The 65051-nt window shown below is 40.8% G+C and overlaps 6 protein-coding genes across 13 annotated transcripts; 2 read left to right on the top strand and 4 right to left on the bottom strand.

Annotated features, from left to right (window-relative positions):
* Window positions 1-21441: 21441 nt before the first annotated feature.
* LOC120447966 (N-alpha-acetyltransferase daf-31) lies at window positions 21442-22152 on the bottom strand. The gene has a single exon (XM_039629657.2). It carries the CDS (start codon window positions 22150-22152, stop codon window positions 21562-21564), a length of 591 nt encoding a protein of 196 aa, XP_039485591.1. The 3' UTR covers window positions 21442-21561.
* Window positions 22153-22191: 39 nt separating this feature from the next.
* Window positions 22192-23139, bottom strand: LOC120447967 (small integral membrane protein 13). 2 transcript variants are annotated; one of them, XM_039629658.2, is made up of 3 exons: window positions 23064-23139; window positions 22446-22566; window positions 22192-22349 (listed from the first exon to the last, which is right to left on the bottom strand). In XM_039629658.2, the coding sequence occupies exons 2-3, from the start codon at window positions 22522-22524 to the stop codon at window positions 22192-22194; spliced, it is 237 nt and encodes a 78-aa protein (XP_039485592.1). In that variant the 5' UTR covers window positions 22525-22566; window positions 23064-23139. The 2 variants fall into 2 exon arrangements, with proteins under 2 accessions (XP_039485592.1, XP_039485593.1); XM_039629659.2 differs by lacking the exon at window positions 23064-23139 and adding an exon at window positions 22603-22620 and having other exon boundaries at window positions 22446-22552.
* Window positions 23140-23408: 269 nt separating this feature from the next.
* LOC120447964 lies at window positions 23409-24298 on the top strand. The gene is made up of 2 exons (XM_039629655.2): window positions 23409-23832; window positions 23892-24298. The coding sequence occupies exons 1-2, from the start codon at window positions 23518-23520 to the stop codon at window positions 24282-24284; spliced, it is 708 nt and encodes a 235-aa protein (XP_039485589.1). The 5' UTR covers window positions 23409-23517; the 3' UTR covers window positions 24285-24298.
* Window positions 24299-24752: 454 nt separating this feature from the next.
* Window positions 24753-27292, bottom strand: LOC120447963 (caspase Dronc). Its single transcript, XM_039629654.2, has 2 exons — window positions 26445-27292; window positions 24753-25666 (listed from the first exon to the last, which is right to left on the bottom strand). The coding sequence occupies exons 1-2, from the start codon at window positions 26889-26891 to the stop codon at window positions 24758-24760; spliced, it is 1356 nt and encodes a 451-aa protein (XP_039485588.1). The 5' UTR covers window positions 26892-27292; the 3' UTR covers window positions 24753-24757.
* A 257-nt stretch (window positions 27293-27549) lies between these two features.
* Window positions 27550-29068, top strand: LOC120447965. Its single transcript, XM_039629656.2, has 4 exons — window positions 27550-27768; window positions 27827-28034; window positions 28097-28190; window positions 28253-29068. The coding sequence occupies exons 1-4, from the start codon at window positions 27582-27584 to the stop codon at window positions 28400-28402; spliced, it is 639 nt and encodes a 212-aa protein (XP_039485590.1). The 5' UTR covers window positions 27550-27581; the 3' UTR covers window positions 28403-29068.
* Window positions 29069-31254: 2186 nt separating this feature from the next.
* Window positions 31255-51603, bottom strand: LOC120449142 (SCY1-like protein 2). 7 transcript variants are annotated; one of them, XM_039631469.2, is made up of 19 exons: window positions 51421-51603; window positions 50910-51035; window positions 50705-50803; window positions 48481-48636; window positions 48272-48392; window positions 48081-48176; window positions 47695-47840; window positions 47060-47190; window positions 44290-44404; window positions 43768-43913; window positions 42642-42795; window positions 42077-42253; window positions 41952-42024; window positions 41077-41213; window positions 40795-41008; window positions 38590-38843; window positions 37746-37805; window positions 34763-34942; window positions 31255-31612 (listed from the first exon to the last, which is right to left on the bottom strand). In XM_039631469.2, the coding sequence occupies exons 1-19, from the start codon at window positions 51601-51603 to the stop codon at window positions 31586-31588; spliced, it is 2595 nt and encodes an 864-aa protein (XP_039487403.1). In that variant the 3' UTR covers window positions 31255-31585. The 7 variants fall into 7 exon arrangements, with proteins under 7 accessions (XP_039487403.1, XP_039487400.1, XP_039487398.1 ...); XM_039631466.2 differs by lacking the exon at window positions 37746-37805 and having other exon boundaries at window positions 31255-32073; XM_039631464.2 differs by lacking the exon at window positions 37746-37805.
* Window positions 51604-65051: the final 13448 nt, after the last annotated feature.

Raw genomic sequence — 65051 nt, 5'->3', positions numbered from 1 at the left:
TGTGCCCCAAGTAGATTCCACTCGCCCACTTGCCATATATTGATTTACTTGCCCTTCGACCCGGCGGGAAAAAACCCCATACTTTCTGCGCTAGCCTTGGCTGGGAAAACAAATCAAGATAGGGGGAATGGTTGGGTTGACTTAAAGCCGACACAAAGCTGCTATGAAATGCAATTAAGCCAACGCCTTCGAACCGCCTGAATGTGTAGCAGAGCAGATTTTGCGTGCCTCTCTAACTGGGCCAACAACCGCAAAAGCCAAGTTCCAACATTTTGAGCCTTGATGAGTGGCTAGCCGTTGGCCAAATATTTGCTCGAATTGGTGAGGACGAAGATGCCTGGATGGACACACTGGACCGACTCTTAATGGACCACATTAGACGCAAAATACGAGCACATTTGCGGCATTCACAAAAAGGTAAACTAACGCCCACACATATGCCATCCCTCATAAATGTGCAATTTATGGACAATAATTGCCAATAAGAGCCACACAGCTGCCGTCGACTTCTGACTTCTGACTTCTGACTTGACTCTCCGCCGTATAATAAAACCGTCCGATTTCGTCGTCTATATCTTCTGACTGTGAATCCGACTTCGTTTATGTATGGCTTCTGCTTTCATTTGCATGGACCGACTATATTAGGGTCTTGCTCAATTTGCTACAGAGTTGAATTGTAGCGGCTGACTCTGGATTGTCGGTATAATTCACCGGAGATTTGTCCATTCGACTTCAGACTGATTTATGCCAGCAAATGTCTAATGGTAAGCCTTTATGGCTTGTCCATATGTCTATATGTATTTAAATGGGAACAGCCAATGTATTTGGCTAATACGATTAGTGATGCATCTACTGCATCATTATTACATGACATACATGACCTTTTTGGCTCACATCAAAGTGGAAAATGGTAAATTAGATTAATTTTGACTTACCAGCAATTATCCGAACGCCAAAATCAAAATCAAATTTAGGGTAATTACAGTATAATTTATGATAAGGGCGAGTCTACCATTAAACGCTATTTCAGTTGTCCATTAGCAAATAAATGTATCACTTTACTGAATGCAGGAATGTAACAAGCAAAAAGTTACGAATGTTGTGTTAAAATAAATTGGTCAAGGAAAAGTGATTTAGTACTTTTAAATACATTTACAACACATTTATTCAAAGAAAAATGTACTCCTTTGTATACATGCCATTAATTGACTTTATTGGAAGCTTAAACTGATATGCAATATAAGTACTGATTGAGTCACAATTTAATTAGCATGGCCAATAATCTTCAGGGAAATGTTCGATATGATTGCAAAGACCCGAATTTGAACATTGCCAATTAATCTTTTGCACAAATCGCGTGCACTTCTCTTTAAATTCATTTCTGTGGCCTACTTTTGTGGGTCAAAAGGGAAAGTTCGTGCCGCATTTAAATCAATCAAGCTCATGCATTCAAACAATTTACCAATGCTTTATTTATGTATTTACACTTAAACGAATGACAATTGTATCTGTTCGCTAACCGCAACTGCAACTCCTTCGCACATCCGTTTGTTTAATGGTCCAAACGCGCAGCGGGGCTTTAATGGCAATTTAAAATGTCGGAAAGCCGCAAATTTCCGTTATTCATATAAAATTAAACGCAAATACGGTGCAAAAAGCGTTTGCACAGACACTCATACACTCATACACGTTCACACTGCGCAAACAATGGGGCAGTGAGTGCTGGTGGTGAGTGCAAACGTGCCGCGAGGAAATTAATTTCCGACAGAAGTCACACAGAAAGGCATCGAGACGCGCAGCCAGGATAATTAAGCCTGCACACATTCGCACGCAGCCCATATCCTGGCCACACGTCTCTACACTGCCGCCTGTTTGCCTTGAAGATGGCCACTCATGGAGAAAGGATCCGGAGAAAGGATGTCGGCCACGAGACATCCACACCAGAACATCAGAGCGCCAGAAATTGTAGCCGCTGACGAACGCCAGCCCACTGCCAACGCACAAACGGACAAAGGACACTGACCAAAGGACAGCGGACAACGGACAACGGACAGCGGATAGCGGACAGCGGATAGCGGACAGCGGATAGCGGACAGCGGACATTCGAGCGAGAGATGCCTGTGGCCGTGGGCTAACTTGGGCGCAGCTGTCATCGCGCTGCGATAAATTTTGGAGGCCAATGCCGAGCGGCGACATAAATCAGCCCAGAGATTTATGGCGATTTGCGCAAGTTGGCGTGCGCGATAAAGACCCAAAGAATGCGACCAAGGCGGCCTGATCCGGGCACCGACTGTTGCTCTACGACTGACATTTCCAGCATAGTTCATAATGAGCAAAAACCACGAGGCAGGGTTATGAACTTAGGGATACCCCTTGGGTTGCTACACAGAACTTTGAAAATTCATAAATAAAACGAATTTTAGGCATTTTAAGCTGAAAATAATTAAATAGTCGCTTGTTCCATTAAATTTAGAATGTGCTAGTGAGGATTAGTAAAGTTTTAACATAAAATATAATCATAAATGAATAGATTGTATTGCATTGCACCATCAGTCATTTATGACTTTAGTTTCGATAGTAAAATGCTTTCCAGCTACGCAACCAAAATCAATTTGGCTAAGTGCCGCAGGACTCATCCCCAAAAAACCCATTCCAAAAACCAGTAGATAATATAATTAATTAGCATATTTGATGTCCACCCATAAGCACCCCCAACCTTTCGATTTCCAGGGTATAAAGCTTGGTCAGACAGCGGTAGAAAAAAGGAGACACCAAGTTAACAAGGGACCTGGCTGCCTATCTGTCCTGTGGCCTCCTCCACTTTCCATTTCCGCATTCCTTGTGATTATCACACTGGGACCCATTTTCCACAATATCAGCAAATTGAAAAGGGTAAGCAATGTCCACTCCACTTACAGACGACCTCACTCCACTTCCACATCCACTTCCACTACAGATACAGATATATAGATATACATAGATGGATGGGCACAGGACGAGCGATAAGTTGACCCACCGTAGGCATGTGGAAATGGATGTGGGTCAGCGGAGCGATGGACAAATTCATTAGGCGCCGGATATCGTAAAAGCAGGCCGTAAAGCCCGGCGAATGTCTCAATTTACATTTCGAACATATTTTCATTAGCGCTCTGAGGACGTCGCCCACCATCACATAGCAGCCATTTCATTCCATTTCGTTTAAAAAATAAGCCCCCACAAGCCAAGATGCGAATATTCTTAATATTCAGGCCGGCGATGGCATTCTCATCTCGCGTTCGCCATCGCCATCGCCTTCGCGGCCAATATTAAAAATAAAGTCCATCACTTACAGTCGCCCCTTTTATTTATGCGAACGACTGCCCGTCGACTTTTCCCACTTTTCTGACTTTCCCGATGATATTCCGGCTTTGCAACCGCACTTGGCCCATTCTCCGGCCGGAATCATAAAAGTTAAGCGCCGGCCACTGAGTGGCGAACACTGTACAGTGGCCACACAATAGGGACAGTCACTCCCGCGGCTTGTCAGTCAGTAAGTGAGTCAGTGAGTCAGTGAGTCAGTCAGTCTGTGAGTCAATGAGCAACTTGAGATGAAAGTGAAAGTTAAGAGCCCTGTAAAACTTTCTTTCTTCCGTTTTTATGACTTATTGCGCTCTTGAAGGCTTTCGTGTGCACTATCAGAAAAGTATATGTCTGCAATACAGATTAAATCGAAAAAATTACGTTTTAATCCCTTTTATTAGAAACTTGCTTCTGGAAAGGGAAATGTCCCTTTTTTTAGTTTGTATTTATTTTTAAATATGTTTTAAACTATATTTCTATAACCGTATAACCGTAAAATAAACATTTCAAAAATACACAAAAAATTTATATTTCAGATTTACTTGTTCATGCTTATACATTAAATGTAAGGTCTAATATTGCATTTTTTCGGTAGTGTAAAATCTGCCAAAAAGAACAACGATATCCTGCAAGTGAGCTTTTATTGTGATTATTCACGCTGCAGCTGTAGTTTTTTGTGTTGCCATTCTAGTTGTGCCAAGGCATAAATATAAATAGGAACTTAAAATTTGCCAGCCACGCCACCGCCCACGGAGCGTATGAGTAATGCGAATCGAAAGAAGCCTGTCAGGTGGTTTTCTGTCTGCTTTCAACCCGCAATAAAAGAAACCCCACCAACCTTAGCATACAAATGGAAAATGAATGGGAATCGGATGAGGGACAGACTCCTTCCGCCAGAAGTTGCTGCACATCCTGCGAAGGATAAACAACATTCAGCGTAAATACATTCATAACTTCGCGGGCTAAGAACAACATAGATGTTGATATGTGTCACATTATGCTATTCCAAGGAGCAGGCAAATGCCCGCGGCTGCTTCCACAGCGTTATCCTTGTCCCAACATTGCCATAAATCTTGCTGAGAGCCACAAGGATATCTGGGGTACAATATTTGCTGACATGACAACCGAAAAACATACTCTCGGCACACAGAAGGTGATAATGACAGTTTAGGCATTCATTACACGTGTTGCTGATAAGGCGATGGAAGGACCTGCAGGACCTCCAGGTGGGTGGCTCGCAGACCCACTCCCACACGCAAACAAGGACGCGAGCCGAGCAAGGACCAAGAATAACATTGACATGACGCCGCTGATAAAAGTCAACAATATAAATTAATAAAGCTGGCAGGCGCGCGAGCGGCACAAGAAAACCCCCAGGGAGCCTGTTCAATGTCCTTCGTGTTTGCCATAATAATGTATTTCATTCGAATCAACAAGCCAAGACAGAGGACAGGCCAGGACGGGAGCCGCTCCGCAAGATATATTCATTCGTTTTAAAATATGCACATTATGGCCAGAGTAAGCTGATATTTATGCTAATGAACCGGCCGACAATGGCCCATGGACGGGGCCATTCATTTTCCCTCGACTTCCAGGCAAAGCAATTACTATAATTGCTCACTCACCACCAAAGGTCCTGCCCTCCGAAAAAGAAAACCTACTCACATCAATATTCATTTAATTCACATGCAGAAACTTTCTTTTTGTTTGACTTCCACAAAGGCCATATTTAGCAGAAGGTGGCAAAGTTTTTCCCATCAAATCAGATATCAAAGCAACACGTGTTTGCAACAACACAAACACAGCAGATCATCAAAGAAGTCGGTTAATGAGACCAAGATGTTGCCACATTCGGGCCAAGATTGTAATTAAATTTTTTTGAATATATATTGCATTCAAGTTAGGTATTTGATTTTAGAATATTTTACATTAGATTATTTAGATGGAACGCAAAGCTTACCTTTAGGTTACATATCAAACGTACACGTAACAATAATAGTATACATGAATAAATAAATACTCTATGACATGACTAGAAACTTCCAAAACTTGGGAAAATAAATCACATTAACAAAACAATATATGTGCTTTTAATTACGTGCTATTTGTATATATTACCCTATTTTTCTTAGTTAAATTACAACCTAATCAAATCTATATTGATTCAGGGCAAGGCGATGCCAAGAATGTAATTAAAATTTCGCTTAATGCTTGACACACTTGCACACTGGCTGGCTTAAATCAATATTTGATTTGATTGAGGCAAGAACTCCTCTGGAGAGACTTCCAATCATTTGTTGATTGCGGCCAGATGAATCAACAGGAAGCGGAAAAGTCGAGAAAAACTCTGAAAACTCTGCAAGCTGGAGCAGAGCAAATCAGCGGAAAGTAAACTTCATTAACATTTCAATATTTCGCCCCTTGCAAATCAGTTTGCTGATTTTTTACATTATTTATTCAGAATTTGCGCCTGCTGCTGTCATTGCTATCTTCTTTTCAGGGGTTCACCCACCTACAATTCCAATTTTGTTCACTTTACCTTGGCGCATTCATTAGGTGAATGACTTCAGCCTACATAAATTGTACACGCGCCACGCCCCCATTACCTGTGAAAAAATCAAAAAAGTCTGAGCCAAAAAAAGCACAAAGGAATTCCAACTTCAATTCACTCGAAGTGCAAAGCGAAAAATTTTGCGTATTCGAAGTAAATTTATCAGCTGCTAACTATTGAAGGGCAAAAGGTGCAAGGATAAAGGGAGAAGCTGACGTTGAAACAATGTCAAATTGTGTGGCCTTTTTCTAAGATGAAATTGGATGAGATGAAAAATGGATATATGAGTTTTTCTCGGAATAAAAATCTCTTAGCGAAATCCCGCTTTTAGAAAAAAAGAAATGTGTGTGTTCTGATAATGTCACTTTGACATTAGGCATCTGGAAGAAGAATAGACATGGGAATTTCTCTTCCAATGTATTTAAGAATAGGTTTATTCTTTAAACCGAGAAATGTTTTCGCCTAAAGACATTTGAGTTCAGACTGAGCAACACTTAAATAAATACAACTGTTAACACTTATTTCAGAATTGAATTATATGTGCTTACGGCACAAAAAACTAAGGAAATATAAATAAAATTTCAGTCAGCTCGAATGGCATCGTTCCCTTGTATTATCATCCCTGGGTTTACTTGCCAAATACGCGCCCAATTAAAACATAATTCATGGCCAAGAGCAGCTTAGTGCTCTTTATGCGCCCAATGGCTCCCCAGTGAGCGTTTGTAACTGCACAACAATAACTGGGCCAGAAATATAAAAAGCTGGATCACGAGAATGAGGCGAAACAGATATAGAGGCCAACAAGAGGTAAGCAATGGCAAGTCGACTTTAATTTGTTTTTCCGGTGCTACCACGGATGGGAACCGAAATGAACTCGCCGGAGGAGCTGCACATTTGCGGGCAGCGGGCACATAAAAAATATCATAACTATATGGAGTATTCGTAAATACAAAAAAACGAAAAAAAAATATATATATATATGGGATGGCATGGTGGCGGAGAGGGAGGGAGAAACATTTATGCGCATTGAAACGGAGCTGAGTAAAAATGTAAACAATTTTTTTTTTATTCGAGGCCAGGAACATGTATGGCTTTTTATGAAGACCCGGCCGGGGCCAAAAAGCAGGCCAATGGCCACTGGCAGTGGCTAACAAATGGCCCAATCCGGAACGGACTCCTCCGGCAGACAAATGCACTGGGGTGCCACAAACAGACAGACAGACAGACAGACGGACAGAAAGGCAGTCAGTCGGACTGCGGACTACACATGACCCACTGGCTCTCTGTGTGAAGCGGCATAACGAGTGCTTTAATAATTAATATTACTCATACGCAGCGTTGGACGTTGCGATACTATGCGATGCGATGTGAGGCGATGTGAGGCGATGCGAGGCGATGCGAGGAGAGGCGAAGCTCCTTCTCGGGCAGTATAAATCATAAAACCTGCACTCAGCGCGCATATTAAATCCATCGGGCTAATGAACGCTGAAACTGATTGATGAAGCCCAGACGTTCTTTGCAAAACCCCTTTTTTCGCCAGCAAAAGTATCCATATCTTTGTATCTTTTGTAGCTTTTGCTGTTACTTCAATTAATAACGAAGCGCGAAAAGTTTCACTTTCCCAGCAACAGCAGCAGCAGCATTAACATTTTGCATTCATTCATTAGGAGCCAAGCAAAGTTTACTCCGATGATAAATTGTAGAATTTAGGGAGAACTTAACCTTGCTGGAGGCGGCGAGCGGGAAATCAAACTTCTTCACTAATTCATTTTCATTTGGCCCCGAAAGCGAAAATTAAAAAATATGCGACCCTTTTTTCCGCAACTTCTAATCAAGATAAACAGGGAACAAAATACTTTAGAATAAAGCTCTTTTATGTAAAAATACATAACAACGTCCACTTTTCAAATAAAAAAAATTAAATTAATATGCTATTCAGTAAAATTGATGTAGGTGCTGAATAAATAATAAATTCTGATAGATTTACATATATATTAATAGTTGAAAAAATTGCGTTTTTATTGACTAACACATAGGTCTTTTTATATTCCTGCACTTATTGTTAACTATACGCAAAGTTATTGTGATATGTATATTTCAGAAGTTCTGAAAGTTTTATTGAAATAAATAACCTTTAAGAAGGTATAACGCAGTCGCAACTCTTTCATTTATATCATTGGCATTCGTCTTGTTTCCGTTTATGTTGTTTCTTTGGGCATCGGGGACAGAACATAATTTGAATTATTAATTAGCGCGTAATTAGTCGGGTTGATGTTGGCCCGCCTCGTTTTTGTGCCTCTTCTTGTTCTGACCACGTCTTGCGGCCATAATTTTGATACCCGTCCCGCAGAGCCTTTGATCTTCGCAGGGATACTACGTCTTTTGATTACCTAATTCGTTTACCTCGCCGACCGACACCAAAACTTTTTATGTAGCTTTGTAAAATGCATAGAAATTTATCGGGCAAAAAATAACTCATTATGTGTCAAAAGCACATCCCACCCACTCTTTTAACCACCACCCAGTACCCCTTGACCCAATTAAGAGCGGCGCTCAAATCGGAAAGTTTGGCTTTATGGCTCTTGTTTGGCAGAGAAACCTCCTGGAAAACCCCCTAGAAAATCCATAGAAAACTCACTAGAATACCCCCTGGAAAACGCACTAGAAAACCCACTAGAAAACTCCTCAAAAAAGGGTCAAAAGCCGCGACTGTCCGCGCAATTAAAGCAACTGTGCAGTGGCTTATCAAGTGAAGCTTAAACCCTCGAGTGAAGCACCCAGTTTCAAAAGAGATGGGGGATGTCGGCGATTCCCTCCAATGATCCTCGGCCAAAACTCAAAGTCAAACAACATGAAATGACAGTTTTATTTATTTTTCAGCGCTGTGCTTAAAATAGTCAAAAAGTTTTAATGACTTTACGCTGGCTAAACGACAGCGAGCCACATTTTCCCCAATATCCGGCCCTTGTCAAGTGGGAAATGTACGAAAAAAAAAATGGAATCGTAAAATAAAGCCACAATCTTGAACATTTCAGCATACAAAGTCGAAAGCGAAAACATCAAAAATCGTATACAAATTAAATGTAAATGTGCACTGAAAACCAGTTGTTAAATGTCAATTTTCGAATTTTCATAGAATTTTGATAAGCACCACTACTTAAAAGGGGAAAACCCACTTAGTTTTGCTCGCACAATATCCGAAAATGGCATAAAATTACGTCAATAAAAAAAAGGTGCGCGACAAGAGTTCGCATTTATATGCAAACACGAGGGTCTGCTCACCTCTCCATTTGAATGCATATATGTATATGTACCCCAATGTATTTATAAGCATGCAGATGGGGAAATCCTTGGCATTTTATCGAGCAAACTTTTCGACATATAATTCACACCAGCTGCTAATTTAAGCGCCCGAATTAATGACTCGGGCATAAAATTCTATGACTTTAGACGGGGGTTCGCAGGGAGCACTCGTAAATTTCCTGCTTAAACACGCGACCAGGATTTGGTCAAAAGTCGAATGGAGTCAAGTGGGCGATAAGGCAGATTTAGTCATAAAAACCCCTTATAAATTATAGCCCACCAACGCAACCAGTGATTTGATTACTTTCACTGGGCATGGGCAGTGTTTGATTTTAATTTCGTTAATAATGGCAATCGTGTTAATAAAACTGATCAGTTTAGTAACGAATTTTTATTTCGAAAAATCTTTAAATTAAATTGAAATTGAAAAAATGACAGCAAAGGTAAACTAGTTTTGTAAAAATTTCAGTGAAAACGAATTTTTTTCATTAACTTTACAAGTGTCAAATTGGTGCAAAGTTTTGCCCGCAACCAAGTTTACCAACTTCTGTCCCCAGCACAATCCCAACACTTTAGTGAAATATTATTACATTTCCTTTAAGCCTCATTTCAGTGACCAAGTTTTTATGCCGTCGCTTAGCCTGCGAGGCAGAAACTTTCAAATACCGCACAATATTTAAACTTTGCCCAATTATAAGTTCAATTATACGTCCCGAACTCGCCGTTCGCTGGCCCTTTTTCGTTTGTGTTAACAACAAGAACTGTTTAATTTTGGTCAGAACATTTGCTCTACTTTATAGCATTATAAAAGAGCAATGCAGAAACGAATTTGTATATGCCCTCTTCACTCGGCAACAGTGTTCAACATGGCCAATTTACTGCGGACAGAGGACGATGCCAGGACGATGGCTTCTCCCTCTAAAATTCCCTTTTCGCCGCCGGAACTTTGACGTTTGGTCTGTCAAAGTTTTGAAGCTGGCGTTTTCGCAGTGACAAAACATATATATATTTATATAATATATATACGGCGATCCCTCTGGGTAAGAGTAAGATTAAATCACAGCCGCACAAACTGCATTAAAAAGTTATGGGAAAAAAATTGGTAAACAAGACAAAAACCAGCAGATGAAATTGCATTATTTCTTGTGTTTTATAATGTTTTCATACGATTTTATTCTTTTTTTTTTTTGCCGAATAGTGCTGTTTGTCTTTAGTTTTTGACTTAGTTGGGCATTTTCAGAGCAATTTATAATAGAGCGAAAAATTGGAACGCAAATAAAATGCAAATGAAATTTGTGCTAATAAAATTCAGTTACAAACTTTCGGCAATGGCATACGAAAATATTGCTCGCTGGCGACTGCCGCGAAATGCGTTATTTACACAGTCCTCACGTATACATTTTTACCCACACATACACACTCGACACACACCCAAACATACACCAACACATGGACACAAGCGGCACCATGTGCTGCTGACCTGGTGTTGCATAAATTAAGGCGCCCGCAATGCATCGCATTTGACATTTGAACCGCTCGACCGCCACAAAATTGGCAACTGCCATCCGCAGATGGTTTTGCCATTCAACATTTTACCAGTTGACCAGCTTACCAGTTTTCCGCTTTCAGTTTCCAGTTGCCATTTACCGTTGCGTTTTAAACCGTGCCTAAGTGAATTTTCGCGCTGCAATTGACGCCTGCATACATCACGCATACGCCGTGTGCAACTTGCGGGTTAATTGCGGCAGCATAAACGATTCAGCGCCTATGAATGTTCCATAAGGGTTCTATGGATTCCAATCGCCATTGCTTCCACTACCCAGTTTGATTGGCAAACATTTCATTAGTAAACGGGGCTTAATTTGGAAACATTGGGACATTTGACGTTACCAATTAACAAAAATTCAACGAACTCATTTGTATTCTGCGACTGAATTTATGAGTAAAAAATAAATTGAAAGGTCGTCTTTGTGCTTCCATATAAATAACTGGATAAAAAAACATTTTTGCCGTGCAGTTTTTTATGCTGCTTTTTGAATTGAACGAACTCAAATCAATCATTTCATATAAATACATATTTTCCATTTGCGTCGGGTCTTTTGGCTCCATTACTTTTGATTTAATGTTTGTACATAATCAGTAAATATTTATCAAAATGAGAAACCAATTTAAGATATTAATTATTTAAATCCACAGATATTTTTTACCCACCAAGTCAACATATATAAGTATTAAATTATGTTATTTAATGTATTTTACTGAATTTAAGAAAAAGCATCTTAAAAAAACTCAGTGGTGCAAATAAAAAGCCATAAATTAAACATAAATTACATTATATTTTTTATGCGACTCAGTTGGATTTTCCTAGCTAGTTAAAGTAAATCTCAAAACTCAAATCAGCAGAGTTAAAGCCCCAAACTAGTTGGCACTCAAGCGATATCCCACACCGCCTCATTACCCGTAGTCCATCTTTGATCCATCTGAAAGACAGATTAGGCAAACTTTATGCCCCGGGCCATTCAAATTGCCGCTTGACCCAATGGCCCGGCCCATTAAAAATCTCTTGGGTGGCTGGTGGGTGGGAAAGGAGAAGGGGAAGAAGGGGGAGAAGGAAGGTCTGCCCTCGAGCGCCATTATGTCCATGTCAACGTATCTGAAGAGGAGCACTTGCCAGCACCCTCGGTGCTGGAAATACCGACTGGTGGGTGGGTGGCTGGGCTCATGGCATCAGTTTCACCAGCGGCATCAGCATCAGCATCAGTCTCATCTTGAATCCGCATTAATTTACGCTCATTGTTGGGCGCCAGTATCTTCGACAGTGCTCCTACGTACCGACGAGCTTTGTTTTGCATTGTCACGCAAAGTGTTGCTTACTGTGCCCCCTTCGGGTGCCACTGATCCCAATCCTGGCTCCCCCATCAATCCTCCGCCCCAATGTTATCGCGCATCAACAAGGCATAATAAGGAGGGCACGCTTACCCACTTGGCTAAGACAAAAGCAGCCTTGTTGTTTGCTTCTGTTTTTTTGGTTCTCACACTCGAACACCATCTGTACTTGCAAAAATTATGCTCTAATGTCGAAAATCAATGAATTCAAACTGCAAAAACTCGGGTGTCTAGAAATGTAATTATTACATTCGAAAACCATTTCGTTAATGAATTTTAAACTATTGGTAAAAATACTTAGTGCTTTGAATTATAAGATTTAAACATATTTAATTAATAAAAAAGTGGTCAGCATGCTTCTATTAAGTAGTATGTTTGACCTCATGTTATCGCATTTTTTCCCAGTGCTTCTAACTTGCCTCCCCGCCTTCGGTGGAGCATTTGCACCCAGCTTGACTTTTTTTAATATCCCTGATATTTGCGCCTGTTATCATTCGATGGATGCGATGCCGCCTGTGGGCCTCCTGCTGCGTCTAGTTGCTTGCCAGCCCCACCCACCAGTTAGCCCCCCAAAAAGCATCCCCCCCTCCAAAAACCCCCACCCCTCGTCGCACTGCTCTTGTTATTCATGTCGTCATTTCCTATTGTCGTCGTCGCTGTAATTGTTGTTGCCATTCTGGTTTCAGCCGTCGTCCTACATACGCGCCCAGCAACTTGTTTTCATTTTACGCTTGCCTGCCGCCTTTCAGCCGCTTCCCCTGCCACGCCCCTATTTCACCGCCCCCTTTTCTGAGCGACCCACCAGCTGTCGTTGTCATTTTGTACAATTTTGCGCTCTGATTTTTAAATATAATCCAAAAGCAACGCTACTGCTGCTAGTTTGCTATCTGCATCTATACACTGGAAATAATATTTGGCAAATGTAAAATATGATTTGAATACGGTACACAGTTATTAAAACATGTTATATTACAAATGCACTAAAAGAAGACCATCACTTTTCTTGTTGTAAAAAGGAGTAAAGTTTACTATGTACAAAATATTAATTTGTAACTTATTTTAATAAGCATGCATAATATTTTTATGAAAATTAAATCTGTAAAAATGTAATACAAATACATTTAAATAACAAATAGATATATATATTTTTGTTAAAAAATAGTTTTTGAAACTGTTATAAAAAAATGCAAGTTTTCAGTTTTTCTTTCTATGTATTTTGACTGTGAATTGTTGGGCGGCCCAAGTCACGCGATATCGCGAAATCCGCTTTAGCGGAAATCTAATTGCACATCATCTCTCTCTCCGTCCTGCTCCCTCTGCGATTTTCCTCGCTTTCCCGATTTTCCCTCTTGGCCTTTTGGGAAGCTGACTGTGGCCGTAGGCTGATTTTAACATAATGCTTTTTTAAATGCAAAGTTACAAACACTCGCTTGTTGCCCGCTGCCTCGGCCCCAAAGCGGCCCCGCCCCCCAGACCATTGCTAGCCTCCCGCCTCCCGCCCCCCTCTCCCTCTCCCCCTTCCCCTTCTCAGCCTCCACCCCCCTCTCCTGTGTATTAGCACATTTTATGGCAGCGTCCACAGGCAACAGCCAGCATGGCATTAGCATAAAGCAGACACAAAAGGCGAAAAGGAATAAAGTAAAACAAGTCGGAATTATTTCATCCCCTCACGAGTCTCGAACGATTGATACCCCCCACCAGCTGATACATTTCGTAAGCTAGAAGCGTATTACACAATTTCCAACACATTTATCCACACTTGAAATAGTTAACAAGCTTAAATATTTAAAAGCAAAAGCGAATTAAGACAAATTTAATTCGATTATCGTTCACGTGCACATAAGAATACTTTCTTAATGACATAATCACATAATCACCATCATCGTTAATTCGGAAATTTTCAGCTAGCAAATTTGTCAAATCAATATTCTCGTAAGTCTTGAAAGAATTTTAAAAGCTTTTCATGCAACAAAAAGCAGTAAGCTGCATAAGATAATTTTCCGTTGGTACTTTATTTGAGAATTTTTCCGGCTATTGCATTTCTTTAACTGAAAGCTTATCCGGGATAATCAAGCTCTGGCTTTAACTGCTTACAGGGTATTAATACCCTTGAACAGCACACATGCTGAAATATATTTTTTTTACAAATTAATTTGCGGTCCTGTTGACATTTGACTTTCCTCATGTGGCCTGTCTTCTTTTAATTAATGTAAATATTTTTGCTGCTCACGGCGCGAATTCGCGATGTGAAAACTCTCGACTGTAATGCATTTTAGACAATATTTGACCATAATCAAGTTGCACCCGATGGTCCAATAATACCTATTGACAACCAACTTCCATTCATATTTGGTATAAACATTTGCCCAGCATAAAACCGAATTTTAATTAAGTGCTGCCACAGAAGGTGAAATTCCATGGCGTTTACCGCTGAAATAGTTTTCGAACATGTCGGACAGGTAAGTGTCAATAAATCGGGTAAACATTTTTAGCCCAAACCGAACCGCAAACCAGTTTTCGGTGTTGCAGCTTATATTCCACTATATACTCGTAGAGTCATCAGTTTCACACTGATTTTCCCCAATTACCTTTGCGCCAAAAGTTGCCAACTAATTTTGCCAACTAGTTTTTGGGTATTTCTCTCCACCCGCAAAAAGGCTCCGATTTTCCATTCCTTTTCCGCAATTTCTAGCCGGCAACGCGGCGTATACGCAATATTCGCGCAAATTGAGCATTTGATTTGACGGGAAAACGTCGCCGCCAAATGCCTTTGACAGCAGGCATCAAGCTCAAGAGCAATCGAATAAGGAATAAGAGTACGGTGTGGAAAACTCGGGAAAGCTGAATAAAAGAGTGACTACCGACCAAAAAAAAAGAGGGGCCTCAATGCGGCACTTTTTTCCCCCTGCTCAACGCCATTTCCATTTACGTTGTTTACATTTTGCCAAGGCGTGTTGTTTTTTCTTGTTGCTGCCAAAAGGCAAACGACACCCGCCGCTTGATGGGATGCGATGCGGGTCATGTAATGGCCATGGCCATGTCGCATAGGTGGGCCTAGATCATGCACAGCGAGAAAATCGTGCATCGAGTGAATAAACATCCCCAGAGATAACGTCACTTATGCAGTTCATCTGCTTGCGTGAGCTAATCCAGTCGGTTGAATCAAATACAGCTTAGAGATTCATAGTCTGGAAAATCGCTTAAATTAAGTTTTCATGAAACGATTGAATGGAGAGATATGGGTGCACTTAAAAAAATCATAGGTATTCATTTTAAAGAAAATGGATACTGAAGAACTTAAGAAGTGTGGAAGAAAAAGAACTAGTCAAGCACTAAATAAAATAATACATACGAGTGATTCTGAGTTTTATGCCTCACTCTTTCAAATTTCTCCCTGTGTACTTGACGTTAACTGTGACACCAGCGATAACCAAAGTCTTGCTTGTTTTGTGCTCAACCCAGCAGCATCGAGAGAGTTGCGTGTTTATTTTTTTCACCTCAGACCCACTAGCATTTTCTTTATTTTTTCTGTTTTTTTATTTTTTGTCACTTTCAGTTATCAGTGGGCGGATGAGTGGTTGTATTTCGGAAGTATGTGGACCCAAAAAAAAAGGGGGAGTGTCAGTGTATTAAAGACACATCTGGCAGACCGCCCTTTCCTTTGCCACGAGGAAACGCCCTCATCCTCGTCGGCCTGCTTAAATTTAATTTAAAGGCTCAACTCGGACAAACAAGTGCACGTGAAATCGGGGGCGTTGTCCCCATTTATGGGCGTGGCTGCAGCGGCATTGACACAGCATTGAGCATCAGAAATTAGCGTGACCAAGCCTTAATTGTGGACCAAAGTGTGGGCCTGGATGGGGCGTTTGTTGGCCAACTTGGGACCTCGAAATCTAGTGTAAACAGGCAGCAAGTCAGAGGGCACAGTCGGAAAATTTGCACAGACCACTCGAATATTCGGGGTCATCAAGGGGTTAAGGCATTTGTTGAACCCAGAACCTTTGTCAGATTTAAACACTTTCAGACACTTGAGTTTGACACTCGTTATTGCGACTTCACTTTAAATTAACATAATTTCTCCTTTTCTATTTCGGTCCTCCATTTTTTTATTTTAGACGTGAACCGACGACCCTTCGATTGTAATAGAAAGTAATGCGCTTTGTGCTTCGAGCCGATGATGATTATTACAAGTTTCATTTTGGTCGCCCTTTTCATTGCCCAACCTGGGTACGTCCATTAACCGAAATGAGTGCAATTCAAAATAATATCCAAAGGACCCAACTGGGATGACACTTTCGCCGGCAAACCAGAAACTTTGCCTCCCAGCAGGACATTTGTGCTGATTGTTTTGCAAAGATTCTGGGATACTCGGAGACTCGCACCCGGTATTTTCGGGCCTTCGTATGGGGATTATTCGTTCAACGGCAACTTTCGGTCGGGCAAAAATCATAAATCTTTTTAATTTCATTGATCAACTTTGGACAACCGGCCAAAAACTTTCGCTGGCCCCAAGGAAAGTTTCGCACTCGACTCCCCCAGGACATATTTTGCCTGACAATTAAATCGATGGCAGATAAATATTAAACTTAAACTTTCAATTGATTGCTGCAAAATTATGTGTTGCTCGTGCTGCTCGTATTTTTGTTGATCTTTTTTTTCTTCCACTCGCTTGATGGAGCAGCAATAAAAAATCACATTTCATGGGGAACATGAACTCCGCCGGGGATACAGGAAAAGATGGCGGAACCGGAAAATAAATAAATGCCATAGCATAAACAAAGGAAGAATGGCGAATTGGGTGTAGTTGTGGCTCCTACGGTCCAGATTAAGAACCTTATAAATTGAAACAAACTGGACAGTGATTGGAAAAATCAATGGGGCATACAGACAGTGTATCCCAAAAATGTTACTACTTGACGGTTACTTGTGAGTGGAAATTGGGTAGGATGTCGTAAGGCGTACTGCAAACGTAATGAGAAAAAATGCGATAATTCAAAAAAAGGCCATCATTCAAACCCCCAAATCCAAATAACCATATTCGTCTGGAAGGCATAAGGGTCAACTTTTAATGAACATGCCACCTTCCTTAGTAAGAATCCTGATTTTACAACTCGTGTCCCTTGCAGCACCGCTTACAGAACTTACATATTCGCACTCGTTAATAACTTTTCATGTTGTGGCAGCACAGCAGCCTCGTTTCTTGTTTCTGTAAATAACTTCTCAGAATATGTTTGCGCAGTATGCAAAACTTTTCGATTGTGGCAATCGTTCCTTGGGCGCAGCACACGTGCATTCTGAGAATCCGATTGCGGAGTTGATTTAAGAACTTTATAAATGGGGCAAAAATGTGTAATGAGAAGCGGCGATATTCTTTTGAATACAGCCAGCCGAGCACTATTGACAGCAATAAATGCATTGGGTTGCGATTTAAACGATTTAAAAGAACCGTCCTTGCAATCGCCGCCATTCAAGGGGGATTTACATATTAAAATATACAATATGCACAATGAGACCGATGGTTTCCATCGCCGTCCATTTACTGCAGTCGCCTTTTGCGAGCGGCTCATTTGAGGAAATATTTAATCTCAAGTAAATGAATTATAAATGCAATTTGCTGGCAGCTCTATTTCTTGTTTTGCCGCCGCCTTACTTATGATGCGTCTTTGTCCTCCCATTCGGAGAATTAATTACGCCGCTGAAAGTTGATTCCCGCCATAGATGGGGATGCGGATGTGGATGGGAATGCGGATCCGGATGCGGAAGCCCTTGTGCCAATGCGACCACAACTGACCCAGTTGTTTAATTGAATTGAAGCCATAAACACTTGGAGTAGAACGACCACAGCCGCACAAAACGAGAACGCGTCGGGAATGAAAAATGGCCACGGCCAGGAGCACTCGCTAAATAACTTTAATTAGTAGTGCAAGAGCGGCCATCAATCACCTTTGCTCGTCTGCGACAGAAAGAGAGGGCCACAGAGCGGACCAGCGGAAGCGGAAACGGAAATGGCAAGCGGAAATGCCAGCGGATGCCACGTGGCCATTGCTAAGCATTTTGACAGCTGCGCCTGTCGCCTATGCAACAAAACACAAACACATACAGGTGCACAGTTGATCAATGGGAATTCAAGTCTTGTTAACTTATTACCTGCGCTTTACAATAGCGCAGGTAATAAGTTAACAAGACTTCGTTAAACTTCGTTAAAACTGTTGAAAGCGTTGGGAATATATTTTTTTAAAATATAAATACAAAAAAAACATTTGAACAAAGTTAAAGGGCTAACTTTAAAAAGCCATGAAATAAAGGCTTTTAATTTAAAAACTACATATATGTATATTATTATAATTAATTTAGTACTAAGTTACATGATAAATACAAAAATCCTACAATGTGCAAAAGTCTTAGAAAATGTTGATTTATCTACATATGTAAAGGTGCATTTCTTCAAGGCTTCATATTTTTGTTACTTCTTTTCATGCTCTAGAAATTAAGGAAACGCTAGAAAGGAGGAAATTAATCAAATTGCAAATTTCATCAGCGTGGCCAGAAAAAGCTGCATAAAAACAAGAAAAGCAGATGCTTTTTTAGCGAGTGGCAGGCAAAGTTGTTGACATCTTGTGAGCCAACACGTACCGCCAGCCAGCAGCAACAAAAACACACGCACAGCAGCACAGCACACAAAAAGTAGTAAACACTCGACGGGAGCAGCAGAAACAACACGAGCAAACAGCCAGTAGTGTGGCAAGGAGAAGGAAGGACCAGAACTGGAGCTACAGCAAATGTTTGTTTAAAAATGATGCGAGCCCCGACGAAAGAACAAGAAATTCGAAATGGGATGGGTTTTTTGGATGGTTTTTTGGTGGGTGGGGAGGGGGCGGGTTAAGGATGGGGGATTGGGGATCGGATGCTTCTGCTGCCACTGACAGATGCAAGACGCGTTGACAGTGACAAAGACAATGATGACGACGACGGCGACGGCGACGACGACGATGGTTATGTTTGGGGCTCATCATCAGCAGGCGATGTGGGAGATGTGGGGTTGTGGGGATGGAGGCCAGCATTTGGCATAATCCTGCTGACAAAATGTCATTACACCATCCACACATAGTGAAGTTGCCTTTTGAAGTTTTCCGTGGAGGCGGAAAAGGCACTGCATGCTTAAATAAATAAATATGCCGTCCCGCTGACAGGAAAAGTTCGTAGGGTTAGCGTGTGTGCTGAAGTCTGGTTATTTTTCTTACGAAGGGAAAATAAGTTTTCCAGAGACATTTGCTCAAATTACAGTCATATTTAAATAACACAAGATTTAGTTGGAGTTACTTCTGCGATTCTTGGTTTATCATTTCAAAAGAGTTCATTTCCTAAATGGATATTTGTAGCTATCATTTATTATCAGTATGAGATAATATTAAACCAAATATTTACACTTATAAAGTGTGTAGGAAACAAGCGCATTATCTAGCTGCTTTTTTTAAAACTTTTGCCTAAATGCAGCTGGTAGTACCTGAAAAACCGGGCATATAGTCCTGTTGACTTACCACAACACTTTTCGAAGTAGTCCTTGTTCCGGAGTCTGTTGCAGCTGCAGCTATTCCACTTTCCCCCGAGGATCGGCAGTCACGCGAGTGGCCCAGTCATTGACAAATGGCCAGAGAACTGCTATTGTTTTAGTTTTATTATATTTTACTTCTCCTCATTTCCAGAGCACCTTTCGTTGGCGCTTTCCCCCGCTTCCTCGCGAATTGGCCTATTTTGTTGTCTGGGATTTGGTCTTGTTTTCCAAATATATATGAACATATATATGTATGTATGTAGGAATGTGTGTGGGTTTACCCCTGGTTTCGGTAGGCCTGCAGTTTTGAGTTACTTGGCACTTGGCTAATGCTTTTGTCTGCTTTTCTTCTGCTTTTCCTATGCTTTTTCCATGCTTTTCTGCCAGACGGGCGACGCAGTGTCTTTGCTTGCACTTGAGGAACCGTTATCTGGGTGGTGTACGAGTGTGCGAGTGTGCGATTGTGTGTGCGTTTTTTGTGTGGTTGAATTAGCGAGTGAGACACGAACTTTTGACCCCGTTTCGACAATAACAACACGAGAAGAGCAGAGGCTTGGCTTCCATTCTCCGGCTTTTTGAACCACTGGCCGGCTTTTTGGCTTTTCAACACCGAAAGCGTTTACATTTATGTTCTGTTGTGGGTTCTGAGGATGGCCCGAATGAAAGGGTTTTCTTAAGTACCCTCGCTTTTATTGATTTACCAGGGCCTTATAGCCCACAAATATAATAAAAATCAGACATTTCCCATTCGATTTGGGTTAGCAATCAGCTTTAACTTTTGCATCAATAAAGTGTGCTTACCGTTAGAACTTTACGCACTTTCCCTATTTTCGGGTTAACACTCAACACATTCACAGTTCCATATGTTTTTAAGGGTTTTTTCATTTGCGAATTGTTTATTGTTCATTGTTTCCGCGTTTTTTATTGATTTAGCAGGGCGTATTTTCCACAATCATAATAAATGGCATTCATATCCCGTTAGTTTTTTATAACCCATCAGCCGTACTTCCTGCGCTCTTCCTCTTCCCCCCTTTGTAAAGAGTGAATTTACCGTTAAGGTTTTATTAGCACTTTTCACTGCAATTGACAAAGTTCCGATTTGGGTTTTGCGCACGTTTTACGTAGCTAGCCGAAAACTGATAAAACATCCGCATACATGTTGTTTTTGCTCAGCCAGCGCCTCACGAACTGAGTTTAAGAACGGCGAAAATACGCGAAAAGCCAGCATCTCAGCTCAGCTGTGATTGCGGTACTTTCGCTCTCTCTCTTTGGCGCCATCCGGAAAAAGTACCGTTCTCCACGTGGCCAGCGAACAGCTGTTGCCGCAGATGTTCCACTGAGCATGCGCAAAAGGCGCTATTCGTGGAACACTGGGAAATTGTAAAGCTCCGTTGCTGGAAAATCGGTTGAACTGGGAACAGTTGTTCGCCATTTTCATATGCCATAAAGGTTTTTCCACCAGCGCGACACCTACACGTTGATGGCATTGCGAAATGGTGCCCGAAAGTTGGCGCGAAAGTCAACACTTTGCACATAAAGACATCTTTCCGCTTGGCCAACTTTTCGGGCCAACAAACTTTTCACATTACAAAAAGCCCACATTTTTTAACCCACATTTGGCATGCATTTACCCATTACTTGGGGTAAACGGACCTCGAGCACAAAAGAATGCTAAATCATTTAAAGTATTCACATATTTACCAAAGAAAAAACAAAAATATACGTAAAACTTTTAGAAAAAAATGAAGTTATTGCTACTCACAATCACTGAATTTATAGCATTAAGCCCCACTATTGTTGAAAACATTCGTTTTTTGTCATTACTTTTGTTTTAATTTTAGTTACGTTTTATATGTTAATTAATTACAAAACCCTAATGCACAAAAATGCAAAAAACGTCGAAACCCGCATGCGCCGGCAGCGAAATGGTTCAGCAACAATGGCCATCGTGACCGCTGTGGTTGTGCGAGTGGCCGTGTCCGCTGGACCTGTGGGCCACCTTGTCCTCCTCCTCGCCCGCTTGCTTCGAAGCCTTGGCCTGATCCTCATCTGCGAACTCGCTAAGGTCGCGCCGCATGGCATAAGCATCCTCGCCATCGGCATAGTACTTGGGCTCCACCTCGATGATCTTGAACTTGAGGGCGTTGGTGTAGAGGTTCAGGGCAGCCCGATTGCTCTTTCTCACGTGCAGGGACACGTACTGGGCATTGAAGCACTCAACCATGGCCTGGGAGGCCTGGTTCATGAGTTTTTGGGCCAGGCCCAAACGCCGATAGGAACGCTTGACCGCTAGCGAGGTGATGTGCCCATGGCGGCTCTCCTCATTGGGTTCCGGCTCCTCCATCTTGGCCAGGACATAGCCCACAATACCGCCCTTGTCGTCCTCGGCCACGTAGCTAAGCTGAGGCCAGGTGAGTCCGTGGTAGAAGTAGTACTTCATCTGGTAGTTTTCGGGCAGGCACAGCAGATTGCAGTGCTGCATGGTCATTAGGTCTTCCGGTTTTGCGCAGCGGATGTTCATGGTGAGGCTGTGTAGATGAGCTCGTGGGTTAAGTGCTTTCTAGTCTCGGCGAGCTTTCCTGGCTCTGCCGTGGTGTTGTGGCTGTTGATTCTGGTGATCCCAAGCAAGTGGTTGCTGCTCCTCTGGCTCCTCCTGACCCAACAACTCGCGTACCAGACGAAATTTCGATAGAAACGCCTTCCAGATGAGGAACCAGCCTGGAAAAAAAAGCGTCAAATTTCCGGATGAGTTGTAGTTCGGAGCATAGAAATTCGATGTCAATATAGCGTGATGGTCTGCGGGCGCCTGCTTACCCAACAAAATAATTGCTGCGACGATACTAACAGAGGCTAATATGGTGAAAATGAAAGCCAAGCCCGTTTGCAGGGTCATTCTAACAGGGTAGCACGAAATCAGGAAACTACAAACATTAAACTATAAATGGGAATTGAAAATAATAATTAAAACTACTTGTAAATGGTTTAGTGTTAGTTTCTAGCAGCAAATAAAATGTTCTTTTTCCACGATTTGGATTGCTATCACAATAAAAATCAGCTGTCCTCTAGGTGTGGCCGTTTTACAACACTGAATAATACCAGGGATACATTTTTTTGTACTACAGAAAGACAAATTGGGATATTTGCAAAGATGAACAAAAAAAAATATATATATAAAGGTTACAGTCAAATATTTCTATTCTCTTGTTAATCTCTAAGCTTTAATTGTTAAAGTTCAACTAATGTTTCAACTTGTATTTAATAGGTCCTAGCACAGGTAACTTTTGTTGCCGCCACCAAAAACCACATGGGGTTATGAGTTCCACTAAGCAGTCTGTAAGCCCTTTTGATATAAGCTGTTCGATGAATCGTTCATTGCGACATGCACACATTACTTATAGTCCCGCGTATGGGTTAGTTTTATTCAATATCCACCTGGCTGTTTAATTTATTTATATTCGCGAGTGAGCACACTTCTTGCACACTAATTTTATACACCGGCACCAGTATGACCAGAGTTAGCGTGGGTCGAAGAACCACAAAATACCAGTCTCAAAAAATACTAAGTTCATACTGCACTTGAGTTTTAAATATAGTTCAAAAATTAAAATATATAGATTTTCGATCACAAAAAAAGTGTTATAACTCTATAATTTACTATAAAGTTTCGCAGAGGTTTCACGAAAAACATGGCTTCACTCCATTGTAAAATAAATAAAATAATTGCTTATGTAGTTAAAAATACTTAAGTGTGACGGATATGGAAAATACCAAAGCGATAACTGTTTGCATGTATGCATCTCAAAACAGCTGTTTTGCAGCAAACAATTTACCTGGACAAACACAGCGCAATTAAACAAATGCCATTTGCGCAGTATAACTAAGAAAAATGCAAGAATTTTCAGCCAAACGGGACGCGCTGTTTGCATGTCTCGACGATGCGAGCAAAGAGCTGCGGGGAACTGCCTTGGATCAGAGCAAGGCCAAGGCGTTTTCCATCAACGCCCTCGATCGAGGAAACAAATCCGGAAACGTATCCGGATCCGGACAGGTGATGAATTACCGCCACGGCCGCAGCATTGATGCTGGCCTCGATCCGGAGGATGGAAGACTGCGTCGGCTGCGCGGCAAGGAGAGCATTTTTAAGAAACCGGAACTTCCCATTGGACGCTGTTTGAAACCCCGTAAAACGCCAGATTACCAGGTTACAGACCAGCCCTTTCCATTTAGATTTCCCGTATTAAAGCTCAACCTACTCCCCAGGTAAATCCCCATAAATGGAAGATGTACTCCCTGTCCGATGTGGACATTTCCGATCAGAGCAACTCCGCCGCCGCCTTGTCCTTTCTCCGGCAAATGGATGCACAGCGCGAGGCTGAGGGCGAAGATAACGAATCTCCCCCTGCGGATGGCAAGATCGAGTTCAAGAGGACCAGCAAACTCAACCGCAAGCTCAAGAACCTCAAGCAGCAGGAGGTGGAGGATGTGGAGCTGGACAAGCCGCAGTTAAGGGGCTCCAAGCTGGTGATGCCGGAGTATGTAATTGGCCAAAAGCCCCAAAAGCAAAAGAAATCCAAGACCAAATCGGACCAAAGCCGTGCAGCGGGCAAGCTACAACTGTCCCACTTGGCGGAGGAGGATGAACAGGATGAATAGGTTAACATTTATGATCCTAAGATTATATATTTAACAACTAGTGTCACCATGAACTTTTAGGAATGTAAATAGACTTTTATTATATAAAAAAAAATCTGCTGTTTGTCGAGAAATGCCATCGTTTATTTTGTAAATGTACACACTCAAAAATCAGACTGGAAAATTGCTTAAAATTTTGCTTAATTGTTCGATTTCAAAAATCTGGCTGTGTATAATGGAATTGTACTATTTGTAAATTACTGGCAGTTATCACATAAATGACATAATTTCGTACCTCCAAATGAGGTATGTAATACGTATTTGAAGAACACTTAGACGAGTATTTGTTACAAAATACACATATATAGCACGCGAGCACAAAAACACATCATCTAAAGGACATACATAAATGCGACGATAAGAACATAAATACGGTTAAAAAAATGCATATATTCAGTCGGGAATGCTGCTTTCATCATGGGCAGTGGCTGCGACTACTCTGTGTAAAATCCGGGATTGAAGTAGAGTTTCTTGTTGAAACCAAGATTATCGAAGGCACCGGTCTGCATCGAACCCTTCTTGGTGCGCCTATTGCCCACGGAAGCGTGTGTCTTCTTTAGGATATCCTCGAGATTTGTGTCGTGGGCATGATCGGCCATCACTTCGCAGAACTTCTGGATGTACCAGCTGCCCTCGTCGGGATCCCGGTGGCTAACATAGCCCGGCGTATTGGCATAGCAGACTAGAGTGTCTGCGAGAGTTGGCACATTGGGGCTCGGACTGGATATGCCCTCCGTCTGGGCGTCAGGTGCCTCCTCCGGTTGCAACGTATAAATTGGCATCATGGGATTGTATTGATTCTGTGGCTGTCCCAAATCATAATTTTCACCGCGGCAAAAGGGGAATATAAGCACCTTGGGCTTGTGCACCAAATAAGGACTGATGTTCGCCTGAAAGTGGTTCTTGATCTCTTGCATATCGACCACAGATCCATCGCAAAACTCCACCTTGTCTTTCTCGTTCACACGATTGCCGTGTGTCATCAGTATCATCACGAAACACTCGGTGTTCTGCACATACGACGACGAGGTAACCTTTCGCAGAATTTCGAAGAACTGATGCTGGTTTACGTTCCCGTAGGGGAAAATCTTAAATCCCAGTTCCTTGAACAAGTGGATCAACGAGTTGCTGTCCACCTCGGCTCCCGTCCGTACGCGCTTTGGCTCCGGAAAGTCCATTATGTTAACCATTAGCAAAACGCCGCGGTTCCAACGCGATTGCATCTTATATGTGCCTACCACGCTATCCGTGTATATCTTGTCCGATTTAATAACGACGCGTTGGGGTCCGACAGTGGGGCCCGTGTACGGAGTGAGTGGTCCGAGTGGATCGTTTAGGGATCTCTGTAAGAGAGGAAACACAATGAAGATAAGGTTTAATTATCAAGTCCCATGCAATCTGCATTAATAACGCAATTAACTCAAGTGTGACTGACGTCGCCCAGTTGTGGAATTCGCGCATCTCTCAATATTGTCTATTTACACAGCTGTCAGCAACCGAGAGGTCATATTTTGATAGAGGTTCGGGTTTTAAACATACCCCACTGAGAAAATAAGTGGGATAGGTAAGTAATAAAGCTTATCAATGGAGCATCTAGTAGGTCTAGTGTTTTATTTTAATTTATACCTCAACAATAGACTAATAAATTGATTCTCAATTTGATAAGTGTACTGCTTGGCCATTTGAATCAGAATAAGATTACACTAGCAACTATATATGGTGTCATAAGGCGTCGAGTGACGTATGCTTGCTAAATTGGGAAAGATGTGATATCTGAATTCAAGTACCTCGTAAATGAATTAACTTCTGATATATGTATTAGTGTACCAAAGTACGTTTCATCATTGATGAATACGGCTTAAAAAACCTTGTTTAACATTGGAATGTTCTTATAGCTACCTTATCTAATAACATTGTAATCATAATCAAACTAGCGAATATGAATCACTAAATCAACAAACAGTCAACAAATCTACTTGTGCGCAAATCAATTTGTAAATTGTGCCATAAACCAGTTTTCGTAGGAGTTGTGGGTCATTGACCTGCTGAGCTGCAATTTCACCACCTAAGCATTTCCCTGCAAATTCAATATCTGTTGCATATCTACATGTTTTTGATTACCTTGCTGACACAGGGTCCTTCGCATGCTTGTGGTGAACGGGTGTCCACAATATCGGCCGACTTCCGGCTGGAATTCCGTTCGTTTAGCGAGATAAAGGGTGGCCTTGAACCGGACTCATCGACGGACTCCAATAGCTTGGCGGCATCCACACAATTGACCTTGTGCAGTGCATCGATCAGCAGGTTGTAGGCGTTGGGACCTCGCTGGGTGATCTTCAAGAAGAGCCGACGATGCTGCTCCAAGATCACATCCTTATCGTCCATGTTGAATCGCTCCCCATTCAGATCCTCCGTATTTCTCAACATCTGAACGGACAGGATGCCCCGGTGCACGCACTCCGTTGCCAGTTGATCGTAGTTCGTCCTCGCAACTAGGAAATCCAGATTCTTGCGGATGTGCTCGCGATGCCTCTTTGGCATTCCGATCTCACGTTCCGGCGGCTGCATTCCGGATATGGTTTGTCCACTCGTTCCGGTGACTCCGCTTATTGGGAGCGCCAAGGATGAGGCAGTGATCAGTCTCCAATTGGCAGTGGTATTGGCAGTGAGTCACCTCAAGGTTTTTCCGTGACTGACTTCGTTTGGCGCTAGTTTTCGTTTCTTTGTCTCCGCTTTGTTGTCGCCTTTTTGTTCTTGTTGTGCGACTTTCAGGAAGGGGCACAAATCCGCGACTCTGCTGGTGTCCTTATTTTTCCAAAAGCAAATTACCTAGTCCATATATTGCACTAGACGATCCTCGCAAGGATCGGGGTTCTTCGAATAAGATTTCTTTTGAAACAAAAGGACTTTCGGGCACTTCGCGCAGCCACTCTCGCCACTAAACGAATAAATCGAACTGTGGGATTGGTGTGGCTGCGTTTGGCTGCGCCAATTTTACCACAAACCGCGTGAGGCATAAATGCAACAAATATTTTTATGGTCAATAGAACAAAGAGCTGCTACTTTCCAAAAATTAATTTAATTAATTCAATATTTCCTATTAAATAGCGTATTTTATAATCTAATAAAACAAACATATTGCAAGATGATATGTTGCAAATATTATTTGTTTTTAAACAGCTCAGTACTCTTAGAATAAAAAATACTAAATACTAAAGAGGGTCACCCTAACAAAACGTAAACAAAACTTTCAAGGAAATGGACAAGCAACAACTTACGCCGGATTCGGAAAACTCCGGCAAAAAAGACGTAGGAAAGAGTGCAAGCATTCCGAGGGATGTGAAACTAAAGCTGCAAAGGCAACTGAACAAGCAGGGTTACTCCCAGCAGACCTTGCTTGAAGCATCAAAGCACCGAAACCGAAACTATTCGAACGCCGTTCTTGGTGAGTTCCACAAATGATGTTGCAAAAAGTAATAGTGCATATCAACGATCCTTTCCAGAATATGTGGCCACCACGATTGGCAGGAGCGAGGAAATGGTTAAGAATTGCAACTCAGTTAGCTTAAGCAACATTACCCAGTGGCTGGAACTCATGAAAAGCTCCCAACTCTCGGATCTATGCGAATTCGAAGCAGCCGCCGCTGTGAACTCCATAATCCAAAATGAGACAAAGCCATCGCCAGAGGAACTGAGTGGCATTAACTTGAAGTGGGAATGGTTTTTATTTAATTTATTTGTATTTGTAATAATAATGGTAATGCTTCTTTCAGTGAGGCCTACAAATTTCTGGAAAACGCTTTGATGGGCCAGCCGCAAAAGAAGATGAGTGATGCCACCAAGGCATTTCTGTCCAAAGAAATCGAGGTGAGCACAGAAGGGCTCAGCTTTCAAAAGTAGTTTTTAACCAGAAAATCGTGTCCCAACAGCTCCTTATAGAGGAGGCGAACACCGACGAATCCGACAATGTGGCACGCAGCATGGGAGAGCGCCTGTATGACCACCAGAGCTTGGATTACATGGAGCAGCGCCAAAAATGCAGCTTGGATCCACTTTTCCTGGACGAGAAGTTAACGTAGAGGCCGGAGTGTAATTGAGTACAGCGCATTTATTCATTTCCACACATTTATTAAACATTTAAATTCAATTTTTGTTATATACGTACATTGTCACACGCATTTGCACCATTCCATCATCAATTAACCATCGATCCCATGTTTATACATTAGTATTACTATGCCAAATGCCCCAATCTTTGTACGTATTAATATTCGATAATTACACTCATAATTAAGTACTTGACTATAAACAGTTTTAGCACATTTAAAATCTAGAATTCCTTTAGTTGTACACAATTACTTCGAGTAGTGTAAGAAAAAGTTGTGGGTCTTTGGCCTTGGATTCTCTCAATTGCATAACATTTATTGTGCATGATTGTTTTCAATAGTTCGGGTTGCCAATTAGCATTTCATAGACTAGAGTAGAGATAGGTAGTTTAGTTTTGGTTTTGCTTCGATAAGCTTTGTTTTAAACTTTAAGAGGCATAAAAACAGTTGAGTGCTGCTTGACTCCCATAGCATCACAATAGAATCACAAGAGACAGAGTTGGCTTCATTTTCAATTCGTTAGAGGATCTAGGATGGCACACTTACGATAACATAACGTACATACGATCAGAGTTACATACAAATTCGAATACAAATATAATACCCTCTAAGTTTAACCGCAGTTACTCTTACTAAAACGATCTTCACACAATCAAATGCAATTCAATAATGTACATAATATAACTCTTAAATGTTCAGTTCAGTCCAGTTTGAGCTTTTGGTTTTCCCCTTTTTGTTTGATTTTGTTTTTAATTTTTTTTGGTTTTTTTTTTGTGTTTTTGGTTTGTTTAGTTTTCTGTCGTGTCACGTAAACATTAATTAAAATTAAGTAAATCTAATTATGTATACGTACAATTAAACGCTAGTAAACCATATCGATATGCTTGTCTAAGATGAAATAAACAACAAATTCTGACCGAACAAAATGCAAAGCAGTTTCAGGTGCATGGCAAGGATATGCTGGAGTTTCGGGATCAGATTAGCTGGCATTAACCAAATGCAGATCCAACGAATCAAACGAACACAACGAACACAACAGCGTATATAACTTAAAATTGTAATTGTTTTGTTAGTTGATAGTTGATATAGAATTAGTGTCGGTTGAATTTTGATTGTCCCGTTCCCGTTCGTGTGTTTCAGAGCACAGAATATACATATGTATATTATATCATGTAGTAAAGTAGGTTTCATCGTGTCCTAGGTAGAGTTCGTCCTGCTTTTGCTTGTATACATATATAAATTCATATATTTTCGGTTTTCACTTCTACACCGCTAAACATAGCACAACAATAATAATCGCTTTAATTGCCGTTTACGTAAGGAATACATCTATGACATAGGTGAGTCCTTCACCATATAAAGTTTCAAGAGTTTACCATTACCATATACCATTTACCATTTACCACACTTTTACGCATATAGCTGCCCAACTATACAAATTGACTATAAATGTGAGATTGAGTTTTGAGATTTGAGTTTGAGATTGCATTCGGGAACAGCGGCTTCTGTAATTACTGGTTCTGGTTCTATTACGGATCGGTGGACATTGGATCGCGGTGGACCTTGGTTTGGATTCGTGTATTCACCTTAGTAGTAGTTTTGGATGTTTTTCGAGTTAAATATTTATTCCGGTTGATCAGAGTGTGTATATAAATTGATGGATTGGATGATGGGTGGAGATATATTAAATATATATTTATGTGGGATTCATCACTATAAAGCGCAGGCGGGAACTCTCGAGGTTCTTGGCTAAAAATAAACGTCCCTTTCGTATTCGAGGTTATTCATATTCATTCTTTTGATTGCGTTTGCTGTAAAGCTCTGTGATAAGTTTGATTTCTATGGTGCTAGGTACGATGTATGTAGGTACACGATTCTCTCTCGCTAATTTGATTGCATATTTATCATTGAAATAACGTTCTGATTGATGTTTGCAAAATAAACACACAATATATGCTTGCTTCTTTATCCCTTGCAGTGTGATATGGTTTAAACTAAGTGAGTGTTTTCGTATGATATAGGCGAGTTCAATGACACGTAGAGGTATATTTGACATGTTTTTTGTTTTGCCTAGCGTAAACATTCACAATAAATATATTCAAGAATAGTTAGGATTTCTAGGAATTGATTGCATCTGCATAGTGTTCATATGTTTATACCCGTTACTCGTAGAGTAAAAGGGTATACTAGATTCGTTGAAAAGTATGTAACAGGCAGAAGGAAGCGTTTCCGACCATATAAAGTATATATATTCTTGATCAGGATCAATAGCCGAGTCGATTTGGCCATGTCCGTCTGTCCGTCCGTCTGTCCGTCCGTCTGTCCGTCTGTCCGTCTGTCCGTCCGTATGAACGTCGAGATCTCAGGAACTACAAAAGCTAGAAAGTTGAGATTAAGCATACAGACTCCAGGGACATAGAAGCAGCGCAAGTTTGTCGATTCATGTTGCCACGCCCACTCTAACGCCCACAAACCGCCCAAAACTGCCACGCCCACACTTTTGAAAAATGTTTTGATATTTTTTCATTTTTGTATTGGTCTTGTAAATTTCTATCGATTTGCCAAAAACACTTTTTGCCACGCCCACTCTAACGCCCACAAATCGCCCAAAGCTGCCACGCCCACACTTTTGAAAAATGTTTAGATATTTTTTCATTTTTATATTGGTCTTGTAAATTTCTATCGATTTGCCAAAAAACTTTCTGCCACGCCCACTATAACGCCTACAAATCGCCAAAAACTGCGTTTAAGACTCTCCTTCTCTCTTCCACTAGCTGAGTAACGGGTATCAGATAGTCGGGGAACTCGACTATAGCGTTCTCTCTTGTTTTTATCTGGATTGTGTGTGTTTTTTTTTGGTGATTGTTGGGCTGTGTTTGACACTTTTGTTTTTGATAAATTACAATTAATTTGGGATTAATATGTTGTTTTGGTCACATCAAATTTGATTGGCTAACAACATTTAGAGATTCGACTGAAAATACTTAGTTATGCTTGCGCTTGGTATACGTTTACAATTTTCATAATTTCATATATAGTATTTATGCCGCTAATATAGTATAAGTTGATTACTGGTGTTTCATAAATGGACCGAAATTGCATTAAAAAGTAATTGGATTCTTTTGAATGTATTTATCTGATTGCGTTTCTGTATCTTTAGTTACGTCCGGAGAATAGTTGATACTGTAATAGAGTTGTTGCAAGATAAATAGACCATCAATCTGGTTGTTCGGCTTCAAACGATTTTACATACATACATAGGCTATTGGTATTGTTATTGGTATTATGTTATTGTTACACAATTAGGTATTATCTAGCTACTGGGCAAATATATTGGGAACTGCTGGAGCTACTTGGTTTCAAAGTATCTCGCACTCCGATACGGATATAACGTATATTACGGGTATTACGAATACGGGTAAAACAGCAAATGATTGGAGACAAGAAGAGAGAAGGGGGCACACACAATACATTGGTATTATAAAAGAGTATAATATAATATATATTTATATATGTATTAGCAAAAAGATGGGACTAACATCGGGTTCGGTTGTCATGCATCGATTCGATTCTCGGGCTTGGATCCTATTTCCGGTATTGGCGGGTTGGAGTTTTATATCTGGATGATCTGGATAATCTGGGATCTGGTGTACACATACATATATAGTATATATATTGGGTTCAACTGGTTACGCAATGCAAACTACGAACATCTAACTAGGGTCCACTTAGGGCTAGGTGTACGTGTCTGTGTCGGATTACCACCGGATGTGGGTGACTACAAAACTACTACTAAGGTACAATTGTGGATGAGTGTGGGTGTTATCGGGAGGAGTTTCCGGTGACCTCTCGGCGACCTCTCACCTTTCGGAGCTCTCTGGTTGACTTACGAGCATGGCTTGTCAAGGTATCGGTAGCTACTCTTCATCGATCTCATCAAGTTAGTTATACTCGTACAATGTATATCGTATGTATATATTCTTTAAGATTTGTCGCACAATCTACACACTACGCACTTGGAATGCGAGAACCTTTGAACTCTTAAGGCACATTTCGAAGTAGAAACATAATCATAAGTAATAAGTACGGCGAAAGCAAAATAAAAATCTCAAATGCAAAAGCGGGTGTTTTGGGTGTGTTTTGGGTTTGGGGTGTCGAAGGTCAGGGGTCAAAGCAACACTGATTGTGCAATAGCCAAGTGTACATTAAACAGTTACAATAAATTCGCATAAATTCGACTTAATCGTAGTAGAGTAAAGTACATTACAAATGCATATAAAGATCTGGTAAGTCAGTTAACAGATTCATATAGTTCAGATCGATATAGTAGTAGTAGTAGGTATGCACGAGAGCGGGTATAGCAGCCTTCTGAAGCCTTCAGTGTCAGTCAATCAATCAAGTTTACACATATGTGAGTATGTGATTATATATATATATTACAATATCTCCGTGATCAGCAGCTTAATTCGATTTGTATTCAGCATTCGTTCTCTCTCTTTTGTAAATCTCATTTCTCTGTTGTATTTTGTATTTCCAGAATATATATATATATAGTGCAGTTCAGATGGGCAGAAAGTAAAATGGCAAGTCAAGTAGTACAGATACATTCAAAATGCCATGGAAAACGTCAATTCCAAAACACCTAGGAACACCACAGATATTGTACAACTGGATTAAGAAAACTCATAAAATTGCAGGCGCATGCATTTTAATGGTTCTATTTATTCTATTTCATCTTCGCTCGTTTTAAGTTTCATTTACAGAAAAAGCATTTGTTTCACCTATGATTCAGCACTTCGTTATTTGTTTAGTCCAGTGAAACCTAAACTGAAAAATCCTAGGAGCAATTTCTCTTATCATGCAACTTGTGTTCAGATTTTTGCGGAAAAGGAAGCATATCTTACTGTATTGGTTTTAATTGGCGATACAAAATTGGAAAATTTAGTTTTTAAAATTAACATACAAGAACAAACTAGAAAACCATGCATAATTTTTTTTATGAAAAGGGCAATTTTAATTTTTTGAACCTTAACAAAATTAATAGAATGGAAGGTAATAATAATAAAAATAAAATACCTTGATTTCCACAACGTACACGAACTTAACTGTGTTGATTTAAGCTAGTTGTCTAATGGTAACTATCCTATCATATCATATAACTGCGAGCTTCAACTAACTACCCTGTAAGAGGGAAAATGTCCTTAAAGTCGACATAAGTCCGATAAATTCAAAGTGCAGGTGCTTAGGCTAAACTAGTTGGTAATGTGGGCTTTGGCAATGATAACACTATCGCTGGATTTACAAGCACGACTTTCAGGACGACAAGGATCAAGGACTTGGATTTAAGCACACAAACATGCAGTGTTTGTATGTGGATGGGTAATTCTGGGTATTCTCTGAATTTTCATATGCCAATGACTTCAATTGAATTTGACAATTTACGTGGTCGTTATGGTTTTTGCTCTTATTCGTTGCTGGGCAGGGATTGCAAATCAACAACTAAGATAATTAATAATATCAATCAACAATAAGGATAAATAGTAGCTGTTAGTAGCCAATTTGGGCTTTGTGATGGATAACTCTGTTACGTTTTGTTGTTTAAGTAGATATGTTTCAACATTAACACTTATGGTACATACAAATACAGGACTTGAATAAATTCTCCAAAAAACAACGGTTGTGTACTATTAGTTCTATTAGTATGCATATCAATAATCAATATTAGTTAGATAATTCGTAATTGTATTGGTTTTAGTATCAAGATTTGCGTAATTAGTACGTATGACTAGGTTATAGTAGGTCTCACATAGGTACGATCATTCATTGATTTGGCATATACGAGTATGCATAGTTTTTTGCTACATTTTACCCTCTGCCCCTCTTGCATTATTTGATTTGCTTCCATTTCGTGTATGGCACCCATATATAGTTTCGATCTGATTGTTTTTTTTTTTTTTTGCTTTTCATTGACATGGCCGTTTAGTTCCGTGGCGGATTGAGATTGAGATTCATGCTCCGCAGCTTGGCCTTGTAACGCACATTGTTGAGGCTCTGATTGAGATTGTAGCCATAGCTTTGGGGCCCGTAACTTTGGGGGCCGTAATTGTAGGCGGTATTGTAATTGAAATTGCTGGTGCTGGCTGAACCGTATCTGCTGGAATCGGCGTTGGCCGTAGCCTCGCCGATTTCGTTCAGATCGTATTATTGACTGAATGTGATATTGAGTGACGGACACTTTCGGACGTTGCTGTGGCTGAGGCTGTTTCGTGTGCCATTTACCCGCAACAGCGGCACCGGGCTAACCGTCCCGGATACGGAAGTTAATTGTCTTACCATGCCGGATCCCAGCTGCTGCAGTAGCCCCGATCCGGAGCCGAGTGGACCCGATGACAGGACGGTGGACTGGCGGCGTGACCTTATCGACTGCATGCTGGATGAGAGCAGGAATGGCACACTGCTGGAGGTGTTCGGCATGGAGCCACCCTGTTTTTGGGAGTACAATAAAGGAGATTTCTTTGGAAGATTAGTTGTGGCTTGTCATCGAAGTGCATTGCAATTTGCTTAGGCGGATGCGTTCGGGATCGAGATTATACATATAGTTATAATCACTTTTGGTTTCTGTGCTATGTACAGGTACAGTCTGCGATGTGGGTGTGTGTTGGCTGAACCCAGGCCTTACCGACAAAATAGTATACATTGAGCTGATGGTGCAACAAACCAACAAACAATCGAACAAACCAACAAACCAACAAACAATGAAACAAAGCCAAACTCGAACTCAATCAATCAACGGACAGGAGAAGGTCGAATCATAATACATTGATACAAACGAATTGCAGAACACAGAAATGTCCAACTGAATGTGAATATATAGGATATATATGGGGTATATTGGGTATATAGGCGGGTGGGGGTTTGTATATATGTACATAAAAGGCTCAATGCGTTTGGGTATTTATGCATATATTCCAAATCAAATTTCGCCTCGCAGACATGAAAGGAGTGGGCGGGGCAAATGAAATGAAATCAAATTACATTAACATAAAATTTAATATCAGCATACTGTGTGTGTGTGTGGGTGTGCGTCTGTGTGTGTGTTTGCCGATTGCTAGTGTGTGTGCGTGTCTAGACCTTAAATAGTTGAGAGCCAGAGAAAAAAGGTAGTGAGTTAAAGAGACTGGAAGAAAAAATTAAATGGAAAATTCAGAAACGAAATTATGAAACGTGTACTCACGATCATGCTCCGTGCAAGCTGCGAATTTTTTTATTTTTGTTTTTATTTTATTATTGTATTTTCGATTTTTGTTTCAATTATATTGTTTTTGTTCGTACATGAAATGAAGAACGGAAATATACACACATGAAATAAACCCAGACTTGTGTTTTGTGTTTTCATTTTACGGCTGAATACAGAACGAAGCCGGTTTAACATCAATTCACAGCACTGTTGCTCAAAAATTCAACAGCAAAAAAGCCACACAAATCGGACTTTCCAATTGTACTTTCAAATGCTTTCGTCAGACAAATACATATAGTATATATATTTATATATAGATATAGTGGTGTTAGTGTTCAGGTGTACGAGGTATTTGGTGTTTCATTTGTTTCTTTCTGATACGAACGCAACATGAAAAGAGTCAAATGGAAACGAAATCAAATTAACACTGAGCACGATCAGGACATTTAATGAAGAAGTATAGTATAGTTTAAAGTATATAGTATATAGTATAGGTATAGTATAGTATATTAAACCTAAATTTTGTTTTATATGTTTTATATCCCATCGATTGTATAAGTTTCTTAGAGTCTATCACTCAATCAATGACTGTTAATACTATTCTGTTTTCATAATTTACTATGAGTATATGTGTTATCTTAATTTCCCAAAAAAAAAGATCAAAAAAAAAAAAATATATTTTATATTTTCCCAATTATTTAAAAGAAAACTGATATCTATTCGTTGTTGAGAGTAAATTAAATCTTAAAGCCGAAGCCCTCAAAAGTATGCTACAATTTGTGTACACATTATTGAACTCGCACCATTTGATTGATTTTTCCTCCATCAATTTGATTATTTCGCTGAAAAGTCATTCATTCATCAAATTTACATTGCCAAACTTTATTATTTCGATACTCTCCCCCACTGAAGACACTTCGTTTATACTTAGAAATAATAATAGGACACGTTGGATAGGTAAAGAACATAACAAGAACACCAAAGACAACAGAAACGGAACAAAGTCGACTGCATTATATATACACCGCACTGGATATTAGCATAGGCTTTTATTTCGCCCAATCCCAGAGTGAAAGAGGCAGAGAACAGAGAACGGAAGTACAGGCAGTATTAAAGTTGAAGAACAGGACGCTTGAAACTTGAAACTCAACGAGAACCACACAAAAATAATAATATATCGAAAACTGACAGAGATGAGTACATGTAGAGGAACAGATAGCAGCAGCGCAGCAAATGCACAAAATATATCGAATTCAATAACGGAAAATTATACAAAACATATGTGTAATGTAAATTTCAAAAATTAAATTTGTAAAATATTCTTGCAACAGTTTTTCCATCCAAATAACAGCACAAGAACGATTACGAGTACGAGAACGAGAACGAGAGAGTTGGGCAGCAAGTCAAATTCATATTCAAACGCAGTTGCAGTTGCAGTTGCAGTCTCAACAATACGAGCACATATCGAGAAAGGCCAGCGAGAGACGAGTGCGAGCGAGTGAGCAACAGAAGCGGAAACGGAAACGCATCCCCTGGCTTCCGTTCGCCATTTTGGCCGGCAATCGGTGTGTATGTGTGTGGGTTAACAGGACAGAGAGTTGGCTTTGAAGTGCTTTTGGAGACGACAGCGATAACAATGAAACGACAGTTAACAACTTGGCAAGACAAAGTCCATTTCGATGTTGGCCCAAAGTGCTGCCGACAAACGCCCACAAAAATGCCAAACAAATCGGTTCAGATAGGCCTGACTTGGTTTTCGGGTGGTCTTTTATACCCTTGAATGGCTTTTATTATTGCGGAACAAGGCTTTAGTTTTGAAATTATCAGTGCAAGTTTTTTGAAAATATTTTACCAATGTTATACAATGATATGTTAATTGTTATACATTGTAGTAGGATGATTCAGTAGTTGACTTTCGTAGATACAAATTTTACATTTTTCAAAAGACAAAGCAATTGATTAGTTTTGATTTCAATAACAGCCTTCAAGGGTATCATATCTTCGACCTGGTCGAAGCTCGCAACGTTCACTGTAGAACCGCATTCACAAAACTGGGATTGCTTTGTTTTTTAGACTTACAACATAGACCGAAGTCGATGGCACCGATAGACTCGATCCAGAGCTACCGCGGGCACCGTACTATATTTATTGGATGGAGAAAGAGAATTCGTGGCGATCACGAAGACACCGAAAGCACCGTAGATTGTTTATATTATATTTTAAATTTTTGTGGTAACGTGTTTGATTGATCGGTTTTGATCGGGGGGAGATAAGATATAAGAGAGTGTGTGTTAGAGCATCTGTGATATGTATACTTCGCTGCGGTTACGGGGAGGAAATGAGCTTATACATAATCGCATTCATAACTGATCAGATCGGAAATGAAAGTACCAAACAAGGAGAGATAACTTAAACCCAGAACGGAATGTTTCTTGTTTGGTTTTGTACGTAGTCATGTGGGCGATGTTCGCATTGAGAACTGAGAACTTAGAACTTTGAACTTTGTAACTGTAGACTGTAGTAAACACGATAAACGCTATTCTATGCGCTATATGGCTATATATATAATAGTAGTAATAGCAGTAGTATACAGAGTAGTTCGGCGGGCACATGAGCTGCTGGAAAAGCCAAACCAAGGAAACAAAGAAGCGACAGGGCGCACATAACGAACATCAAATAAAATCTCAATGAAAGTCAAATAATGGTAAGACTTTTGTGGCCGACGCTGTGGCCAATCGAATGGCAAACGCGGAAAATAGGGCATAAATAAATCAGAGAGGCACGGGTGAAAAAAACCACAATAAACAATGGTGGCCACAAAATGAATGGCAACCAAAGGACAGCAAAAATAAAATCCAAAAATCGAAACTGAAACTGAAACCGAAAATGAAACCCTGTGCCGAGCCAGACACAAACAACTTACAGTTGGTGGTGACAAATTGATGGTGGATCCCCGGCGCTCCTGCGGCCCAATGCTCGAGTGGCGTCGAGTCGGCAGCCCGCTGCCAGGAGTACCGCCCGGCGAGGAGGCGCACGACGGAGCTATCCGGATCTTGGGGGTCATCAGCGTGTTGTCCGACAGTCGCCGGTTGGGGAACACGTTGCCCACGCGCAGGAAATTGCTGTCGGGCGACGAGGGAGAGCAGCCGAACCACCAGCCGCCCAGCATGCCGGAGCCTGCAGGACAAAAAAGGATACAGTACACGGAGAACAATTATATATAAATATATGTAATAAATAGAGAATAAATGTATTATATTTATTTGATTTTTTATAGATTTTATATTGGAGAGCTGGTAAGTATCGCTAGGAACCTTGTTTGATATATGTTGGTGGCTTTCATACATATACTTTTATTTTGTAGAAATGTTTCACCGTGTGCCTGTGCAATTGTTTCGCTTATATGCTGTTTTTCACCAGATACCATCACGCTGACACACCAGACACTGTGCTTTGGGGCTAATTAAGTCTAATAATGGTTGCGGTCAGGCCCTAAAACACAGGCACGTACCTTGTGATGACGTCGAGACCGCAGTCAGAGCAAAAAGCCAACAAACCGAAAATTCGAGTCGCAGCCAACCAAGGATTCCGACGCCTGGGATTCTGTCACTGCCAAGGACATTCGCACATTTTGCGGTTGCGGCCGCTGCACCTGACTTGGCCCAACGGGTAGAGGGGTATCAGGGAGCTACCCACTTCCATTCCCATTCCAAGCCAATTTGTGCCGAGAATGATTTACTTGAATTCATGGCAATTGTCAAGGCTGCATCAATCACTCTGCATTCACTGTTCAATTAAAGTGGAAATTCCCAAACAACCTTCGTGGTTTTTGGTTAAAGAGTACTTTTGATATACTTCTTTACTTATAATAGTAGTATTATTACTTCCAAATATATTAATAATATTAAGAATCCGCAGTAAAGAACAAGTTTCTTGGGAGCACATGTCGTATGAGTTATATAATCCAAAGGGCAATAAACCAATTAATAGATTGACAATTTTAAACTAAATCTTTTAAGTTAAGTTGGGGTAAAATTGAATGAGAATATATAAATATTTTATTATTTTGAGTAGGTACATATAATTTTGGTTCAGGCTTTAAGAGATTAAGATTTAAGATTTAAAAAGCCCTGATCTGCAAGCCTTTTTTTTTGCTGCTTTCAAGGATTAAACAACTTTCGCCATTCAGAATTCATGAATGCGGTCTGACCTTGTTTGTTCGTAATTTTTAAGTGGCAATATGCAGCAGCAGTAGTCAGGTGGTAAGGTGGAAGTTAGCAGGTGGGTCGTTGGGCAGGTTTGAGGTGGCTCTGATCTCAGTGGCAGTGGCAAAATTTTCAGCGGGTGCAATGGGTGGAGGTGATGTGAACTTGGCTGAGCTGCCTCGTGTCTGCCGGCGATTGGGGCCATCATAATAAATCATAATTATGTCGAAAGTTCATTAGGCAGTGCAGCCTGTGTTTCCATGACCGATAATAGCTTGCTCCAGGCGGTGCTTTTGATTTGCATGTTCATCATTATAAAATTATCATGGCCAGGATAATGCAATTAAATAACCGGCACAATGCCCGTCATGCGTCGAAGGAGCCCGGCTGATTAGTGGCCAGGACAAACGGCTCCTGTCACGTTCGATGAATATCAAATTGAAATCACGACGAAATTTCCAATTACACATGCCCACAGGCGGCCACTCACTCAACCCACAAACCAAGTGGGCAAGGAGTCCTGAACATTTGGCCAAATCTATACATGTTTAAGGATACCCATAGGTCTTGGTAGCTACATTCTGTTTACTTTTCACTAGTTTGTGCATTAATTATGAATGGGGCATTATGTATTTGCGTTCGATTGTAGGTTTGCCTAATTTATTATAAATAAACCAGATATATTATTTCCAAGTATTTCTGTATTTAGTTAGCACAAGTATTGTGTGCCAGAAACCAAAATAATAAAGTTGAAGGACTTTATATGAAAGTTGTTTTACATGGCCAAATTCGAAACATATATTTTAAGACAACCTATAAATTCTTGAATAATTCATCTGGTTGTCTTTGTTTTCTATACCCAGACTAAATTCAGCCAGACTAAATGTAGATGTCTATACTTAGAACTCGAAGGATCCACTCACCGCCAGAATTTTTGCGGGCCATGTCCTCGGCGCTGGACGTCTTGCGTTGATCTATGCGCAAGTTGGGAATGTTGAAGGGTGGCGCATTCATGTTGTCCGTGGAGAACTGGTGACGCAGGGTGCGGTGGCGTTCCGGAGAGGCCATCGACAGGTTGTCCAACTTCAACTTGTTCCTCTGCTGCCGATCGATGGCCTCCAGCATTTGCTGCAGCACCTGTAAACACCATGAACACCATTAGTTGGGTAACTTTCAAGCCAAAGTAACTACCCAGGCATACTTACCTCCAGCAGGTAGCAATATTGCTCGAAATTGAGTGAGGGATTCACCGTGTGCGGAATGAGCAGGGGCAGCACATTGGTGGCCATCGTCTCCACGGTCAGTCCGTAGGTTTTGTCCACAAACAGTTTATGGTAGATGCCTGGGAAGTTTAATTGCAAAAGCTTATTACTCGGCTTTATGTTGTTAACAATTACTATAACTTTCAATGTGATAAGTATTTAAACTTTGCTACCTAAGGAAGAGTTTATGGATTAAGTCATGAATTATGCAAGTAAAATATAAATTATACACTTCCAAAAAACAGTTTAGTTTCTATGATTATTTTAAATCCTATAAGGTTAACTATTCTATGCAATCCCACTTAAGTAAATCTATAAACATCAGGAAAAGATTCTCAAACAATTAACTCATATCGCCTGTTTGTTGCAAACATAGTATTTAAACCACAAGCTCAATTTATTACTTAAGATGCAGCTTAAAGGCACGTTTAATCAATCTTAATTTAATGGAAAATCCCAGTTTTCCCCCAAGCTTAAGAAACATTGAAAGTCATCTCAATGAAAATATTTGTCGCACTAAATCAGTAAGTAATCAAATCCGTTTGTTTATAAAATAAAGCCAACCATCTGTTAACAATTAAGCTCCCCCTTTTTGCAGAGAACTAAATCAAATTGTCAGCCTGTGGGAAATTCGATCCAAGGTAAATCTCTGTGGGCAATTTGTATTTATGCATGCTAGCATGCAGATAAACTCGTGTAAATCTGCATTGTTCGCAGTGGGCCAATGGGGAAAATTGTGTTTCATGCACCTTTATTAGTTTTCGATAATGGCCTAAAAAACAACAACAAAACTGAGAGTGTATTGTGTGTCAACTTACGCACAGTACGCATGATGATATCGGGATCGGGAATACGAATGTTCGCCAGCAGCGGCAGAACCTCATCCATAACCTGCCATAGAGATGCGATGATATATGTTAAAATTGGATTCCGTAGGACCCACCTGTGCCCGCTCCATGCGGTCCATGACCCGCTCGATGCACATCAGCACGTTCTGCACAATCTTCGGATCGGTTATGTTCTTCTCAAACACCTGCTTCACCTTGGGCAGGACCATGCGGCGAATGGAGAGCTCATCGATGCTATCAAACACATTGGCCACAGCCACCACGGCGGCGCTCTGTGTGCGGAATGTAAAATATATTAATGAAATATTATTAAACATACATGGAATATACCAATTCTTAAATGTGTTTTACACATTAATTTAAGAAACCATTTAAAGTCAGTTTTTCAATTACACAATTTCAGCACCTAACCGATGGGAATGCTGACTTTTCTGGTTGCCCAACATTTTTTCCACATTTATTGAATTTGAATTTCCCTCCCCCGCAAAGGAAAATGCAAATTCACTGGCTCGGGCACTTTTGTGCTCTGAGTCAGCTTCTGAGTCGCAGTTAATTAAGAAATTGCTGCCGTAATTACACAACCAGCTCTCCGCCAACCCATTTCCATTTGCATTTCCAGGAGTTCTGGGAGTGATTTGCATATCCGAGTGGAGCACTCACCTGCACTTGTATCGTGGAGCCGTCGAAGGAGTAGAACAGCATGGGCATTATATCTGTGGTGACATCCTCCGGTTTCGTCTTCTCGATAATCAAATGCAAATTCTCAAGTATTGTGACGCTGGCCTGAATGGATTTCGGTGTATTGTAGATGACTCTAGGATACATCACAGATTTGATTAGTGTGCAAAGCCATCCTCAACGATATATATCACTTGGAAATTACTAAATATAAATGCGTGTGAAAAGTTTTCTTTTCTCTCTCATGGCCCGGGTGTCAATAAGCGTCTTACAAGTGGCCACAAAGTTTGTCGCCAACTTTCGGCAAAGTAGTGAACTCTCTGGTGCGGGCCTTTGTGTGTTTTACTAATTTATGTACGGCTCACCGCCAAAGGTGAGCACTCCCAGCTCTCTCCCTGCCACGCCCCCTTCTCTAGGACCCGGAGAAAGTTTCCCAGTCAAGCTCTATAAATTACAATACGAACTGTCGCCTGTCGCAGCGGGCGCAATAAAACGTCATGAAAATTGAATAACATAAAAAGAAGTGTCGCGAAAGTTTTTCAATTGTTCAAACACAAAAGTTCTCATCGCTAGACAAGAACAGAAGGGATTCCAGATGAGAAATGACACGATTGAGAAACTTTTTAAGCCGGACTGTCTTTAGTAGTATCCGTAATATGGAATAGAAAGGATCCACTTGTTAACTGTCTAAGTGGCTGCCATTCTGCTGCCTTTCAAACATTTTTCTAAAGAAGTAACTAATGCTTTGAATATTTTTATAATTGTTATTCATTTTACCTGAGCTTTGAACTGCAGAGAATGCTAAAGAACTAATTACGCTTGTTTTATTTCAATAAAACCTTTATATTCATTGCTATTCGATTTGTTTAAATATAATATAAATAGCAAAACGTATGTTTATATTAATTTATATTCAATGCAGCTCTTAATTCCCCTTTTTGCAACAAATGAATTATAAATAAAGCCCTGTCTGACCACTATATTTATTTTTAAGAGCCTCTTCCGTCGCGATAAAGACTCAAAGCTGGCTTTTTATTTGTGGCCTGACAGACGGGCATTCAATAGCATTGCCCTCGTTTTCCAATAGGCTATAAATAAGACTACTTACTTCATGGTGGCCGCCATGAGGGTGTCGTACTCCGTGAGCGTGGCTTCCTGGACAAAGAGCATGACCGGCTGCAGGACTGCGGCTAGGACCTCGTTATTGTTGATCTCGGACTTGAGCATGGGCCAGATGTTCTGCCACCAGAGTTTCTGTGGACAACAAACGACAAATTCGAAGGCGAAATGCGGGTAAGTCATTAACCAGTCTATGTCATTTCAATTGCCAATGCTAAACCATCATTAGGCGCCATCAGACAATGGGCGAAATAAAATAAAATAAGAAAGAAAGAAAGAAGTGACAGACTCCTTCCGTTTGTAACTCAACGGAAAACAATAGGACAGTCGGCAACATTTTTGCAACCGACATAAAACGGCTCGTAATTCACAAATTGTTTGGCCGTAAAGCGCTCAACTTGACGCCATTAATGATTAATGTGCTGCCAGTTTGTTGGCCAAAAAATGTTCGTCCAACGGACTGCATCCGTTTCCGGTGGACAGAAGTGGATGAGCTACTGGGCCAACTTACACGTGGTATCATCGGCATGGCCTCGATCAAGGTGGTCTTGTAGAACTGGGACTTCTGCTGCGTGTCCTTCATGTTGACCACGTCCAGGAATTTCAGAGCGTTTATAGGCGTATCGCTGAGAAACACGAAATGAAAATACGACAACATTAATTTCAATGGCAACAAATTAAATTTCCTTATGTCCACACTTTTTATGAAAATGTATAAATACGAAATACGAAAATGTTGTGCAATTGCTTTAAGTGCTTAATTGTAGCGCGGATTAGTTGGTAAATGGCATCAATTAAACATTAAGCTGCAGGCAACACCGAATGGAAATGCCACAGGAAAACCCACAAAAAATAAGCCAAAGGCAATATTTATCTCTGTGCCACTGAAATTAAAATATTAAGTCCCCACAAAACCGTCGGACAGACGGCGCCAACTTTCTAAAATGGAATTCGAAATACTTTTCATTGTTATGTAAATCAAATTGCTGAAATTTAATTGCCAAAAAGTGTTTACTTTCGACCCACATTGGTAATCATTTTCAATGGCCGTTTATCAGGCACCAAACAGCTGAAAGCCGTAAAATTTCAACAAACAGCTAAATAAATGCGACGCTGTTTCTAGTTTCGCTCGGTTAAACAATGAAATCAAATCACATTGCGTATACGCCGAGTGGACCAGTTGATATCGCTTCTCTCTCGGTTGTCGACTTAATCAGGGCAATCGACCAAGCGGAAAAACCCCATTTTAAATCACCTACTCGAGCTTAAATGGAGGAAAGTTAGCTTGCCACTGATTGCCAAGACACTCGAGCCATTTGCATACGCTGCTAAAAACGCAGAAAATGTTGACAACATTTAAATTAACTTCAAAGTGCTGCCACCAACCTGACTGACTAACTGACTGGATGACTAACAACGACAAAGGAGGCGGCACGCGGATAAGGATGGCATGGGGATGGAGATATGGAGATGTCGAGATGACTGAGATTCTGATGCTGTTGGTGCTTTTCCGGTGGAGCCGGTGGAGCAGTCAGGCAAAACTGATGGAGCAGCATGCTGTTGCCTTCTCGTTGCCGCTGACAGCGCGTTTAGCTGCGTAGGTGGTAGCTGGGGGTATATGGGTTGGATTCCAGCGGACATAATTATGGCGAGTAATTAGGACAAATAATAAATAAAGATAATAAGTATAGACAGTTTATAAAACCACTTTATACAAACATATATGTACATATACATATAAATAAATAACACATTTAATATAGGAATTTCCATGTAAGTTTCGTACTTAATTAGGGAATATTTTAAAATTTTATTAATAAAATCAGACAACACGGTTTTTTAGGTCTATGTAAAAGATCCATGAAATGATTCCTTACTAGCAAACTAGTTCGGGTTAAGCAATCAGGTCAGAAAAAGCAATCAGCTTTTGTAAACGAGTAAGCTGAATAAACAAGCACCATCTTGAACCATCCATACTCCATGAAATTGCCTTTATGAACAGCCAATGAATGTGGCATCAATTCGCAGTGCAATAGCAGCAGCATTACCACACAATTGCCAACGTTTTGCGCTGCTTTACATTCAATCCACCTATGGGGCATATATCCTGCAGACAGGATGCGGTATTCCCTAGCTGATCACTGATGTACTTCATGCTTCGGTTGCGCTGTGCAGCCACTTCAGTCGCCACCTCTCCATTGCCATTGCCATTGCCATCTCCATTGCCATCTCCATCGTCTTTGGCATTGTTTGTCTAAACGCGGCACGTCGCCATCCCCCCTTTTTCAGATCTCAATGGAAGGCAGGGCAACGCAACAGCTGCTGTCGTCATAAATCCCAGAGTCAGTCAGCTTGGCTGGAGGAGGCAGTGCCACTCCAGCTCAACTACCACAACACAATCAGCTGAAAAGCAGCGACGCCTTACACTCAGAGAAACCTCTTGAGGAGCTCGCTACTCTTACTCAATAAAAGGTTAGTATTGTGATTGAAGACGAAACATTTATGGCTTCAACAATAAATTATATGTCTTTCATATATTTAACACCTATCACTCCTGTCGTCATAATACTAAATTAATATCCGCGAATTCTTCAGCTCTTAAAATGTTGGCATTCTTAAACTTTAAGAACATTTTGATTGCGGGTACCAAAGGTATTAAAGGTACTTTAAAATAAGATATACAGAAGAAAGAAATCTTTGATTGTATTATTTTTTAGAATTTCTAGATAACGCAAATTCTTGAGTGCTGAAATTTCTTCAAGTGTTGTGACAACTCAGCGCACATTTTATTTACCTTAATAATCTATCACTTTTGTATATGTTTAGAAAAAGATCTCGAGTTTAGCAGCTCTACTTCTTTATAATTTTCATAACTTCCTTCAACAAATTTTTCCCAGTGCGCAGCTACCATTTGCTTTGCATTGTGTATGTCTTTCAGGTCTGATTACCGCTCTCATTTGGCAAACAGACGTAATTAAAGTGTGTGCGTGTGTTGGTTGGTAGGAAAGGTGGTAGGAATGATGGAAATACTGGGGGGAAAAAATGAAACCTTCAATTGAATTTCAGCTACAGGTACAAATTGGCTTAGAGATTGCGTGTCGCTGGGGTTAGGAAGTGTGTGGATGTGTGCTCCCAACAGGTGTCAATTTCATTTCAAACACAAACAGAAACAGCAACAGAAACAGCAACTTTGAACGCAAATGGGCAAATTGGCACACAGTTTGCAGTGCTTCCCGTTGCTTTGCCATCTTAGCTGGAACTTAATTAATTTGGCCACTCACATGAAGTACTTGATGAGCTGCAGCAGTTGGGCGGTCGGTCTGGCGGTTGCATCTCGACTGGCCATCCGCGAAGTGGCCTCCTGCAGGGCAATTGGCAGTCTGGGCATCAACTTGTGGACCAGATCATCCAGCTGAAAACGGGGGAAGGTGGAGATTGAGATGGAGATGGTTGGGGATGATGGTGCCAAAAACTCTTCATAAGCATAAACGAAACAAACTTTGCCACAACATTGGAAACCACTTGGGGACTTTCGAAAGCTACATCCAAATGCCCGGGACAGGACGAAAAGTTTTAATGACTAGCGCCCGCGGGATAAATGCTGCTGCTGCTGCTTCTGAATCCTGGTACCTGGTACCTGGTACTCCTGCTGCTGCTCCGTCACCTGTCCGCACAAGTGGCAAAATAATTAGAGTTTCAAGTGGACTTTTTGATTACATTTGCATTTGACAAAGCTGCGAATCTAATTACAGCGCGCAAACAAGCCCATCCAAGCGTTTTGCGTTCGGCTCAAAAACTTTTCATCCATCCAATTGGCACTTGTCGCTGCCCCCTGAAAGTTACCAAGCTCTTCCCTTCGCTTCCCTTCAAGTTCATCGCTTGCCGGGCATTCAGAAATTAGAAATTGTTTACCCACCGTTTCCATTTGCTTGGCATAGTTGGAGGTGGAGTTGCCGGCCTGTATCAGTGGTCTGCCGTTGTTGAAGACCGCACAGATTACCATTCCCAGCGAGAACATATCGCTGAGCAAACTGCACTTGGACGTTGACTGAGTTTCGGGAGCTAGTCAATGTAGATTTCAGAAAAACAGAGGGATATTGTAGTTAGTAGTAGTTCAATCAAAAACTCAAGTTTAATAACACTTGAGTAGGCAATCTACTAGGTCTAAATCCAAGCCAAAGAAGTAGACATGATATATCATTGGTTTTGACCCAGATTCCCTAATAGATGATGCTTACATTTGCTGACTTGAACAGAACAAATTAGGAGGCCACAGGCCTTGGACAATCTGTATTTACTCACCCATAAAGTCGAGATTCGGCTGGGCCATCTTGGACACCCGATTGCTCCACGGCGGACACGGAATGGAGCTGTTCAAATCGTTCTCGTTCATTCTCTCTGCAATCCGAATATGTGAATATGAATACAAATTGCTGACCTGGCCAATCCATTTCAATTTTGGACTCCTAAGCCCAGACCAAGATCGCACTCACCCACATATTCCATGCCGGCCAGTTTCCATATACCGCGCTTGGTTATTAGTATAGAAGATGGACACACATTGCGATGAATTACGTGACCGGAATAGTGCAGATACGCCAGTGCCTCGGTCAGCTGGAAAATAAAGAAAATGGTAGCAAATCGCTTGGGTCACGCCACATGTCCTCCTGATGTGCCGAGCAAAGAGCAAGGTGCCACTCACCTGGAGAAAGCCATACTTCAGCTCCATGTCCAAGAAATTGTATTCCTTGGCATGGGCCGGTCGCTGGGGCAAGGTGCTCGCCGCCGCCTGCGCCTGGGACGCAGCTGCTCCACCCGCCGCCGGCGCCACATTGGTCGCCTCATAGGTTTTCGACTCCTACACGATAAGAAATGTGCGTTTAGGGATTTTTATACAATTTAAAATAAATAAACCACAGGTGCTCAAAGTCAATTAGAGCAGGAAGCACATAAGTACTATTAAATTATTATTAGAATTTATAGGTTTATATGCGCCTTTTATAACTGCATTGAATTCACTAGATATAATTAAAGGTATGTAAAATAAAGCTAATATTATTAACTTCAAATCTTAAAACCATTTTAACCAGAAAACATAAGGGGTATTTACTATCGCCTCGACAATAATAGCTAAAGTATTTTACCATCTATGTTTCTAAATAAGGTATTTAATATAATTCATATTTATATTAAACCTGCAAATATCTTAAAAATATCCCAACGTCGAGAGTTAGGGCCAAATCCTGAAATAAGCTAGTCGGCTGTCCCTGAATTAGTTTCATCCTCGGTTTGGATGGCAAACTACTTTCAGCTCAGGACCTTTAAATTCCCATTCAAAGGCATTGCATTTGCTGATAAGCCATTCCAATCTATCGTGTTTCTGCTGCTTTCACGACCTTGGCTATTTGTTTTTCCAATGGGTTTTCCTTTACCAATTTTTCGATTGTTTTGTTTGTGCATGTGAGTGCTTTGAGTTTTACCCTTTTGCAATTTTCAACGTAATTTAACTCGAATCGACTTTCATGGAAACTAAAAACTATGCAGGAGGTTCTGTTCTTTCGGTTATTCTTCAGCTGTTTATGTGGGTATACGGAGGAGCTGTTGTTGATTCGATACGAATCTAAACCGGCGGGGTACAGTGCGTTTCAACACTATAAGGAGTTTTTTAAGCAACAAAAATATAATCTCTTTATAAAATAAAATACTGTATAAGCAAAAAATTAGCCTTAGAAACGTGTACTAAAAATAGTAAAAACTACATCATCTTTTCTAAAAAAAACTAAATTACCAACGAATATCCACCGACAACCCGATATCGTAAGTTCTACGCTTAACTTTTTGTTTATACCAAAATTAATTTGAGTTAAGCAACTAATATAATCCAATATCGTGGCTAAAACCACCTTTAAGCTGTGACACGCACGATGTGTATTTGTGAGTGTGCGTATTAATTTCCGACCTGTGCGGACCAACTGAAGCTCTTTATTGACTCAATCTTGGCAGCGTAAACTTTCCCACACACACACACACACGCACACATCCACAATCGCAATAGCACACTCACACAGTCACACACAGACACAGACTGGCCGTGTGTGTAATTCGATTTAGATGTGTGCGAGAGCTGGCGCTTGTGTTTCTGTCATGCATACCCATCAGTTGGCAAGTTTTGCACTAACCACTAGCCAAGAGCCACGCCCCCTGCTTCCCATGCCCCGCCCACTGTGCCATTGTACTGAAAGTCAAACTATGCACTTCGCTGGCCTGCAGAAACTTTAACAAAACACAGGAGCGAGCAAAATCCACTGCAGCAGCAGCAGCAACACCAAAAACAGTGCCACAATCAACCCAACAGTCTAAACATTGTTTCGCTCTGCATGGGAAATTCTAGATGAACACCCAGTGGCCGTGGACTTGCACTGCGAAAAAATCTATGTAACTAGTGTGACTATGGTGCATAAAAACATTTTTGATGTGTGCGCTAAATAATACAAGGAATAAAGGAATCAATAAAATAAATAGAGATTTAATACTGAATATTTGTTAATCTCAACTGATCAACTAAAATATTTGTTGACACAATTATTGTAAAAAAAAAGTAATAATTAACATTTAAAGTGTGTCATCCTGGGGTAAATGTGCATATGCAAACACATTTTTTTCCTAGCAAACAGAAAACAGAAGGTTTAATGCGATGACCTATTCATTTTGTTCCGTGTGCGAGCAGTAAAAAGCGTAAACGGGCAGAAAAAAGGCCGTAACCAATGGAGGACTGAAAGGCAGCCAGGCGACAGCACAAATTGCATGTCCGTGTCGCTGTCAGCAACTCAAACTGCCAACTGGCAACGGACAACCGACAACGGACAACGGACAACGGACAATGGATAACGGACAACGGGCAACTAAAACTGTGGCCAAAAACTCACGTGAAAGGCCAGGACATTCGAGAGGCTGGCGAAGATGGGCTCCGAGGCAAAGGCCAGCGTATCCGCACTTTCCTCGACCGTGTGATAGATTTGTAGTATCTGCGGGGCGAGAACAAAAACCCAGAGGGTGCGGGTATGAGAGGATCTTACTGGAAAAGTAATTATCGATTGGGGGCGGCAGGGGGGCGCCGAAGGACACACTCACCCGTGGATGGCGGAAGCGCTCCAGTGTCTTCACCGAACTCTTTAGCAACTCCGTTATGGTCTCCTTGCGACGCGGCTTGTGCAGCTTCTCCGCAATTTTCTTCTCGAATATAAACACCGAACATTCCTGCGAAACGGGGATGCAGTTACGTTAAGAAAAGAGTTGCAAGGATAAAGCGTGTGGTGTTGAATCAAAAAGTTTTTGAAAGTGGCATGAACTTTTATATTTTTAATTCCACAAACTTGGCTTATGAGAATCGAAAATGTGGGATATCCTACTAGAAGGCTCTATATTTTAAAATCAAGCTTGAGGTAGAAAATTTAAAATCACTTCAAGAAATTTTAATTGAGTTGTGAAATATTTTGTGGGGTAACTGTTTGCAACATCAAAGGAAACAAATTAAAGCGTTCCCAAACGCATGTTATTGATTTTTCGAAAATTCCCTTTTCACCTTAAAGGTGAAACCCACATCGCAATTTGGCCAAAAATGCCACTGGCTTGAAACACTCACCTTGTTGTCGCTCTTGCGGTACGCATCATGGATGCGCCACACCAATTCTGGGCCGGCACAGGCCACCGGCTTGCCGATTTCGAAGTACTGCGTAATGGGATTGCCATCGGCGACTGCTTGAGTGGCTGTGGAGGCGGCCACGTTGGTGCTCTTGAATTTGGCAAACATTGTGCCGGCGGGCATACCATCGATTAGCTTTGAGAAGACATTCGAGAAGCTGCCCTGTCGCTTGGGTCCCGGCTGGATGGGTGTGGTGCCGCCGATGGTGGGCGCCGATCCACTTCCGCCCGCTGGTTCACCGAGTGTTGCACCCGATACTGCACTAGCACCACCTGTCGTTGCACTTAATCCCGCTCCTGCTGCTCCCCCGGATAGCTGAGATGATGATGATGCGATGAGTGGCCCGCCTGAAGCTGCACTGATGGACAGACGTCCGCGATTAGTGGTCGCTATTCCAACGCCGGATGCTGTGCCACCGACTGCTACTACACCTGCTGCTGCACCTGCTGGGCCGCCCCCACCCACACCCTGGCCATTAAAGTTGGCGTGCCGGCTGGAAATCAATGATTGCGGCGGATCATAGACACTGAAACCATTCCGTACAACTGGAGATGGTGGTCCGGCCAAGCCGCCGCCAACGGACACTTTGCGCTGCGGCAAATTGATGTCGAGCACCGTGCTGGCGCTGCGTTGTCGTACCGCTGCCACGCCTCCTGCACCTGCCACGCCCACAGCAGCCGCACCCGCCACGCCTCCTCCACCGCCGCCGACGCCGATGCCGCCTATGCCACCGCCACCAACGACGTACTGCTGCTGGCCACTCCTGGCCGGTGAACCCGTTGCCACCACTGCCGCTGCCACCGTACCCGCTCCTGCTCCTGCTCCCGATCCTGATCCCACACCGGCAGATGCCGCTCCTGGTCCGCCCGGCGGCGTTATTCCCACAGCGCTGCCACTGCGACCGCGTTGCACCTCCTCGACACTATCCAAACGTGAGAAAATTCTGGCCGCCGTTGTTGCCGTCTTTGATGTCTAATATGGGCCAGGAGTGCTCTCCTCCAGATGTGCTCCTCTGGCTCTTATTGGCTCTTCCTGGAAAGAGGGAAACCGAAAAAAAAGGAAAAGCGGAGAAACCGCTAGAGTGGCTAATTTCACTTTAATTGCGGCCACTTGACATCGCTCATACGCCCCGTTGCCCAGGCGACCATTTATCCCGGTACTTTTCAGCACTGGCAATTAATGCGCTTATTGCTTGGCCTGGCTTTTGTGCTCAATTTATACACTCATTAACCCCCAAAGGCAAGGGGGCAAGTTTAAATTTTGCTGCCAAGTCAAGGTGGGTTTATTCTATTCACAATTCCCTCGGATATACTCGTCATTTATTTCCAGCACCTAGTTGCGACTTAAGTTTTACTGAAGCGAAATATTTGAGCCACACCCACCCAAAGCAGCTCTAATTAGCAAGAATAATTCTGGGCATATTTATAGATATCATATTTCAATGGTTAACAAACTGCATTTGTGTGCAGCACAAAAGTCGACAGGCAATTATTGAAACTACATTTTGTATATTTATTTATTCGGCAACTCTAAACAGTTTAAAATTTTGCCAAAACATTTATAAGCTCTGTTTTTGCGTAAATATTTATTTTAATTAAACGATTATAACTCAATGTTATTTTTCATGCTGCTCTAAGCCCAAAACCTCGTTGCATTTTGCACGTGCACAAACTGAAGCAAACTTTAATGAATATACAAAAAAATAAATGTTATGAACATTTAAGTGCTAAGCTATCAATTGCCTTATTATCACTGATGGGCAACAGAACAAAGTCAACAGTTTCTGCAATTGGAATGTATTTACTACACCATAAGCTGACCATAATCCGATTGAATGGGATAAAAAATGCACGCTGGATTTACATCAATTAAACATATTCGAAATAAAGAGTTAACACTTAATGGAAGATATTTTTATGTTGTCAAAAGTCTTAACATAATAAGGTTGGTTTTTTGCATAATTATATTGCATTTAAACTTTGGAGATGGGCTTAAAAATGCTGTAAATTTAAAGTTATCACCGCCGTGGAATTCTTTTGGCTGCCTCCCACAAAACGGCACAATTAAAAAGTTAAATGAGCTTGGTCCTGGCCATTCATTCAATTTGGCTGAATTTGTAGAAGGTCGTGTGATTGTTGGCGACAACTTTTCATGAAAATGCGCTTGAAGCGTAATCACTTTATTAATTGCTGGAAATAGCGACAGCCACACACAGAGCAAAGTATTTTTGCATGACTATTTGGCAATTGCCCAAATGGAAGCCTAATGCAATTCGACTTGGCAAGAATGTGTCAAACTGTCTGGCACATATCTAGAATTCTGACTGCACTCACAGCAGTCATGTGGCCCGACGACGACTTTTCCGCTTTTCCGGCTTTTCCGACAACTTTTCCCCCGCCCCCGAGAGCATGTCTACTCTTTGGTGTATATTCTTTGCCGACTGAATTATTCAGTGCAAGTAAACATTTTGGCAAGATGCTCGACCCGAAGCCCAGAGGAAAGCCAACAAATTGACTTGAGACATCCTACTTTCCATTTTTGTCTAGCTCGGTTGGAAAGGAGCACAAGGACTTTGGAAGCCAACGAGGCTACATCAATTTGCCAGGAAACGTAAAACTATTTAGTGGAAAATGTTCACTCGCCCCGGACCTTTGCAATGTGGCGTGAAATTTTTACGTTACGTTAAATAAATTGTGTTGATGGTAAATAAATAAAGTATGAGCGCCCAGAAGCCCAGAAGCCCAGAAGACCGCATTGTGTGCTTAACGTTGGCCATCTAGACCATGCAGACCATATGCCACTGCGAACAAAGTATCCGCCGACAAAACGACGGACAACTGGACAGCAGGACATCCGAAGGACTCCAGACACCGGACACGGACTGATGACGGCTGACAGAATACGGCGGACAGGATTCGGAGGACGTAGTCCGGCGGAAGACGATTGGCGGAGGCAGCTTTCTAGGTCAGCATTTTGCAATTGAGGGCAAACAAGCTTAAATATTTAAGACGGTTAAGCGTAGCGAATAAATGCGGTTGGCTTTTATGGCATTCTATTCAATCTACGAGCATTTCGGAATATTCTAGTGGCTTCTAGACCACTTACGAAAAATTTTTGAATCAAATTTATACCAAAAGTTTTTTTTTCCCGGGGCAACTTACATTTATTCCACTGGAATCTTTTTCACATTTTCTAGGAATTTGTTCTACATTTGCGGCAAGTCTTTATAGTTTAAGTCATTCGAAAGAAAGTCATAGACTTTTTTTTAAATAAAATCATCCCAAAGGTATTTTAATAAATGTTCTAGTAAGTAAATTTTCCAATCCCATTTAGTAAAACAAGAGAGAACGCTATAGTCGCCTTCCCCGACAATCTGGTACCCGTTACTCAGCTAGTGAAAGTGCGAAGAGAAAAAGAATAAAATTTGTTTACTCCTAATTACCAATACTAACCAACCTAATCACTTTTTGACCGACTTTGTTAAAATAATTTTTTGCCAAATTTTCGCATTTTTTGTAAGGGGTATCATCATCAAATATTGCAAAAAATGTGAAAAAAATTGCATTTTTTTTTGAAAACACAGTTCGATAGGAAATTTTATTACAAACTCAACGAGGTATGACATTCCATATTTGGAGCTATATTTCGAATGCTGTGATCAAAATACTGATAATAATTTACGCAAAAAAACAGAAAATCGATTTTCGCCAAAATTTCAATATTTACGATTGGTATTTTCGGTATAACTTGGCTAAAAATGGTCAGAAAGTTAAAAGAATTACATTTTTGTACTCCTAATTACCAATACTAGCCACCCAAATCACTTTTTGACCGACTTTGTTAAAATAATTTTTGGCCAAATTTTCGCATTTTTTGTAAGGGGTAACATTATCAAAAATTGCAAAAAATGTGAAAAAAATTTAATTTTTTTTGAAAACACAGTTCGATTGGAAATTTAATTACGAACTCAACGAGGTATGACATTCGATATTTGGAGCTATATTTCGAATGCTGTGATGAAAATACTGATATTTATAGTCACAAAAACCAGAAAAACAATTGTCGGCCAATATTCAAAAATGATCATCAAAAATTGCAGAAAATTTGAAAAAAATATAATTTTTTTTTTGAAAACACAGTTCGATTGAAAATTTAATTACGAACTCAACGAGGTATGACATTCCATATTTTGACTAATATTTCGAATGCTGCAGCATGCTGTGATGAAAATACCCTGCGCGTCCTGAGATCTCGACGTTCATACGGATGACCAGATCGACTTGGCCAGTCCTGATCCTGATCAAGAATATATATACTTTATATGGTCGGAAACGCTTCCTTCTGCCTATTACATACTTTTCAACGAATCTATTATACCCTTTTACTCTACTAGTAACGGGTATAAAAATGTAATTACCTAGCAAACAAATAGAAAAAAACAACATAAATATGAGCAAATTATTCAAATAAATGCTTTGCAAGCAGACTGTCCTATATTTGTTTTAAAATTTAATTATGGTTTGTAAAGCTCCGCCGTGCATAACATTGACAAAACAGAATCAAGTTAATTAAAGCCTTATGTGCTGGTAATAAATCAAATCACACGCCGGCTTATGTAAGCATTATGAATAAAATTAATTTAATATGATTTATAAAATATGCAGAATCTGTCGAGTGGGTATCGTACTTAAAGCAATATTTTCCCATCATTATTCGCTCGCCGAGTGGCAGCTTTAATCGCCGCTCAATGTGGCCGTATAATTGGAGTAATAATGGCGGTGATATCTAATCCATTGATCAGCTCGGGTTCCTAGTAAATGTCATTTCCATTTGAATTTCATAAATGCTAGCGGTTGCCTCGTTTCGGGTGCAGTGAAAATCCGTTAATGCGAACCGTTCGTGGCCAGAACACGTGGACTCTTGCCGGTTTTATTGATTTCGTCTTCGGCACGCACCCCAACTGAAGTATCCAAAATTAAATGATAAAAGCGTTGCGCAAACACAACACAGCTCCTGGAACTCGGGCCATTATTTTTGGACCAACCGAGAGGGAAAGCGCGAGATTTTCCTGTGTTAAATTTGACAAAATTCGGGCCTCTGCTTTATGTGTGTGTTTGTTCGTTTGTGTATTTAACGTTACAGCCAGCGAGCAATGTGAGCTAAATATTTTTAGCCGAAAGTCAGACGAAGATGGGCAACAAGGCAGTGGAAACAACAACATGTTGCCAACTCAAGCGCTGATTGAAGACAAACACACACCATCACCAATACTCACATCCACACAGGCACAACACGCACAGTGGCCAAAACAAACGATGGCAGGCGCACGCACACACAGATGGCTCAATTAGAAAAAAGGGAAAAAGAAAAGCAGATACGATGGTCCTTTAGCCGCACCAACACACACACACACGCTCAGCCAGGACATTCATACGTAACTGTGTGTCAGTAAAGGCCCATCTTTTGTTTGCCTTTGCCTCATTTATTGTTCGCCTGCCGAGCAGGACAAAAGCCATGCACAGCAATGGAATTCGTCCTGGGAGTCAAGGATATTTTTTGAAGATTTAAATACAAAAACTGTGTAAAATCTGGGTTTACTTGCCAGTTAAGTTCAAAGCAAATAATTGGCATTTGAGTTTATTTTTAGTTATTGGCATTTGAATTACGAAGGATATCGACAAAATTATAAATTAAATTATCTAGTATATTTCCCCAGGAAATGAAGTAAATAAAATCTATGAACACTTTGCTTAGTATACCTTTCATTTGCCGAGTGTAACGAAGTTTCGTATTTCACATTCAGCAACAAATGCGTTGGCGTGCCGGATGAAGAACAGAAGTGGAAGTAGAGTTGCTCCCCCGTTGCATCTACGTTTGCAACGCTTCTGGGCAGGAGCAGATGAAGGAATGTTCATTGCATACTTTCCAGCAATTTCCATTCGCATTTCTTGCCGTGTAACGACAACTGCTGCGGTTGCACCTGCTGCAATGCTGCAATGCTAATTACCTCCACTCCCCAAGCATCTGCTTCAAATGAACCCGAGGATCTCAATGGGTTGGGCAATAATCTCGGTCCATTATAAAGGGAACAAGCCCCGTAGGAGATACGTACGTAGAGGAAGCTGAGAGGCGAGAGTTCAATACACTGGAACAGTAGAAACAGCAGGAACAGACGGAACAGAGCAGAACGAAGAGGAGCTTATCCCCCATTTGGCAGTGCCCTCGGGCCATTGGAACATTTGCATATTACGTATACGGCACGTGAACGTGCCCGGGGAGCAGAGCTGCTGTCACTGAGGCATTAACGCTGCTTAATTAAATCTTTTGCGTAATTTGTTTAGCCAGGCGCCGAAGTAGCCACTTGAAAATTGAATGGAAATCGAGTGTGTGGCAAACAAAGGCATCTTAAGACTTTGGCTAAGTGCGACCGATGAGGATTCATAATTAAATTGCGTTGGCCAAGTGGTAACTGCAACGCCAGCAAAAGAGACACAATCGTGGCATAATTATTGGCCACCAAGGATTGTAAACTGTTTTCATCGACCGAAATGAAATTAGTGCCACAAGGAAACCTAATTACTGGGATCCAAGCTAGTTCGAGAAAAACCCCCCCCGAAAAGTAACGAAACAATTCCTTCGAATGGTCAATTAGTTTGGGTTGAGCAGGAGTTTTTGGTCCTGAGATGTTTTTGTTATTCTCATGCGTGCGTGAGCACAATATGTTGCCATTTGTTTGGCTAGGCGGATTAATTGCCAGGCCAATATGCGCCAAAGTCAGGCTTCGTTGCCCCCGTGCGTTAATATGTTTGTCTATGGCTTTTGGCCAGCACCCCGGATCCTGACTGCCTGAGTAATCAGTTTTCAATAAAGCCGCTACGCTCGGGTATTTAACGGCTTAACCCAGTGCTACAATCGTGTTAACAGGATGTTCGCAGGCAAGGATATGCTGGGGCAATCCAATTTGATTGCTTATTAGTGCTTCAGTGCTCACGCAACATGAATTTTAGTGTGCCGTTGCATTCGGCAGATATCACATTTATTCAGTTTTGTTTTGATATCAGTGTAGCATGTCTAAATTACAAATTGATTGAGCTAAAGCTTCGCAAGCTAAAGGAGCACCAAGTAGTATAACAAATTTAATTGAAATTTAAAGAAATAAAATACACCATTTTTTAACACTTTTCAATGCATTACTACGTTTCCAATTACCAGTTAAAATACATTTCATGCCGACTTGGTGCAACAGGAAATAATTTACAAAAAAATAATTCTAGTTCGAATATTTCGCAGTTTTGGTAAATAAAAACCTTTGAAACTGCTGTGGCAGACACATCGACAAGGATTCCTAATTAATTTTGTGCGCACTGCATGCTCAATGGCAAAAATTTTCCAAAAATGCCAATGCAAAATGATGCATTTCAGTTTGCCAGGCGACAATGAAATGCAAATTGCCATAGTGTCAAATGTGGCAAATACATTTCGAATTGCATGGGCGTTCGCAGAGCGTGTGGGCCACAAACTAATCGAGCAGAATTTTGGCACAAAAGTGTGTTATTTACTCAACAAAATTGTACAAATAAATACAGGGTGAAACTGGGCATGTTTAAGCTAAAGCTATTGCATTAGAATTGTTTCAAAAATCATCAATGTTAATTCCAAAAATGTAGAACTATAAAAAGATTTTAGTTCTTCTTAAGCTTTTCTAAAAATTTAGATACGATGCCCATAAGTATGTAAAAACTTTATTGCATATTTGATTTTATTAAAAACCATTCAAAAACGTGTAACAGGAATGCTGTTATAAAATATGTGCCAACAAAAATGCCGCTGGTCTTTACTCTTTGTGGCATTTTAATTTTAAAAACGAGTCCGTTCTTCGTTACATTGTATATTAAAAAAAAATGATTTCGCATTCTTGTAATCTGAGTACATAAGTAATGTGGATTGTATCTCCAGTGCAAACTTCAGGGAGAAAACATGAGGTTGCAAAAAAATGTAGCTCTCTGTGCCATTAATTTCAACGCTCAATTATGTGCATAAATGCAGCAAAAAATACATTGCAAAAAAGGGAAGAAAACAAACAACAAGCCAGGCCACCCGCACACAAAAACAAGAAAACACAAAACATACACCCAGCGCAGAAAGTTTTCCCCCACCTCAGTTCTCAGTTGACTTAATGCTTAATGGCATTTAGGGGGCACTGTGGAAATTATTTTAAATTACAAAGCCAGAACTCAGAAAAAGTCCTTGAAGCTGTCGCTGATGTTGAGTTATTGTCCTTTGTCGGCGGGCAAAAGACATTACACTATTATGTCATTACACGCTTCTCCTTCATTTTTTCATAAATTCACGTTCCTTCCTTAGTTGAAGTTGCCTGTAGTTATTTAAAATCACTTAAAATTGGCAACATCCAGAAGTTTCCCATTTGCAGTCTCCACGCAGCTTTCACATCTACTTATAACTTTTGATTTGACTTGCAGGCTAAATTTTAAGCCAGAAATTTGCATAAGTTTGAAGTGGAATTTTACGCAGAAAAAGAAAGAAAAGTCAACTACTAACGGCCAGTTCTCAAGTGGCTAAAGTTGATGCAGAAACTATTGCATTGAGATGGAAAATTGTAGCAGAAGCGTCTGCTGCGATTGGATCCAATTTCAAGCAAATTGTTTTCCTTTTGTTAAATGTGCAGAACTGAATTATAATAGCCGAGTTTTCGCAATGACCTAAATATACTTGAAGGGCAGTAGAGCCGTGTTAAAAAATAAAGGTCATTAGTTGAGCTAAATGGTAAGTAGATCAGGTATGCCACTATTTTGTAGTTTCACTTTAATTAATAGCTACCAAATAAAACAGGATTAAGCTATGAATTTGGTTTTAATTCAGAATTATTTACAAAACAGAAAGCGATAAATTGTCTCCTACTCAACTCAACTATTATTATTCTTTCAGTTTCCAATTAAGTAAATTCACGTATATACTCGCTTACTGCAAGTACAAAGCAAACAAAGCTAATCACATCCAATTAATGTAGGTTGCAAAAGACAACTACTACTACTTTTGAGCTTCATTGTCAAAAATATTTCGCACACACAAGGTCAATTAAAGTTGCCCTTCACACATTATTAAGATTTTCCATCAGACACATGTCAGTGCGAGCATCAAATTCACTCGAAATTCCTCAAATAATCACAATTTAATTAGTTGCAAACAGTTTTTATGGCACACAGCACTTGACTCGTAGCCTGCGAGTACTTTTTAATTAGTTGCGTTTATGGTTGCGACTCTAATGCATTTTGGCAGCTGAAAATCAAAGGACAAAGTCGAAATACCCAGTGAAAGCTCTTGGAAAGTTCAAACATTTTGAATGTGGTTTTCAGGGTTTTCCAGCCAGTTTTCCCCCCTTAATGCGAGTTGTTCACTCACCTGAAATGACCAGGTATGCCGCACGGATCACAATGCAAAACCAAGACCGCCGAGCTGTGGCAAATAAAAAATACATTTTCACTTTTATGACTGCCATATAGAGAGGAGGAACTTAAAGTTTCTTTTCCAATGCGAAATTTAACTTTGCGAAAATCGCAAAATAATTCAGAAAATTGAAATTAAAACCACTGTTCTTGGCTGTTAAATATAAAAGAGAATATTCAACTTCTTTTTGACCTCAACAGTGTAATGGAATAAGAATAAATTCGACTTAAATTCAGTTGCGCATAGAAGTGGAATTATTTGTTTAACTTTTAATATTTTTCATTTCATTCATTTTGACAAACTTTTTATTAATTCTAGGTAAATTTTAAAAGCCACTTTGATTCATTGAATAGAAAAGCTATTAATTTTAACTTTTTTGTTATTTTGTAACCGATTTATTTGTAATATAAAAATGTTTTGAACCTAAGCGAATCAAAAATATATTTTTTCTTTTTACTGGCACTTTATGTGAAAAAAACTTGAAGTGAATTTTCTTTCGTTTTACCGCAGCCTGGGAAAGTTTCGTAAAAACGCAAGGAAAACTCGCGAAATCAATTCAACGTTTTTTAGCACTTGATAATCGCCCAACGGAAAATGAACGGCACACTCAACGGTTAACGGCTAACGGTTATGCGATTCTAAAAGCGTGTGCTGAACGTTCAACATTTGGTACAAAGAAAAACGGCAGCGCCGACGACACTTTCACATTAATTAAACGCGTTTATATGCAGCAGGCACACATACACACACAATACAGGTGTACACCAACAGGATGCGAGTGCTTTACCTGGCTACACGTGTGTCTGTGTGTTTGTGTGTGTCTGTGTGTGTCTATGCGAGTCTGTGTATGTGTATATGCGCTGACCGTTGCGTATCCGCACCGTTGGCTCTTAGAATTCGCTGTGTGGACTGTGTGTGAGTGTGTGGGTGTCCTCTAGAAATTCGCTGCCACACGTTCGCACGCCGTAAAGTCCCTAAACAGACTGAATGTGCTGCGACTCCGCCGGAAAGTCGAATGCTCCGTGCCGCGAAGCAACAGCTCGAAAAAGTCCCAATCAAACCCAAGAAAATGACCCAAACTGTTGCGCAAAATTGGGGAAATGTCCCTTAACGTCGAACTAAACGGGATATGTTCTTTGCGCATGCGTGGATCAGGGGAAAATGCTGTACTAAAACAGCTGAGAAGCAACAGTTTGTTGTCGGTGGGGCCGAGCGGGGGCTGGTGGGGAAGTGGGTGAAGGACGCTCCGCCGGTTCCCAGAAGTGGGTCTCTCAGTCAATGTCACACTCGCAGAGTCATCTTTTTTCGGGTATGTAAATGTGCGTTGGGCGCCACTTTCTTTGCAGTGGTTTTCAGCTGTTTGCTTGCCTCAAAGGAAAAGTAATGGAAAACTGGCAATTAACCAGTCGGAATTTTTGGGAGACCTCGTCTACTGCAATTAGTATGCCCACTGAGAACATTGACGCACTTTTATTTGCACATTAAACATTGAACATTGAACAGGTGGACCAAACCTATTCGTCTGCCAGACGCGTCGCGCACGTGACGCAAATATATCTGCTGTATTTAATTAGTTCGTAATTTTTATGCCACACATGAACTGTGGTCAGGTTAAAGTCTCCTGTCCCCGTGGCAACGATATCCTGACGATGTCCTGCGACGCCAAAAGTTTGCCGTTATTGTTCGCCATCCGCCGTGAGCGGCATTAGACAGCACTGATTACTGTCTGCCCTTTGATTTCGATGACAATGCGTCGGCTATAAATAAGCGATCAATGGGTCAGTGAAAATCGATACCCCTGAATAGCATTCTATTTCACTTTACTACCTAGAATACCTTTTTCTTTTCTACGCTATGACAATCTCTCTGGGATGTCTATATATATTTATGAGCCTTTAAAGAACTATGGTAAATCTTTTCGCGAAAAGTCTATGCTATTTCGGTTATCTACCTAAATACCTTCAACAGGATATTATAATTTAGATTACTTTTTACATCCATATGTATAAGCTTCATGCTACTCAAATCTGTCAATCGAATTACACAAATTTAACGAATTCAATTTATATCAATGTCAATATTTTAAACTTGTTCATTTGAATTTTGAATATTGTCGCCATTTGCATAGTAGTTTCCCGGAACTTAAACTCATTGAAGGCAGGAATGTAAAGTGCAAGGGCACTTCTTTCTAATCAGTAATTCAATCAATTCATTTATTTTAAGTTCCCGTGTAGTCTGAAGCATTTTGAGTGATTCGACCTCGATGTTATGGTTTTATAATGCATCAATAACTTTCGCAACCTTGCAAAAGGTTGCCATAATCGAAACTAATAAGTGAGCGGTCTATTAATAAATATTTGTTCAATTAGCAAACTATTCGTAGATGCTCTGAAACGAATGACAAGGTTAAATCGCAAAGGTCATCAAAAGGGCCAGACGAGTTGGCAAAATCACTTGCCCTTGCCCTCGTGCATGTCTCTCCATCCATTTGGCTACATCCTTGCTGCAGTTTATTCCGCTTCTTTATAAATAACGCCAGAAAGTATGCTGCATAAAATGTGAGAGCTTTTGGTGGGGTGGGGGGTGAAGGTGAAAAATTGCGAGTGGAAAATCGTGGTGGGTGGCTGGCAAGCACTGAGGCCATAGTACACATGTTTTCCCACTCCCCGCTGTTTGTTTTCAATGTTTTTCTAAGTCTGTTTGCTTTGCATCACATGCACGCACATTTGTTTATTCACGGTGTCGATCCCAGGGAATCTGCGATATGCACAGGCGAGTAAATGGATACATTTCCAGTTTCAGCCCACATTTCGATTGCAAATCGAGTTGGTTAATGGACTACATGCGATGTAATCACCAAGGATATAACAAATCCTTGCAATCCGAAAATATCACATTTATATTTACGGGCATTTTGCAGTTCAAGCGGCCAGCTGAGATTTAAATTTGCGGCTTTAGCCGTGTATCGATGTGAATATTGATGGCCACTCGCCCACATGATAAAATATTATATTTAAAATCAACAGAATACGGAAATCAAAACTGCAATGTTGACAACCACAAGGCAAATCGAACAACAAATCATATCCGGTTTCGTTCTGCCCATAAAAACAAGTGGAGCCTGAAATATTTCAATAATATTTTGTCTGTGTCTGCCACGCCAGTTCGCTATTCCGAAAATTGTAATTGTAATCCTAGGAATTCCGAAAAAAATTCCTGACATCATGGTTTTTCATTTTCACAAAATATCCTTGCATAGTTATTTAACAGTCACTTGTTTTTTAAATGACCGAGTAATTTTGCACATCTAGGCATATGTCTGCTATTGAAAACACTTGTTTGGAAGCCAAATGGTGAACATGTTAGGTTTATTTTAATCTCTAAAGCCAATGCTGTTTTGCCGTTCCTATAACCATAACCATTTTAACAGCTGTATTTTCAGTAGTTTATAAATATTAAGATTATCTCGAATAGAGAAATACGTAGACTATACACTTCTGATAGCAAATGGTTAAGCCATGTCAAAAGCTTTGCAGCATAAATTATGTAAAACTTAAAGTTCAGACATTGTCACTAATTATCAATGTTCCCCGCTGCCGTTCACAATAATAGAGTTTAATTTGCGGACCTGGCTTAAATGTGAAGTAAACAGCACTAACCAGAACTGGCCCGAGGTGCGTACACTGCTTTGTTGGCTAAACAATTTGAAAATTTAAGTTAATTTCTCCGCTCGTACGCAGAGGCTTAATTGACCGAACGTCGGTCGCACATTTGTGGGGACAGACAATTAGGTTTTGGACATGTTTTCGCATACAACAACGGGGCAACCACAGAAGCCAACAATGTATGACTATGGCCTAATAACAATCAGCAGGATGCTTGGTTATCTAGTTGGAAGGCCGGTTAACTGGCTGGTTGGTTAGCTGGCTGCTTGGATGGAAGCAACAACAGTTTAGAACGGCCTACACGGACCCCGGCTAATACAAACATGAAAGTTAATTATACCGAAAGTAGACTGACATGAATTTATATGGTCTAATAATATGCCTCGAGCTGAAAGGCAAAAGGCAACTTCTACGGCAACGGCAACGGCATTCATCCCCTTG

The sequence above is a fragment of the Drosophila santomea genome, chromosome 3L (assembly GCF_016746245.2).
Source record: "Drosophila santomea strain STO CAGO 1482 chromosome 3L, Prin_Dsan_1.1, whole genome shotgun sequence".
NCBI classification, from domain to species: domain Eukaryota; kingdom Metazoa; phylum Arthropoda; class Insecta; order Diptera; family Drosophilidae; genus Drosophila; species Drosophila santomea.
This window is presented reverse-complemented; position numbering and strand designations above follow the sequence as displayed.

Coding starts and splice junctions, on each gene's coding strand:
- LOC120447963 (XM_039629654.2), bottom strand. CDS start 26,891: ATGCAGCCGCCGGAACGTGAGATCGGAATGCCAAAGAGGCATCGCGAG. Junction 25,667..26,444: donor AAGGACCCTGTGTCAGCAAG/GTAATCAAAAAC, acceptor CCTCTCTTACAG/AGATCCCTAAACGATCCACT.
- LOC120447967 (XM_039629658.2), bottom strand. CDS start 22,524: ATGACCCTGCAAACGGGCTTGGCTTTCATTTTCACCATATTAGCCTCT. Junction 22,350..22,445: donor CGCAGCAATTATTTTGTTGG/GTAAGCAGGCGC, acceptor TTTTTTTTCCAG/GCTGGTTCCTCATCTGGAAG.
- LOC120447964 (XM_039629655.2), top strand. CDS start 23,518: ATGCAAGAATTTTCAGCCAAACGGGACGCGCTGTTTGCATGTCTCGAC. Junction 23,833..23,891: donor GTAAAACGCCAGATTACCAG/GTTACAGACCAG, acceptor CCTACTCCCCAG/GTAAATCCCCATAAATGGAA.
- LOC120449142 (XM_039631466.2), bottom strand. CDS start 51,603: ATGCCCGCCGGCACAATGTTTGCCAAATTCAAGAGCACCAACGTGGCC. Junction 47,841..48,080: donor GCCGAATCTCGACTTTATGG/GTGAGTAAATAC, acceptor TACATTGACTAG/CTCCCGAAACTCAGTCAACG. Junction 42,025..42,076: donor ACCGCATGGAGCGGGCACAG/GTGGGTCCTACG, acceptor TCTCTATGGCAG/GTTATGGATGAGGTTCTGCC.
- LOC120447966 (XM_039629657.2), bottom strand. CDS start 22,152: ATGAACATCCGCTGCGCAAAACCGGAAGACCTAATGACCATGCAGCAC.
- LOC120447965 (XM_039629656.2), top strand. CDS start 27,582: ATGGACAAGCAACAACTTACGCCGGATTCGGAAAACTCCGGCAAAAAA. Junction 27,769..27,826: donor CTATTCGAACGCCGTTCTTG/GTGAGTTCCACA, acceptor GATCCTTTCCAG/AATATGTGGCCACCACGATT. Junction 28,035..28,096: donor CTGAGTGGCATTAACTTGAA/GTGGGAATGGTT, acceptor TGCTTCTTTCAG/TGAGGCCTACAAATTTCTGG.